The 72,089-nt window shown below is 39.6% G+C and overlaps 1 protein-coding gene across 2 annotated transcripts; it reads right to left on the reverse strand.

The window, feature by feature from the left end:
* Positions 1-27,514: 27,514 nt before the first annotated feature.
* Positions 27,515-33,853, reverse strand: LOC114256653 (uncharacterized). 2 transcript variants are annotated; one of them, XM_028196306.2, is made up of 9 exons: positions 33,588-33,853; positions 32,480-32,665; positions 32,172-32,367; positions 31,369-31,408; positions 31,129-31,199; positions 30,463-30,557; positions 28,940-29,007; positions 28,041-28,151; positions 27,515-27,884 (listed from the first exon to the last, which is right to left on the reverse strand). In XM_028196306.2, exons 2-9 carry the CDS (start codon positions 32,519-32,521, stop codon positions 27,752-27,754), a joined length of 756 nt encoding a protein of 251 aa, XP_028052107.2. In that variant the 5' UTR covers positions 32,522-32,665; positions 33,588-33,853; the 3' UTR covers positions 27,515-27,751. The 2 variants fall into 2 exon arrangements, with proteins under 2 accessions (XP_028052107.2, XP_028052109.2); XM_028196308.2 differs by lacking the exon at positions 28,041-28,151.
* Positions 33,854-72,089: the final 38,236 nt, after the last annotated feature.

Raw genomic sequence — 72,089 nt, forward strand, 5'->3', positions numbered from 1 at the left:
CACTGGCTGGGGCAAGGGTAGATTTATCAATCTAGCCGGCCGCATACCCTGGCCTCATGCCGATCGATATGTGCCGCAGCCAGTGCATTCACCAATTTTTGGCTTTTAAAATGGCCTAACTATCTAAACGACAATTTTTTGTCTGCCTTTGAAGTTCATGCACTGGCTGGGACAAGGGCAGATTTATTAATCTAGCCGGCCACGTACCCTGGCCTCATGCCGATCGATATGTGCCGCAGCCAGTACATTCACTAATTTTTGGCTTTTAAAACGGCCTAACTATCTAAACGGCGATTTTTGGTCAATGCCTTTGAAGTTCATACACTGGCTGGGGCAAGGGCAGATTCATTGATCTAGCCGGCCGCGTACCCTGGCCTCATGCCGATCGATATGTGCCGTAGCCAGTACATTCACCAATTTTTTGGCTTTTAAAACGGCCTAACTATCTAAACAGCAATTTTTGGTCTGCCTTTGAAGTTCATGCACTGGCTGGGGCAAGGGCAGATTTATTAATCTAGTCGGCCGCGTATCCTGGCCTCATGCTAATCGATATGTGCCGCAGCCAGTACATTCACTAATTTTTGGCTTTTAAAATGGCCTAACTATCTAAACGACAATTTTTGGTCAATGCCTTTGAAGTTCATGCACTGGCTGGGGCAAGGGCGGATTTATTAATCTAGCCGACCACGTACCCTGACCTCATACCGATCGATATGTGCCGCAGCCAGTTCATTCACCAATTTTTGGCTTTTAAAGCGTCCTAATCATTTAGTCGGCAATTATACAACATTTGACCCAAAGAAATTCCATTCATTAGTAACAGCGAGGTACAAAATGAATTTTCATTAAGTAAATTGGGCACAAATTGTAACCATTTTATATATGAAAATTACTAAGCAAAAAACTGTAAAAAGCTGAAAAATACACGCAAATCCTAAAACAAAAAAACAAGCGCCTTTGAAATCAGCCATCGGAATCAGACTCCAGCAGCTCAACATTCACTTGCTCATATAGAATTAGCACAGCCAAAGACACATTAGCAGCAGCAAGGGCTTTGAGCCAGCCGTGTTTAAAGTCCCGATTCTCAAACTTGGGGACTTCGTCTACGTATTCATCATAAGCAGATTTTTTTCCCGACATCAAATGTGCTGGAAGCCTTCAGGTTAGTTGTTTCCTTCACCGCCTTTATCTCTTCCAACTCAGCCTTTAATTTAGAATTCGCCTCCTGGGCCAATTTATGCGCGGCGTCGCTCGCATTCGCCCTTTCCTCGGTGACTGATCTCAAATCTTCAGCATTACGGGCTCTCTCCAACTCGGCCTCGGCATGAGCGCCCTCGATCTGCACCCTACCTCTTTGGCCCTCAACCTCCGCTTCTAAACGGCCAATTTGCTCCACGGCATCATGATAGCGACGGCCCATGTCAGCTATCCTTCCGACAGTCTGCAAAACAGGAAGTTAAAACCAAAATAATGTGTAAGGAGAAAAGACAGAGTCAAGATATGTACCAAAATAGCCGATTGCGCGGCCAACGCGATTGTAACTAGATCCAGCTCCGCCCGAAAAGTCGCCTTATCAGCAGGCAGTGAAACGGACGTCGCCAAACTAAGTGCAACCGCTGGATTTTTGATTACCGAAGCATCGGAGAAGATCAGTGTATTTTTCATCTTCGGCTGAATAACAAAAGGTACAATCACATCCGATTCCTCCAAACGAGGCCGTTTGTCGGCGCGATCTTCTTCTGAGCCAGCCTCGACATCGGCAGGGCGCTTCTCCACCCTTTGCTCAGCTTCTACACTGGCCTGCACCAAGGGTTCCGTTTCGGTGCTTCCTCCTTCTACCGTCACTTCCTCAATAACGGGCAGGGACGACTGAGACTGAGACTGAGACTAAGATTCGGGATCCTGAATCTCCTCCGCCCTTCGCCGCGCAGCTATCCTTTCCGCATTCACTTTCTTGGCAAGCTTAGTGAGGCTCAGCCCAGCCATATCTTCTGGGTACGTGCCGGGAAGATCCTCCAGACCTTGAAAAATATCATCAAGTGGACGGTCCTCTCAACCCGAAGTGGACAGATTATCAGCCGAATTGAGGCCGGCTTCCTCAAATGCTAATTTCAAAGCCTCGTCAACCTCTGTTTCGGCTTCGTCTGATTCGGCGGCCTCAGCTACTCCCGGTCGCTCCGAATCTGATTCCTCGCAACCGACTTGCCTCAAATTTTTGAAGTCGGTCAAGATATGGGTGATAAGAAACTCCTCACCGATCGGAATTGGGATATTTTTCGCTGCCGAAAAGGTTGTATAAGTCAGCTCGTAGCGGAGCAGAACGTGGGCCGCCCTCCCCTGCTTCTGAAGACTCCGTTGGCCGAAGTACTTGAGCGCAGTCTTGATTTCTGAAAGAACGGCGTCGTCAATTGAGGTCAAGATTTTCTTCAAATCGTTCCTTGCAAAAGCAAAACCATAAGGTCCCAAAAATGAAGCTTTATAAATTTAACAAATGAATAAAAGATGATACTCGGCCACCTGGTTAGCCCTTCCGTCTAGGAATACAATCAAGGCGATCCTCGCCTTCGCCGAATTCCCAGTTTCCTTGGACGACGACCATAACATCATCGACTCGTTTTCCAGAGCTGGAAAACATAGTCACTAGTTGATGGTCGGTGTCTTTGGCTCTAAGGAAATAACGTCCGTGCCGACCAGAAGACTTGGCCAAGGCGTAGTAATGCTGAATAGCGGGGATGCCAAGGTTAAGCCCAAGGCGGTGGTTTAGTGTGACAATCCCCATCACAATCCTAAAGAAATTGACGTTGGGCTGCGAAGGGATTAAGTCCCAATGGCAACGCACGCCCCTAAGGAGTGGGTGAAGGGGGAAACGGACCCCGCCCTCTGCGATTGACAGAAGAGGAAAAACGATTGTGGTTTCATCAACCCTCTCCATATCAAGGGTGCCATCTGCCACAAAAGACAGACGGACGTCATTAGTGATGGAAAAATAGCGTTGGAAGCCAGAAATTCGATCCGGTGAAAGGAGATCTTTTAAATGTTTCGCCATTCTCCCCAGCCAATATGATTGTGCTAAGCCAAAAAACAAAGCAAGGAAAGAAATTCAAAGCAAAGAAGGAGAGAACTTACAAGTGGAGAAGGAGGTAGAGAAGAATAGGAGGTCGTAGAGGTAGTTCAGAAGGCAATCCAGCGACGGGCGTCTAAAAGCGTGTATCTATTTGAAAAGACGTCGAAATTTTAAATCACAATAAATGAGAGTGTACGAAGAGGCGGGAAGTTGAAATGATAACCGAGAAGCGTGTGGACAGACATTCGCATTGGAATACGGTCAGCCGCCGAATTCCGGCTCTGACTCTTCGAATTCAAAGCCAAACACTCCAGCCAACTGCCGCTAGTGGAGTGCTTAGGAGGCAATTGTGGGAGCCGAATATTGGGGGTCGTAGAGATTCCAGAGAGTCGAACATTGAAGAATCAAGATTCGAAACATTCGGCCATTGCCACAGAAACTCGGACCCAACCTTATTCGGCTAGATAGTCAATTAAGCAAGGGACTGAGTGAAGATCGGTTTATTACAAAATATGCCGAATAGGAGGTTGGATTTGGAACTAATCCCGAGGCCCAAAGAAGAAAAGATATAAATAAAAGAGACATCAGCCAGAAAGATGTATGTGATAATTGTGGTGTTTAACTTAGAATACAAGTAATCTAGAACGAGAAACTGACTTGTCCGTCGGAGTGCTAATTCCGGCACCCCCGACCGGAGTGTTTACTTCCTTTCAGGTGCCTATCTGTGGATCACAAGCGTCCCCCAAGATCAGAAGAGTATTTCCAAAAACCGCTTCCCCACACATATGTTACATCAAAAATTCAAAACTCAATTTAAAATTCAATTCAAAACTCATAACCAAACAAATTTTCTCTTTTCAAATCATAATTCCAAAACTCATAGACTCAAGATACAACTCTATTATTAGATCATAATTGTAAAACTCTACCAAACACTACCTAAGATTTTAAATATAAAAATTTTAAGACAAAATTATTTGTTGGAACAAAATATTTTATATTTTTAGCAACTGAAATTTGACAATTAATAACAATTACTACTCTTTTTCAGACTAAAATTTCCATCCCTAAAATTGCATTTAATAGTGACAGTTTTAAAATTTTGTTGTTAAAAGTCTTTTTTTTTCACTCTTCCAAACGTCGTTTTCATGGTGACCAAAATTGGTCTTCTAATATTTTTTGTAACAAATTTTTTACTTTTAAAGAAAAAAGTTTAATTTCTAAAACTCTTAGACTGTGTATGGTTTATAGATTTGGAAAGGGATTTGGAAAGAAAAAAAAATTGAAAAAATATATGAAATGTAGTTATATTTCACTCACATTTCACCTACTATTTTTCGTTTTCTTTTTCAAATCTATTATCAAATTCATGAATTAAACACAATCTAAACCTATTTTAATGTAGAACCGAGCAGGAAGTTAAAACAAAGAATTCAATTGTAAATATGAATAATGTTATTTGATTGTGGTACTACTAGCAGTGGGCTTAAGTTTTTGAGTATGTGAGACCCACCCTTGATTCAAGTCGTTGGACAGACAAACCACTTGAGTCGTGACAAATCGTGTTAGAGTCTGAGTTCAAAATCATCAAGAAGAAAATAATCAATTTTGTCGCAAGAACTGGTTAGTATAATATGAAATAGGGGAAATTATTGTATGATGAATCAAGTGGGCTACTATTAATCCATTCAAAAAAAATGGAGAATTAATTTTGTCTTTGAAATAATTGACCCATGATTTCTCATACAGGAGTTCACAAAAGGTGATAAGTTAAAAAAAAACAGATTTACTGTACGAGTTCCCCCTCCCCAAAAAAAAATGTTTATTTCAAAAAAAAAAAATTTCCTTTTCGTCGGTAAATCCTTTCATAAATTTAAAATTTAAACACAATATTACCGGAATAATTTTATTATTCAAGATATGTGTGTATATGTTCTGGCTGAAGATTCTTTTACTCACCCTAAGTCAAATATCATATATATCTCCGATTTAGTGTTAGGTTTCATAATCTAGTGTGGTAGATGAAAAAAAAAAAAGTGACTTACCTTAATGTAAGTATATTTTAATTTTGATATCTTACTTTGCAAATGGTATATATAGATTTTTTTTATTCCTATCTAAAAGAAAAATATTGCTTTATAATTTGATATGGATAGGCCCACAAGGCTTACGGCCCACAGCAAACAACCCCAAACCCATCGCTTGGGACCCATAGCATAACCCGGTTGGCAAAGCCCAGGACAGCTGGAGGCCATCTGGACATGGAAGGCCAATGGCATTCGGGCACATGGCAGGTGAAACACAGGCCACATCAGCAGACAAAGATCTGCAGAGTTATTGCCACAACACATCACCATTAATGCAGCCCATCACAGCATTTATTACGACAACACCTCCCCATCGGAACAGAGCCCCCTCACCCTGAACAAGGTAAGCTACGGCACAGGCTTTCGGCGGAACGGGGCACGTCACAAGGGACAGTGAAATGATTACCAAAGGATATAAGCAAGAAGGGAAGACAAGAGGAAGATTAAGTTTTTCTATCTCTCGCTCTCTCTCTCTCTCTCTCTATATATATTTTCCTTCCTCCTTTACTGATTCGCTCGCCGGAGGGTTCACTGGGGGACTACCCCGTTCCCCTTTGGACTTGCTTGCAGGTCATCTGGTGGAATCATCCGCCTGAATCGAAACTTGAAGAGCTTGGACCAGCCCGACCCATCCACCCAGGACGGACTGCATTATCAGCTGGCGCCGTCTGTGGGAAAACTTGTGGTTTATTCGTGTGCTAGTTGTGTTCACTATCGCCGGAGCCCTCCTTTCTCACCGTTACCTTTTCCTCTCACCCGTCCAGGTGTATGGTTACGACTAAGTCCATGGCTTCTCGCCATAATACCGCCGATCATCAAACAAACCCTTCCCATCCAAACAACCCACCACAATACATCATCGAACTTACTAACAGCATTAACCGCATGGCCGAGCAAAACCAGGCCCTGATCAGTGCCTTACTCCAAAGAAACCTCCCCGCCCCACCTCCAGATATTCCACCCAACCAAGAAAGAACCCCGGGCCACACTGCTCCACAACCCCCTCCGCTCAACCCAGAAGGTTTACAACCCCCTCCTCCTCCACATATGAGCCTACCACCTCCACCTCCACGCCCATCAGTCGTGGCACTAGCCCCTGAGGGGGAAGCCAGCAGTGTCCAGCCTCCATTGACCGACCATGGCGACAACATTCCCCTCTAGGACGTTGAACTTCGAGCTATGAAGCTCCAATTACAAGGGGTCATGCAGAACATTCAGCACAAGCCCTCAGTCACCGCCAACTCGCCTTTTGTTGCCTCCATCCGCGACAAACCATTGCCCGCCAAGTTCAAAATGCCCACCATTGACTCCTTCGATGGCACGACGGACCCAGTCGACCATCTGGAAACCTACTACACCCTCATGATCCTCCATGCTTTCCCTGACGAGATCATGTGCCGAGCTTTTCCCGTGACACTGAAGGGATCAGCTCGGTTGTGGTTTAGCCAGCTACCGGCGGACTCCGTCTCCACCTTTCAACACCTCAGTGACTCTTTCCTGAGCCATTTTATCGGAGCCCAGCGTCAGAGATGCCCATCCACCCAACTCCTTAACATTCGTCAGACCGAAGGGGAGTCGCTCCGCAGCTTCGTCACCCGCTTCAACACCGAAGCCCTTCAAGTAGCGGAGAATGACGACAAGGTCATCCTCACGGCTTTCATGGCCGGCCTGCGGTCGTCCGATTTTCTTTTCTCCCTCTCCAAAAACCCTCCAACCACCATGGCTGCCCTACTATCCAAAGCCCAGAAATACATGAATGCTGAAGATTCCCTGGCCGCTCAGCAAGAGCCGATCACTAAAAATCCGACCCCCAGAGACAAGAGGAAAGACTCAGAACCCAGGACCGCCCAGTATAATAGCCAAACACCCCACTATAATGACCGACCCCTCCGAGCCGACCGGTCGGCTCCGACCGGACCGCCCGGTCGGTTCGAGCGGTACACACCACTCAACTCCCCCATGGAGCACGTCCTCAATCAGATCCAGCGGGACTACCCCCTCAAGTGGCCCCTGCCTTCACGAAACCCTTCCAATCGCAAAGATCAGTCCAAGTACTGCCGTTTCCACCAAGACCATGGCCACACCACCGACGAGTATATCAACCTCAAAGATCAGATCGAGACCTTCATACGTCAGGGCCGCCTCAGCCGATTGACAGACACCCGCCCTCAACAGAGGCAAAGAACCGACCTTCCCAGGAACAATCGCCGACATACACCACCCCGCAATCAAGCCCCACCTAACCAAGGCCACGATCGCCCACCACCACAGCCTCGGCCTCCAGGCAATCCCCCTCCACCAGTCGGAGAAATCAGAGTCATTTCAGGCGGCCTTGCTTGCGGGGGACCATCCCGCTCGGCTCAGAAGGCAGAGCTCAGAAAAATCAGGCAGGGCTCAGACAAAGCAGTGGCGACAGTGGACCGACCTCCCAAACAGTGGATCGAACCCATCACCTTCACAGACACCGACTGTGTAGGAGTCCGTTACCCACATGATGACCCCCTTGTCATTTCCGCCATCCTCTCCAACTACAAGGTCAGAGGAGTCCTCATAGACAACGGCAGCTCTTCAGACATCATCTTCCTCAATTACTTCCGCCAGCTCAAGATTGGAGAAGAAAGCTTGTCTCCTCTCCAAACCCCTCTGGTCGGTTTCACCGGCGACCGTGTGACCTCCATCGGCTCCATCAATCTACCTATCACCATTGGCGAACACCCGAGGCAGACCACTAAATTGCTCACCTTCCTTGTGGTCAACTGCCCCTCTGCTTACAACATCATCCTTGGCCGCACAACCCTAAACGCCTTCCAAGCCATCACATCCACCTATCACCTTGCCATCAAATTTTCTACCGATCTCGGTGTCGGAACTGTCAAAGGAGAACAGACCGTGGCCAGGGAGTGTTATGTCACCTCACTCAAAGAAGTCAAGCTAAAAGAGGCCATGATCATCGAAGGGCTTGACGTCCGAGACGAAGACGAGCTGGTCAGAGGTGAACCCGTGGAGGAACTTGTTGAAGTTAACATTGATCCCACCAACCCAATCAAAACTGCCAAAATTGGCAGCCAACTACCTTCCCAAGCCAAGGCTGACCTTACCGCTCTCATGATCGAGCACAGAGATGTATTCGCCTGGACCCATTCTAACATGCCAGGCATTAACCCCTCCTTCATAACCCACCGCCTCAGCATTGAACCTCACTTTCGACCCCATCGCCAGAAGCAACGCATTTTCCATCCGGAGCGCAACACTCTTATAGCCGCAGAAGTTGACAAGCTCCTCGAGGCCCAATTCATCAAAAATGTGGACTACCCTAGATGGTTGTCCAACGTGGTCCTCGTCCGCAAACACAATGGCAAATGGCGACTTTGTGTCGATTACTCTGACCTGAACCGAGCTTGCCCCAAAGACAGCTACCCTCTTCCCCGCATAAATCTACTGGTCGATGCCACGGCCGGTCATCAAATGCTCAGCTTCATGGATGCCTTCTCTGGGTACAACCAAATCCTGATGCACACATCTGATCGGGAACACACATCATTTATTACCGACCGAGGTACCTACCACTATTGTGTAATGCTGTTCGGATTAAAGAATGCTGGGGCCACATATCAATGGCTGGTTAATGCCGTTTTCCATCACCAAATAGGCCGGAATATGGAAGTCTACGTCGATGACATGCTAGTCAAAAGCAAATACTCCTCTGATCACCTCACTGACTTACGAGAAACCTTCGCCACCTTGCGCAAGTACCAGATGAAGCTTAACCCAGAGAAGTGCGCCTTCGGCGTAGGATCCGAAATTTTTTTGGGTTTTATGGTCAGTCAACGCGGCATTGAAGCTAACCCTGAGAAGATCAAGGCCTTGGTTAAGATGCAGTCGCCTAGGACAGTCAAAGAAGTTCAAAGACTCACCGGCCGAGTGGCGGCCCTCAACCGCTTCATTTCCCGCGCAACAGATAAGTGCCTACCCTTCTTCAAAGTTCTTCGGCAGACTTTTGAATGGACAGCCAAATCCGAAGAGGCCTTCCAACAATTAAAGCAATGCCTGGCCAACCCCCCTTTCTTTCCCAAGCAATCACGGGCTAGCCCCTCTTCCTCTACTTAGCAGTATCGAGCACCGCAGTCAGTGCAGCTCTCCTCAGAGAAGATGGCTCAATCCAACGGCTGGTTTACTACATCAGTCGGGCTCTCAGGGGAGCGGAGCAGAACTACCCCTTATTAGAAAAACTGTCCCTGGCCTTGGTCATTGCCTCCAGACGACTCCGCCTATACTTCCAAGCCCACTCCATAGTGGTCCTCACCGACCAGCCCCTGAAAAAGGTCATGCAGCAACCAGAACTCTCAGGCAGACTGATGCAGTGGTCAGTAGAACTCAGCCAGTTCGACATCTCCTACCGCCCTCGGACAGCAATCAAGGGGCAAGCTGTAGCTGACTTCATCCTGGAGTTCACCAATCCGGCCCCGACCACTACACCTCCACTCCCACCAACTCCAACAGAGCCAGAAGATCCTCATTCTTGGACTCTCAATGTCGACGGTTCATCTCGCAGAGAAGGAAGTGGGGCCGGTCTCATCCTCACCTCCCCCGAGGGCGGCTATTTCAAATGTGCCATCCGTTTCTTGTTTGAAGCAAGCAACAATGAGGCCGAGTATGAGGCATTGATAGCAGGACTCCACCTTGCCAAGGACATTGGGGTCAGCCACCTCCGAGTATTCAGCGACTCCCAGCTCGTCGTCGGTCAGATGACGGGGATTTCGACGCCAAGGAAGACACAATGCGAGCTTACAGAGATATGGCACTCCCCCTTGCTCGCCTTTTCAATACCTTCCACATCAGCCACATTCCTCGGGCGGAAAACTCCAAAGCAGATGAGATAGCTCAGCTGGCCTCTGCTGACCATCCTAATCTCAGCCATGATATCTGTCTCGAATATCTATCCCACCCGGCCATTTCACCCGACCTGCAAGCCGTACAGTTCGTCCAAAACGAACCCATCCCTTGGGCATCAGACATTCTCCTATTCTTGACCACAGGGGCACTCCCAGATGACCAACAGCAGGCAGCCAAAGTCCGATCCTGAGTGTCCAATTACATCATTGTCGACGGTATATTGTACAAGCGCGGTTTCTCCCGGCCATATCTACGGTGCCTCAATCCAGCTCAAGCAACTTATGTAATGCAGGAGATCCATGAGGGAATTTGTGGTAATCATTCAGGCGGCAGGTCCCTTGCCCAGAAGATACTCCGTACTGGGTATTTTTGGCCAACTCTTAATCAAGATGCGACCGATTTCGTGCTCAAATGCGATAAATGTCAACGCTTCGCCAACATCCCCCATGCTCCTCCTACAGAGTTAATCACACTCTGCAGCCCCTATCCGTTTGCCAAGTGGGGGATAGACTTGGTTGGTCCACTTCCCACCGGTCGAGGCCAGACCAAGTTCGCGATTGTCGCCATTGATTACTTCACCAAGTGGGTCGAGGCTGAACCCCTTGCCACAATCACCGAGTGGAACACCACCAGGTTTATCTGGCAATCGATCATTTGCCGATTTGGCATCCCTCAAGCCATCATCTCTGACAACGGCAAACAATTCGATAACGCGAAGTACAAAAAATTTTGTGCAGATCTCCAGATTCAACCATGCTTCTCTTCCCCCAGTCACCCCCAAGCAAATGGCCAAGTTGAGGTCACCAACCGTTCCCTTCTGAAAATCATCAAAACTAAGCTCGAAGCTGCTAAAGGCCTTTGGGCTGAGGAACTACCAAATGTACTCTGGGCTTACCGAACCACTGCTCGCACTCCCACTAGGGAAACCCCTTTTCGCTTAACATATGGCGCTGAGGCGGTTATCCCGGTAGAAGTCGGTCTACCCACCCCCAGGGTTCTACATCCGGATCTGGCCTCAACCGAAGAGCTCCATCGAACAGACTTGGACCTCATCGAAGAGCTCAGAGAGACTGCTGCTGTCAGATTGGCTTCATACCAGCAGAAAATGAGAACATACTACAACCGCAGAGTTCGACCACGAGAGTTCTCTGTGGGGGACCTTGTCTTAAGAGAAGCAACTCTTGCCACAAAGAATCCAACCGAGGGCAAACTGGCAGCCAAATGGGAGGGACCCTACGTAGTGAAAGCCCGACCGTGACCAGGCACTTACCGACTTCAAGACATGGAAGGTCGCGACCTCCCCCACCCCTGGAATGCGGAACATTTGAAGCGTTACTATCAATAAGTTCATACTTTTGTATTGTCAACATTGTTGTATTTCCCTCTTTAATACATAATGCAAATTCCGACTGAAGTTCTCAGCTTTTATAATTCAACTGTCTGTATGTCGCTCCCATGACACTTTCACTTACAGCACTTCAAAGCCTCAGCCAGCCGAACACTCAAAGCCTCAGCCAGACTGAGCACTCAAAGCCTCGGCCAGACCAAGCACTCAAAGCCTCAGCCAGACTGAGCACTCAAAGCCTCAGCCAGACTGAGCACTCAAAGCCTCGGCCAGACCGAGCACTCAAAGCCTCAGCCAGACTGAGCACTCAAAGCCTCGGCCAGACCGAGCACTCAAAGCCTCAGCCAGACTGAGCACTCAAAGCCTCAGCCAGACTGAGCACTCAAAGCCTCGGCCAGACCGAGCACTCAAAGCCTCAGCCAGACTGAGCACTCAAAGCCTCAGCCAGACTGAGCACTCAAAGCCTCGGCCAGACCGAGCACTCAAAGCCTCAGCCAGACTGAGCACTCAAAGCCTCAGCCAGACTGAGCACTCAAAGCCTCGGCCAGACCGAGCACTCAAACCCTCAGCCAAACTGAGCACTCAAAGCCTCAGCCAGACTAAGCACTCAAAGCCTCGGCCAGACCAAGCACTCAAAGCCTCAGCAAGACTGAGCACTTCAAAGCCTCGGCCAGACCGAGCACTTCAAAGCCAAGCAGGACCACATTTTCAACACTTAGTCACATCTTAAAGCTTATTCATAATTCCAGGACCACGTTTTTACTTAGTCAGATTCCAAAGATGCTATCACATATTTCACTCACTAATCAGATTATCTCCCACCCCATCTAATTTGTTTCTCCAATCGTTTCTCTACAATTTGCAACCCACTTTTCTATTCCCATCCATGGATCCTTCATCCATCCTTATTAAACTAGAAGTCCTAACCCCATTCGAATATTATGTTCTACAATTTCATAATCCAATTTTTTAATAAACCACTATCGCCCTTTCAATTTTCATACACATCCAATCTCGCTCTGCAGGGAGGAACGTTTAACTTAACAATTTTTAATTTTCATACACATTTTTATTGCACAATTTTTATGACCAGTTTTTATAACTAGACTTCATTCATTTTAGCCAGTACAGGCCAACACAGTCAATTGACAACATAAATGAAATTTTATTCATTTATAATGTGTACACAAGTTCATTACAATAATACAAAAAAAAAACAACAACAACAACAAAAACACAAAACAAACACAGAGAGGGGGCTCTTCATCTCCCTTGGTCATTCCTCCTCGCTGGATACAAGCTCTTCTTCTTTAATACCCTCGTACAGGGGGGTCTGGGCCACATCATCTTCACCAATCGTGACACTACTCAGGTCCAAGTCTGGGAACAGCTCTTCAGCTCTGCGTTTGAACATCTTCCAACCGTTGTCCCAGAACTCAGCCATTTCGTGCTTGTAGAAGTCTGACTGCTGGAAGCTCTCAATCACTTCTGCCTCTGTCCTGCCTCCAACAGTCGTCCTTGATGGGCCCACCCCCCCAGACTCTTGCCCAGCCAGACTCCTGGCGATTGCGGCATCTACCGCCATCTGAAATTCAGGAGACCCTTTGTATTGCTCCACTGTTGCGACGCACAGATCAGGGTAGGCCGCCCTCTCAGAAGCCGCCTTCGCCCTCTCTTTGTCCAGCTCTCTCTGCAGGGCCCCCCTTTCAGCAGCCGCCGTCGCCCTCTCCTCTTCCACTCCCTTCTTCAGACTCTCCATCTCTGCCATCGCCTTCACCTTCTCTGCTTCCAACTCTCTCACCAGCCTCCCCTTCTCCTCCTCTACTTTGACGCGCTCATCCTCCAACCCCTTCAACAGATCTCTAATTCTGGCATCTGCCTCATCTTTTTGCCTGACCAGCTCTTCATTGTTGCTCATGGCCTCTTCATGCCACTCGATCGCAACGGCGCAGGCTCTTTCAGACTCCTCCAACTTTTTCTATTCGCCAGCCAGTTGGAACTCGAGCGACACGACCTTACGGCGTGTGTCCTCCAGCTCCAACTTGACTGCTTGCAGTTCGGCATGGGCAGTCTTCCAATCAGCATTGTCCTTCTTCAACTTGGCCAGCTGGGCCTTGGCCTCCTTAGCTTTTAGCTTGGTAGCTCCTGCTTTCCTCAGAAGGGCCCCTGCCAAGGTAGTTACCTCCATTTGGGCAGAGTACAACCCCCTCAGCAGATCAGCCTCATTAAACCCGGATGCCGAGCGAAGGGCTGCCTCCTCCATAATTTTCACCGAGCGGTCTACCCCCGCCCTGGCTGGGCCTTCTTCTCCCTCCAACCTTCCAGCTACCGCGCACGCATGATAAATCGCCGTAGCCAGACGGACCCCTCCTTCCTGGGGGGCAAGCCCCTTTTGGGTCTGCTCCCTCCCACGCGGCGCAGCCTCAGTCAACTCAGCTCCTACTTGCGCTGTTGGGGCAGTCTCCACAACATCCAGTGTTGGGGTGACCCCCACCACCTCTGGGGCATCCTTGGCCACAGGGACCTCCACCTCAGCTGGGGCCACCTTAGCCCTCTTGGCCCCAGACTCATCTGCAGCTCCCTCTGGGGCACTCATCTTCTTCTTTTTCTTCTTCTTCTTCTTCTTCTTCTTATTCTTCTTCTTCAGAGCCTCCCCCTCCGTTCTAGCCTGTTCTTTTACAGGATCTACGGGGGGCGGTCGTGGCTCAAAGCTGCTTAAGTCCTTCTCCCCCAGCGGCCTTGGGCGCAGTCGGATCCTTTCCCGCGCGATCGGTTGAAGCGGTCGGTCTCCTCGCTCTTCCTTCAACTTCGTGGCCTTGGCGAGTATGGCCTGATCCTCTACTTCCTGAACCTCTCTCCTCGCCTCCAATTCGGCTCGGTCGAGGTCTCCACCTCTCGGTTGCGGTCCCAAACCTGCCTCAAACAATACGGATGGCTGAACAAGCTCGTCCCATTTGGCCTTCTCTCTCTCCCTCCACTCCTTCACCTTCTTCACCCTCTCTTCCGCCGCTGCCCCCAGCCTTGGCTCCATCGACCTAATGGGCACCTTCCAGATAGTGCGTACTCCCCGTCCCCCATTACCAGACACGTAGAACCACCGTGGCCGCCACCCCTTGACCGATGTCGGCAGCCCCGCCACCAATCCCCTCTCCATCACTGCCTGTAGGGTCACCCACGTCTCCTGCTACCCCGAAGCTTTATAACAAGAAAAGAACTCGTCTACCGCCATGGCTTTCCCTCCATTCGCCTTAGGCCACGTACTAGCGCAGGCCAACAGAATCTTCCACCATTGCGCATCAATTGCCCCCGGCGCTACCTCCAAACGGTTCAGTACGTCAACCACCACTTGGGGCAGTGGCAACCTCAGCCCACCTTTTAGCGCCTCCTCATAAAGGGAAAACTCCCCTGGCCTGGCATCAGACAGCCTTTCCCTTGACGTTGGCAGCAGTAACTCCACCTCAGTCGGAATCTGGTACTTTCCCCTGATAGCCTCCAAATCCGCCGCAGTAATAGTGGATTTGTCAGCCTTAGTGTGCCACTGATCCGGCTCTACCTGGCTTATTGGCTTTGGAACCAATATCAGGGCCGACGCCTGCGATTTTCCCACCGGTTCCCCCACCCCCACCATTCGTGTCTCCATCCTATATCGCGCTGCTAGCTCCTCTGCATCATCGTCTCCCAGAGGGTCCACCCTCACATCGACCACTTCTTCTTGTGCCATTTCTAGGGTTTGCTTACGAATCACTTCTGACGCAGGAGCAAGGAAGTTGAGAAAATGTTTCACAGGTGTGTCGTACGCAATGAAGGAATTAACACTTGGGTATTTTGAGTTTTTGTAAAAAGGTAGGTGAAACGCATTATACCAAAAACCCACGGTTCACCCGTATTCCATGGATCCACATTAATTTTCGCCCATTTCAAAACCTTTCAAATCAACCGCCAAAATCGCCTTTTCAAAACCCCCCTCGTGACCTATCGTTTCATTTCTGCTCCAACGCTTCACTTCCCCCACGATATTGCCACGTGTATGGCCACGATGCACTGTCCCCTCCCCTTACCCTGTCCTTTCCATTTCACATCATCACATGGCACCAACCCCTCCTCTTTTTGAGCCCCGCGCCGTCGCGGTTGACATGCCTAACGGTCGACCCCTCCCGCTCGGCCACCCTCGCGGTCGGCACGCCTCACGGTCGACACCTCCCGCTCGACCACCCTCACGGTCGACCCCTCCCGCTCGGCCACCCTCGCAGTCAGCACGCCTAACGGTCAACCCCCCTACTCGGCCACCCTCGCAGTCGGCACGCCTAACGGTCGACCCCTCCCGCTCAGCCACCCTCGCGGTCGGCACGCCTCACGGTCGACCCCTCCCGCTCGACCACCCTCACGGTCAGCCCCTCCCGCTCGGCCAACCTTGCGGTCGGCATGGCTAACGGTCGGCCTCTCCCCTCGGTTCACACTTCTCTTCCTTATTACTATTCCCTTCGTTGGGCTAAAGCTGCACTCGGAAATGGGGCACTACTGACATGGAGAGGCCCACAAGGCTTACGGCCCACAGCAAACAACCTCAAACCCATCGCTTGGGACCCATAGCATAACCCGGTTGGCAAAGCTCAGGACAGCTGGAGGCCATCTGGACATGGAAGGCCAATGGCATTCGGGCACATGGCAGGTGAAACACAAGCCACATCAGCAGACAAAGATCTGCAAAGTTATTGTCACAGCACATCACCATTAATGCAGCCCATCACAGCATTTATTACGACAACACCTCCCCGTCGGAACAGAGCCCCCTCACCCTGAACAAGGTAAGCTACGGCACAGGCTTTCGGCGGAACGGGGCACGTCACAAGGGACAGTGAAATGATTACCAAAGGATATAAGCAAGAAGGGAAGACAAGAGGAAGGTTAAGCTTTTCTATCTCTCGCTCTCTCTCTATATATATATATTTTCCTTCCTCCTTTACTGATTTGCTCGCCGGAGGGTTCACTGGGGGACTACCCCGTTCCCCTTTGGACTTGCTTGCAGGTCATCTGGTGGAATCATCCACCTGAATCGAAACTTGAAGAGCTTGGACCAGCCCGACCCATCCACCCAGGACGGACTGCATTATCATAATTGATAAGTTGTAACTTAGATTATGTGATTGTATAATATATAATAAAACTCAGGCTTACTGGGTGAAAAATGAGGTTTCTTTCCTTTGATGGTAGACTAACATTAATTAAATATGTGCTAGCTTGTTTACCTATGTATTATTTATCACTGTTTAGGATGCCAGAAGGAGTAGCAAAGGAAATTGATAGATTACAAGCTTTCTTTTTGTGGGGAGGCACAGATTTAAAAAGAAAAATTCATCTAGTGCAATGGAAAGAGGTGACAAAGAGTATTAAGCAAGGAGGGCTGGGGATTAGGAGAATTAGAGAGGTAAATGCTTGCCTATTGATGAAGTGGTGGTAGAGGTTTGCTAATGAAGAGGATGCATTATGGAAAAAGGTATTATGCAATAAGTGCAAAATGGCAGAGGGTGACTGGGTCCCAAATTTAACTATGGGTTTAAGATGTTCTAAGATATAGTGTGATTTTTTAACAGTGATAGAGCAAAGAAACAATCTATTACAATTTTATGCTAATAATCTGCAGATTAAAGTGGGTGATGGAAGTAGAGTGAGATTTTGACATGATAAATGGTGTGGTGATATTTGTCTCAAAGATGAATTTCCTAGACTCTTTTCAATCTCTACTGTCAAAAATGGAACACTCGGGTTTTATTTTGTTGTTAAAGAGAATTTTGAGTTGTGAGATCTCAACTCTAGAAGGCCATCGCACCAGTGGGAGGTTGAAGAGCAAAGTAGAATCATAGATGTGTTAAGAGCAGCTCCTGCATTAAGAGTGGGTGTTAAGGATAAATCAAGGTGGTTAGTATCCCAAACAGGTCAGTCATTTGTTACAACTCTGTATAGACAATGTGAATTGGATTTTGGGGATTGTGTTAGTGCTAGTAGATTGGTGTGGATGAAATATCTGCCACCCAAAGTCCAATTCTTTGGGTGGCTAGCTTGGAAATATAAAGTTAAAACTTCTGTCTTTCTAAAAAAGATTGGAGTTCTTGATGAAAATGCATCTGCTTTGTGTGTCTTTTGTAAATTAGAGGACGAGTCTGTTGAGCATGTTCTCATTTCTTGCCCACTGGTTTGGAAGGTTTGGGCTGGTTTGTTGCAGTGGTGGGGTGTGTTATGGGTTGTGCCGGGTTCAATGGAGTGTTTACTGCAGTGGTGGGCTAGAAACAACTTTAGCAAAGCTGAGAGAAGGATTTGGAATGCAATTCCTTTGCTTGCCCTTTGGTCCATTTGGAATCATAGGAATGACTGTCTATTTAATAATGTTCAACCAGATATAGGGGAGCTGCATGAGGTAATTATCATCAAATTAGCTATATGGCTGAAAGCTACAACTAAGGATTATCATTACACTATCAATGATTTTCTTTACAACATTATGTAGATTAGATATTGTTTAGGTGGAAAGTTGTAATCCTTGTTTGTTTTGGGGGTAGTAATGGGGTGTATTGAGTTGGATTATCTCTAACTCTTGGTAGAGGCTTTGGGGATGCAAATGATTGGTCTTACTTTGGGTGCCAACATAGTTGGGATGCTTAGCTTTGACAATGATGTAACTTTTCCCAATCTATATTGTATACTTCTATTTTTAATAAAATTTCTTTGATTGCCGTTCAAAAATAATAATAATAATAATAATAATAATAATAATAATAATAATAATAATAATATATAATAAAACATCACAAACTAATCAAAGGATAAAAAATCTTTATGAAATTTTTAATGTTGAAAAAAAAAAAAAACAAGGTGTAATGGGAGGAAAAATCCAAATTCATATGCTCATATTTTTTTTATCAGCAAAAATGAAACTTTATTGATAATAGAACACATAGAATAAATATAGTAATACATCAATAAAGGTGAGGCAAGAGCAAAGAGCATTATATTAACTGTGTGGGTGATTTTCCGACCACACTGCCCGCTTAGTAACCAACTGGAGAGCACTGGCAGAATAGATGGCACCTGACTGACCTGCAACAGAAATATAAGAATCCCGCGGTGGTTTCGACCACCCGGGGGCACTCCGACGATCAAGTCAGTATATCTCTCAAAGATAAATCAAGTACTAAATTCACAAGCTTGAGTATCAAAAGCATACCTTAGACCCATGGGGTTGCCTCTCTTTTATAGCCAATACAGTCCCAGTCCCAATAGGAGCCTGGCCCTAATGGACTTAGGATTACTGCTAATCTGGGACTCCCAGTGAGATCAGGATAAACTCTCTAAGAGTCTTATCTTTACCCAAACTGAAGTCTTCTTCCAATCTAGGACTCTTGTCCATATCCAAGTTGAGTTCCCTCTTCATTCTAGGACTCTTGTCCCTTATCCACTTATCTCGGATTCCGATATCTTCGGAGATAACCTCGGCCTTGCCGAGATCACCTCGGCATCACGACCAGGACACGTGGCACCTCGGCTGACACGTTGGCGTCACCTTGCCACGTGTTGGTATTCAGAAAATATATCCCCACAACTGCCCCCTAGGTTCTATTACCTCGGCATTCTGAGGTGATGGAACCTACACTGTTCGTTCATCTGTGCCCCTTTGTCCGAGATCAAACTCGCCGACCTCAAAGTTCTCTGGACTTTACTGTCTACTGGTGTCAAGAATCAAGTTTCATGCTTTCCAAGCTGCTTGAAATCGCACCTCCTAGCCGAGATTCTGGTTCCTTTAATTCGTAAACTCCAAGAGCTTTGCAACTGCTCCACTCACACTCTCTGGTGAGTTCCCGATTTCCAGTCACCTATTTGACTCCGGTGATTTTCATATCGGCGTTCACTTCACTTTGTAGGTTCATAAACTCTTACTTTTTTATTAAGCTCAATCTTTCATAACTCTTCTGATTTACTTTGAATCTGTTTATTTGCCATCTGTGGCCTTCTGTTCTCGTCTGTCTTCAATTTTTTGATTTCTTATTGCTAAAATGCCTGGAACTGTACTTTGTCATATTCGCTTTCTGTTGCTAGCATCATGTCTGGTTCATTACTTTCTTGTTCTTCACATACTTAGTTCCTGTGCACTTGGCTTTATTCTTGAACTTTGTCGTCTTCTTGACTATTTTTCTCTTTTCTCATTTAATCCTCTGGCTTCTTCTCTTTCTAGCTCTTTTGCTTAAATCCGTCATTTGTTCCAAGCTTTCAAGCTTCTGCAACTGTCTTCGTTTCTCTCCTCCGGTGAAGCTTTACGTCATTCTGTCATTGTCGTCAGATTTCGGCAATTCTCATTTCGGCTTCCCTCTTTCTAGTAAGCCATTGTTCCTCCTGGTTTTATTTCTTGTTGCTTTCCAAGAAGCTCTGCTTCATTGTTAATCACCATTGCTTGTTTTACCCGTTATTTCCAAATCATCTTCTTGACTACACACTGTTCACATATCTGTTGATTTCTGCCACTGTTCTTGGCTTGACACACCTGTGCAATCCTTTTGTCTTAATTTCCTGATAGCTTCATCACCATTTTTGATTTACGAATTACATTCTTGTTTCTGTTTTCTATGTCTTTTTCCAGATTTTTTGCTTTCAATCCTTGCTTTCAAAACTTCGAGGTGCCAATCGCCAAGAAGAGCTTTGATCAAACTCTTCAGGAGGTTGATGCTGAGCTCGTGGCTGAGAAGGCTGCTGAGAAGTTCTTTCCAACTGTCTTCTGGGGGTGAGACATAACCTACCGCTGATGCTGAGTAGTTTGCTTCCTTCTTGAAATTGATGCCAAGGTAGCGGTAGAGAAGCTCCTCCAACTGACTGCCGAGGCTGAACCATTGTCGTCCGTCGAAGCAGATTAGTCCGACGTTCTTGCTTTCAGTCCCTAGTTCTTTAAGGTCTTCATTTTTGTACTTGCCAACCTTCTCAGCTCTTAACAAGCTAGTTGGTCATCTCGGTTGATCATATCTCGGAAACGTCTTTCAGTGTTATCTCGGCTATACCAAACTTGTAAATTGCTACAAATTTCAACAAGTGGTAGACTTCATAATCTTCGGTTAACTCATTTTGTAATTTGCTCAAAAATTTCAACAAGTGTTAACATTCCTTGCTCCTTAATTATCATTCCTTCCCCCTACACCTTCTCCCTGCCCCCTAATGTAAACGCAAGTTGTACTTAGGATCACATTAGGGAAGTGGGCTTCGTGCTGTAGTCACAGACCTGATGTGTTCTTCTTTCGCCGATGTATTAAAATTTCTAGTATTTAATTCACCCCCTTTAGACCCTCTTTCTCTTGGCCTTTGCAAACTATCATCGCTGTTTCTTGAAGCATTTATTCCTCACAATTCTGGTCACCACTTCTGGCGTGCACTTAGTGGTTCTAATCAAAACGACGTTTGACTCTGGCGAATCTTTTGCCGACATTTAACTTTGTGCACTCTTTAGCTTGTAAATTCTCTCAGAATTTCAACAAGTGTTAAACATCATTTCGGTTTAACTTCGGTTAAGTATCATCTCAGTTTAACTTCAGTTAAACATCACCTCAGTTTAACTTCGGTTAAACATCATCTCGGCTTAATTTCGGTTAAGCATCATCTCAGTTTTTGAAGTTTTTCCTTTTTTTGTCGTTTGTACTCTTGTACCTTTTTGTTCTTTAGATAATGTAAGCTCTGCATATGGCCGATGTGCCTCCTTGTTCTTTAATGTCTAATTCAACTTTCCTTCTCTGAATGAAGCGCTCTTCGTTGCCCTCCTGGACGAGGATTTTCTTCAGTGTCTCTTCACTCTTTTTGGCTGGCTCCTTGCCGACATCATCTAGGACCTCCATGTCCTCGTCTTCAATCTCTGCCTTCCCTGGTTCCTGAATGTTGCAGGTAGTTTTCATTGCTGCCATGGAGCAATTCTCCGCCTGCAATTGATCCCCTCTGACTCTTTCAATCCCATGTTCTGTGGGGAACCGCAATAGTTGATGCAACGTTGAGGGAACTGCCCCCATTGCATGCAGCCATGGCCTTCCCAAGATGATGTTGTAAGGTGAAGGCGTGTCAATCACGACGAATTCTGTTTTGATCTTCTTCTAACTGCTCTTGCATGATTCTATACTTAGAATATTGTGCATGCCTTTCATACTTTGCCTCCTTTGTGCAATCTTCTTGGGGTTACATACCTCGGGTATAATAGCTACAAAACTTTTACTTCGGCAAGATACTGACCTGCAAACTTTTCATAAATTCTAACAAGTGTGAAACATATACTACTCAATGTTAACTTTGCAAACTTTTTCTCAAGTTTCAACAAATGTTTAAACGGTGATCTCAGTCTAGCCTACTTGTAAATTGCTACAAATTTCAACAAGGATTAACATATACTGTAACAGGGATCAACAAGGATTAACATAACAAGTGTTAAACAGTAATCTATTTGTAAATTGCTACGAATTTCAACAAGTGTTTAAACAACATACTTAGCTTTTTCCTCAACCTGTAAATTGCTGCAAATTTCAACAAATGGCCATATGTCGGTTTAACATTATCTTGTAAATTGCTACAAATTTCAACAAGTGAAAATAAGGAATCAGCTTAACTCCAACTTGTAAATTGCTACAAATTTCAACAAGTGGATTAAGGAATAATCTCGGTTTAACTTCGGTTAAGCATCGTCTCGGTTTCACTTCGGTTAAACATCATCTGGGCTTAACTTCGGTTAAGCATCATCTCGGCTTAACTTCGGTTAGACATCATCTGGGCTTAACTTCGGTTAAGCATCATCTCGGCTTAACTTCGGTTAAGCATCATATTGGTTTAACCAACTTGTAAATTGCTACAAATTTCAACAAGTGGTAAACGCATTCTTCTTCTCTCTGCCCCCCAGTGTGAACTTAAAATCCACTTGGGTTCTCATCATACATGTAGCTTCGACCTTGTCGCCGAGGTTTAATTCAAGCCGAGGTTGTCAGCCTTGGTTTCTCTATTGATCTTACTTGGCTCCAACCTGAGTTTGATTTTCGGCCTCGTATTGGCGAGCCGTTTCTCTTTTCTTGTTCCGACGCCTTTGTTCCCGGCATGTCCTCCTCGGCCCTAGCATACTTCTCAATTCTGGCCAACTTTAGTCTGATCTTGTGTGTTTCCTTTTTATCTTCTGGGATCTGAGATCTGCTCATTGTGCTCTTCTCTTCTCGGACTCAGGTGCCGAGATCTTATCTTCTGGAATCTTGGATCTGCTCACTCAGGTTGAGCTCTTCTTTTCTCGGAACTACTCATCTAGGCCGAGATCATGTCTTCTGGGTTCTGGGATCCAGGATTTGCTCACTTAGGTTGAGCTCTCCTTTTCTCGGACCTACTCATCTAGGCCGAGATCATGTCTTCTGGGATCTGGGATCCGGGATTTGCTCACTTAGGTTGAGCTCTCGTCTTCTCGAGCCTACTTGTCTAGGTTGAGATCATGTCTTCTCGGATCCGGGATCCAAGATCTGGAATCCGGGATCTGCTCACTCAGGATGAGTTCTTCTATACTTGAATGTTATCTCCTTGGAAGCGCTCATGCCCCCTGTCTTTGCATCCCTTCTAGAAGGGTCTTCGTTCTTCCGCAGGTATCTATCCTTCCATACTTGGAGGTCATCTTCGTTGCTTCGATCTGTTGTCTTTGGTGCGTCACCTTCCTGGCCAGCGTCTTTCACTCCGTGACTCTGGTCACGAGTTTCTGTGTTGTGGTTGTCCCCTTCAACATCGAGGTTGATAGATCTCCTATTCCCAGTAGGGGCGTTGTCTCCAGTCTGATCCTTCTGTTCGTCATTGGCCATCTATTCTTCTTTCTTTCCCACAGACGGCGCCAAATTGTGTGGGTGATTTTCCGACCACACTGCCCGCTTAATAACCAGCTGGAGAGCACTGGCAGAATAGATGGCACCTGACTGACCTGCAACAGAAATATAAGAATCCCGCGGTGGTTTCGACCACCCGGGGGCACTCCGACGATCAAGTCAGTATATCTCTCAAAGATAAATCAAATATTAAATTCACAAGCTTGAGTATCAAAAGCATACCTTAGACCCATGGGGGTGCCTCTTTTTTATAGCCAATACAATCCCAGTCCCAATAGGAGCCTGGCCCTAATGGACTTAGGATTACTGCTAATCTGGGACTCCCAGTGGGATTAGGATAAACTCTCTAAGAGTCTTATCTTTACCCAAACTGAAGTCTTCTCCCAATCTAGGACTCTTGTCCATATCCAAGTTGAGTTCCCTCTTTATTCTAAGACTCTTGTCCCTTATCCACTTATCTCGGATTCCGATATCTTCGGGGATAACCTCGGCCTTGCCGAGATCACCTCGGCATCACGATCAGGACACGTGGCACCTCGACTGACACGTCGGCGTCACCTTGCCACGTGTTGGTATTCAGAAAATATATCCCCACATTAACGATCCAAATCTCAACTAGAAAGTTGGTGAAGTTGGTGAAGTTGGTGAAGTTGGCACCAAGAAAATCAGACAATCGTATGCTAGATCAAATTAAGGAAGTTGGTGATGTGAAAAGTAGAAATAAAAAGAAAACAAAAAAAAAAACAAACACCAAACAAGGCTCAAACAAAACTAAAGAACCAAACTGCTACCAACCAAACTGAAAGCAAAATCAACTAATGGCAAAAAGCACAGCTCAGACCAAATAGCAGCAGCAGATAAAAGCCCAACTCTCAGCCTAATCATCTGCCACTTTCAAAACTAGCTGCAGCCCTCATATGCATTACTTTATTTGATCCAGGTTGTTAATGAAGTCATTAACAGAGTAAATCATATCCTCATATGATTGCAATAATTTATACCACAATTATATCATATGATGGCTGTCCATGCAATTGGACCTGGTTGCTTTAGGCCCTCCTGACAACTTCGCCATGTTTATTAGTTTGATTTTTAGAATTTTTAAATAAAAATAAAATAAAATAAAAAAGGAAAATTTACCCATAAGTCATAGTTTTTGAAACGTTGAACCATTTAGTCCTAAAAGTTTTCTTATGCTTCATTTAGTCCCATTTTTACATCAACATGATGTGAATGATGTAAATGAGCTGATGTTTCATTCTATAATTTCAAAATTTATTGAAATCTGATGAACATTAGATGTTTTTCATCCTATATTTTCAAACATTATTGAAATTTGATGAACATTAGATGTTTGAAATCCAATGTTTGTAACATGACTCTGATGTTATTAACATTGTATCTGATGTTATTAACATTGTAATGGGACCTTTCAGTCTATAAGAAAACTTTTAGGACTAAACAGTGCATAAGTTATTAATTTGGAATTTATTGGTGCATCCCCCAATAAAAAAACACTAAAAATTAGTACCATAAAAAAATTAAGAAAAAAAAAATTAAAAATATTTTTATATAATTTTATCTTTTTGAAGCACAAAAATAATTTTTAAAAATTTAAAATATATATTTTTGATATTTACTTTTATCAAATTAGTTTCTATATTTTTTCCATTTGTTTTGTTTTGTTTTTTTTTTTTTTTTTTAAATAATGAAACCAAACATGGCTTGTTCTTGAAGTTGTGCCCGTTGCCCAAGATTGGTTTCGCAGAAAACTCCATCCTTTGTATTCTTGTTCGCTTGACTCGTCATTTGCCACCTATGTGGTGGCAGTTCCGTAATATATGTGGGAATGGAACCTTAAGTATGAAATTAAAATTTCACATAAAAATCGACTGCTCTTGCCAAAAATTTTTTTTTTTTATCAGTCGAAATCCATTGAAGGAAGCTAAAAACGGCATTTACAAAGGCCAACAAACGACCAAGCTTATACCAAAACAGAGTAAAGAAAATTACAAGAAGCACTTTGGAGATAAAATATGAAAATATTCAGAGGCACATCATGTGCTTGGGCTCGTACTGCACAAGCAGAATCGATCAAAATCGACAATGGAGCCTGTCTGAGATAAATCATATAATTCAACCACAAAGTTTGGAAAGCCACAATCTAAGCACAGATGACCCCAAAATTACAAGCAAAAATCAAAAAAATAGAAAAAAACAGAAAAGAAAGGACCTTATCCCAGGATCCATGGCAAATCTGGTGGTGGAGAGGTGGTAGAAAGAGCAGATCTGATGCCCAACACACTCAGGAGATGGACGATCTGGCAGATCTGGTAGGGCGGAGATGGCGCCAATGGAAGACGAAAGACGAGCTCGACAGATCTGGTGAGGCACTGGTTGGAGAAGTCAGAGAAGAGTGAGGATGAAGAGTAGAGTTCCACCAAGAAGGGGAAAAGGACCTCACATGAAGGGAGAGATGGAAAGACTAAGCTTCCAAAATATTATTGAGCCAAAAAGGACAAGAAAAAACCAAAAAGGAGGGGCAGAAGGGAGGAAAGAGGCTGCCGGAGACTCAAGCCCCCCTCCCCTGCCCCAAGATGCGCCTTCGGAGAAACCCTAAGAGATGTAGAGAGAGAAGTTTGAGGATCAATTTTTTGCTCTTGCCAAAATTTGTGAGGCATCATCTCCTACTCTACACAATGACATATGCCCATCATCTTTCAATTTTTTTTTATTATAATTTTATCCCTAAATTAAATTACTCTTTTAGACAATATAAATCCTAACTTTTTAAAGTATAGCAATACCATCACCAGCCACCGCATCTACTGCCTACGTCGGACTCTGGTGACGCCATCTCTCTACCCTCTAACTATGGCGACCGTCGCCTTCTCAGCCCCGACTTCGCTGACCGCTGTCTCGCCAATCTCCATCATGGCTCATCTCCTTTCTTCTTCTTCACGTCTCTCTATCTCTATTTTTTTCTCTCTTCTCCTTTTTCTTAGCTACCGCTACAACTCGGTGTTGAGTTAAGAGAGAGATATCTAGGGTTTGGGTTTCTAGATCTAGGGCTTGAATAGACAAAGAAGAAAAAGAAGAAGAAGAATAGAGAGGGTTGCGGAAGGGGGCGGAGGACGGTGTACGACAGAGTTGGGAAGAAGGGTTGGTGAGTGGTGCGATAGAGCTATAGAGAAGGGTTGGTGGGTAGTAGATATGGTGGCGGGGACTAGGGAGGATTGGTGAGATTGGCAGGAGAGGAGAGAGGCCATGGAAGAGTGGACGAGTAGAGGAAAAAGGATGGCCACTGGCTGCCGACGGCCGGTGGTGGAAGTGCTTAGGGTTAGGGTTTTGCTAGAGAGGATAAAGGTAATTTCGTATTATTTGAAAAATGATAGTGTGTATTAAGAGAAAATGGAAGAATCTAAATTGAGTGTGGTGTGAACTAAGAAAACAATATATATTAAAAAAAATTGTGAGGTGGAAATAGAATTACCATAGTTTATCGGGGTCTAAGGGCCTTATTACACTTTAAAACAGAAGGACTCATCAAAGTAGCTTGTATTCTTTAGTTTATTCCTGTAGCTTCTTCTAACATGTAAAGTAGATGATATTGTCTCAAAAATATTAAATGCAATAGCCATTAAAAGCAACTTTATATTGTTACTTTCAAATGACTCAATCTGTATCATCCAAGAGAAACAAGTGAATTAAGGAAGAAATTAATAATAATAATAATAATAATAATGCCAAATACTCTTACAACTCTTCCTGATTGGATATTATAGGGACTAAAATAGCATAATATATGCAAAATATTATAGGGACTAAAACAACATAATACATGCAAAATGAATCATAATTGAATTTAAAAGACCGTCTGTAATTGGTCTAATTGACTTAAATTACAAACTTTAGAAACAAAATTGATATAATCAATACTTGAAAGAGCAAAGTGACAATAAACACGTAGTGTAGAGACCATAATATATTTAATCCTTCAAGGAATGAGTCTAAGACTCTACATGGTCTAGTGCACTTTATCACTTTAAAACAAAAGACCTGTCAAGGCAATTCTTGTAGTGGTGTTGTGTTGGTTTAAGTTGCTCACATAGTTGCTTAATTGACTTTGAAATCCATAACTGTGAATCAATCATCATAAAGAGAATTTCAACTAACATGACCAGAAGTTGCCAAAGCCCTTCATCTAGGCACTGGTCAGCTCATTATATCTGATTCATGTAAAAGAGCTCTTGCCCCAGTAGAGAAAAACTGTAAAATAACATGCACGAGTGCAAAAACACTCACCCCCATTATTAAATATCAAGTGAAATTTACTTGCATCCAGTGGTTGTGGTGATAGCAGCGGCCACAGTACAAAAATTACTCGTCTAGGACTCCAAACATTCTCTTAACAAATAATTTCTAAACACTCGTGTTTTTGTTTTCTTCGCTCCGTGGTAGAAGATTGACCATGGTATCAAGAGAAGCATATAGATCAAGAAATTAATCATAATATTGATTCCAATTGCTTCATTTCTGGGTCCAAATTTTCAGGTGCTATATCTTCCTCTGGGACCCTATATGCATCAGCAATAGCCTTTCCTTTGGCCAGCACATCAGATGGAACAGTTTCGAGCAAGCTGTAGAATCAAATATACTAATTATAGCTTTCTTCCAGATATGTTAGTTTAAGAAAAGTGAATGAGGTAAACATACAAGGGGAAACTGTTAAAAATGCACATTATGTTTGTTATAATTGAATTTGTAAGTAGATCAGCATCTCAAACCATCATTACCCATCCAATGCATCAAGTGCAATACTAATCTTTGCCTTCATAGATTCAACAGAGGCTTCTGGATCATTCCTCGATGCATGCAGGAACAAAGAATCAAGTTCTTCCAAGGCTCTTCAAATGAAAAATCCACTGTTGTTAAGAAGTTGGTTTGACAACAATGTTGTAACCTTGATTATGTAACTGTACAAGATTTAACTACAACAATATATCTAAGGCGTATTTCAGTATTATTTCAAAGTTTGTGCAGTGCCAATATTAGAGATTTACGGTTGGTGATTCTGCTCTCCACATGTGCACACTTCTACTGTAAATTTCAGCAAGTAGGCCAAAAGAACATTCATCTTCTGACTGGGAACTTTGTTATGACATATTTGAAAACTCAATTTTGATATTTGCCATGCAGCTGCAGCGGCATTCCTCCTAATGAATCAGTCTGACTGAACTTTTTAATTACTAAAATATAACTCCAAGATACAGCACAATGGTGAATAGTGTACGATTCCAAATTTTTTCTCAACTCACTAACATTTTCTAAAACTGGAAACGCAGGAAAGCTCTCACTTTTTTTCCCCCAGATAAATTGCTCAAACTTTACCTTAAAACCTAGGAAAGATGATTCCACAGTTTGTCAATCAGACCCTTGATATCAAGTACATCAAATAATGTGTCTTGCTCCCACAGACTGCTCTGAGCAAACAAAATTTTCAATAGACATCTCTAATGATCCAATTGGATTTCATCTGACATAATGAAACTCCTGGGCAGTGATACAACATATGACTATTGTTTTCGGTCTTAATATATCTATTTGGTTGCATTTAGATCAATAGATTTCAAATGAGTGTATTGCAAGTTCAAAGCATAAATAGATATTATCCTGAAATTTGTGAAAATAGTACCTGAGACATTGATCTACATTCTGGCCAGCAATTTTACCATTGCCACTGTCAGATGCATATTGTGCTACCTGTAATTTGAAGGAAATTAAAAAAATTATAGCAACTAATACGCAAAAAGTTTCCATGATTGAGTTTTCTATCTTAATATAGATTCCAATTTGACACCAATAATGAATAATAATACTGTTTAGTATGCAAGAAAATAGCAAAAACTTAGCTATTAGTAGCGCTCAAAAACTTCATAATGACAATTAAGTGCCCTGAAAATTTCGTAGTTCCTTATAGTCGTCTTATTTCAGTTGAAAGTCACTATTTTTAAAATACCCCCACTTGGAGGATTATCTACCTTTCTTGATCATAGACTAAAAACAACACTCTTGTCATGAAAAGATGAGGTATTCAATTATAATCGGAACATCTATGTACAGAACATTAGACATTCTACAAGAACATATTGTAACAAAACAGTCCAATATCTTAATGTAAACCTTATTGTAACTCAAATACCAAGTTATGGATAATGATTTTCTGCATAACTTCTTGTGTCAAACCTAGTTCCCTGAATTATTCCTCATTTAGTTTTGGTGCTTTGACATGATATCCTTAAATTTTGTCATATTGCCATCAACCACAAAATAAAATATTTGAAAATTTCTGTTTTGTTGACCATGGCAGGTTTTGTACTTAGGTCATCTCAGCTTTTTGACAGTTGGGTATGACCACCTAAGAAATACAGACATGAACATGCGACATGGCACAAATACACCAACACAACAATTTGTGAAAAATGCAAGACACGATGCTTGGGGGACATTATATCTATTACATGTTATGAATATTTCATTCAAGATAATAAAAAAATGCAATAGACAATTAATTTTTAAGAATTACTATGTATAAATCTACATTGTCTTTTTTAACAATCATTGTATCCTTAAAGTTATTTTATTCAAGCTTATAATGTGTTTCATATGTGTTTTAAGTGATGGACATGGATGTCTCCTAAGTGTTCGAAGCATGTCCGGATCTAAAAATAAATTTTAAAAAATAAATAAATAAATAAAAAAATTTGACACATTGGACATGTCTCAGACACATGTCGAGAAGTGTCCTATGAGTGTCGGTGTTCAACACGTGTCCAGCACGGACACGCCACCTACTTGGAAGTGATTGTGCTTCTTAGCTGACCACCAATAAAATCTTTCATGTTATGAGTTAAGCATTAGACACATGATGTAAAGTTTTGAAACGAACAATCACCTTTTACCCTATATCTACCAAACTTCTCATAAGAACTGTTGCATCAATTGAAAGACACTAGTAGTATACCTTTCTGCACAAGTACAGAAAGGGATATTCTCAGAAGCCAAAGGTTTTAAAAGGTCCCAACCAGTTAAGATCATTCTTAAAATTATCATCCAATGAAACAATATAAAGGGAAATTCATCCTCAATAAAGTTCAGAAGTAGATTATCATTGTAGCAAAAACAGAAAGAAAACATTTCATTAAACCCCCAACTTACGGCCCGAATATTAATGCGAAGAGATGCGGCAGGGCCAGAACGTAATAAATTTCGGCAGGAAGTATACTGAGGTTGATTAATTTCCAGAGTTTTTCCTGCATTAGAAGGGGGGGAAATGCAAATTTCACTCCACCTTGTTTGTACATCCTAGAAATCTCAAATAAACATGCATTTCTAGCATAAAATGCCCTAAACATTACTACGCATCAAAAAGAAAAACAAATTAAAAAAGAGCAATGGCATCTAGATAGTGGACATATAAGCACATAACAAATACTGAAATAAGCATTACATTCTCCACTGGTCTACCTGATTAATTTAAATATAGAAGTACAAGACATATTAATATCGTCAAAGATATCCACCACCCTAGTTAGGTGCGAATGTGTATTGAACTTCCCTTGGCCTAATAAGAGCACTATTTTGTGCTCTAATCATTAATCAAGGTGTGAAAATAGATGGTTATTGATTAATCAGTTCTCATTCATAAACAAATTCTCAACAAGATCCAGTTTGAGTATACATGTATGGACCATTAAAATGAGTAATAAATCAAAGAGAAACTTACTATGTGAAATGATTAAGAACATGTCATATCTAGCAATGATTCCTAATTTGAAAACTTCATTGAGAAAAAATATGGGGAAGCAAAGGAGTGACAATTACCTAAGTCTTGAATCTGCAACTGAGTCAATATAACAGCGGGTACATAAGCTTCTAGCGGTTCAAGCTTTTTTCTAGTTAATACGTTTTAAGAAGGATTAGCAACAACAGAAATTAGTATCTAAGTTCACAATAAAATTTTTGATTTGACCACTTTGATTGAAACTTAAAATTGTATACGCTATGTTCTCCATATTTCTCTAAAATTCAATAAAATGTCAAAAACCATGATTTATCCATTACCTTTTCACATATTTATCCAAAATGCTTCCAGCCATAGCATCTGTACAAGAGGGAAAAAAGGGAGGTTACTCCAACAGTTCAACAAACTAGTTGCTTTAAATTTGCAATCTGTTTTCGACTAAACAAACGGAAAATAAATTATGAAACAGACAATTTTTTAAAATATATGCAAATGTAATATTGATTTAAATTGACAAATCTTTTTATTTTGTTTCTCATCCAACTAGGATGTGTTTGGACTTCCATTATAGATTGCAAGCATTATCAATTATCAACAACTTAGGGCCTGTTTGGACATCTCTTCCCTCAACATACCAAACACATTAAAATTGACTGTCATGCTGTCTGGGATAAAATTCACGGTCCAAACTTGAGGGAGCGTGTTAGAGATACAGCTGCATATGCTTGAAGACAGCCCCTAATTAGCAATTTTGTTCAACAAACATGGGCTTTGATTGTACATTCCTTGTATATATTTCAGTTATGTATTCCTGTATTCAACCCCTTGATTTCTCCGCTAATTTGACCTACAATGACATGGCATGCTAGGTGTCAATTTTTGATTTGCAACAAATTCAACTATATAAGGCTCCACTCCCTTCCCACATCATTATGGGTGAATTTAGCAATCTAAATTGTGGGTTTTAACATTTCTCTAACATATAATGAGAAAGTGAGATGCTGTATTAATTCATGCTGCAGCAATTTCATATCTTTTACTCTGTTCTAATCAGAACAGTATGAGAAAGAACAAAAACATACCCAGTTGGGAACAAAGAAGGAAGCAGAAAGAACCAACATGCCTGCAGTGGGAAGGGAAATAGCAGCACCCAGAAGGAGCATATTCATGAGCTGCCTCTTGCCCATGTCCGGTATAGCACTGGTGGCCATGCAGGTGCACCTCACTCTCCTGATTCTCTTCTTGTCCTTCTTCCACACCATATGGGTCCTGACCAGAGCTTGTGAAGGAGAGTACAATTCATTGTTGCTAGAGCACAGCTGAAATGAGTAGAGACATAAAACGAATCCCACTGGTTTGAATTTGAAATTAGGTGATTATAAATATGATACATACACATTTATATTTTTTTTTTATGGTGAATTAATTTACCTGCGATGGGGAGACAGGGCATAGGGTGGATGAAGAAGCCATGGAGAAGAGAGTGTAAGAGATGGCTTAGCTACCACAAATAAAAGCTGACAAGGCAGGTAAGCAGATGGCTACTACCACATATTTGGATATCATGACTTTTTAAAACTTTCTGCATATCTCCCACCCTGTTATTGGTTTTGGGTGCTTTATTTGGACAAAATTACACAACCACAAACAAAAATAAATAAATAAAAAGAAAAAGAGAGAAGAGAGTAATGCTAGAATAGTTCTTATTATGTAAAAAATTTAGATATCACGATTTTGTTAACGGTGCTAGGGACTCCATCACCCCCAATATTTTTTCATGTCCATAAATTTTTTTTTTTTTTCTTTCTTTCCAATCACCCACGGCCACGTGGGCTGGGGTCACTGGGGTCCAGCGGGATTGGGGTCTGCCGCATTTTCTTTGTTTTTAAATTTCTCACGAACTCATACTCCCATCGACTTTGATTAGGATATAGTTTTTTTGATAAATTTTAAAAATAATTTTGGTAACTCTAAACTTATTGTTTATCAAATTAATATCCCATCTGATATGCTGATATGGCATTTGATATGTCACTCAGGGATGGTCCCTATCAAAAATCAGTTTCTCTTAATGGAAGTTTCCCCTCTCTCCCATAACGTTCACCCTTCTCGCACTCACTCCGCCGAGAACTTATTGATAGGTTTTGAAACATGGTTTCACGCCACGTTTATTTTGACAAGTGGTTAAAAATTAATTTTTAAATTTTTTGATTTTTAAAAAAAATAATAAAAAATAATGACTTAAAAAAATTAAAAAGTCAAAAAAAATAAAAAAATAACCGCGTTATTAAAACAGATAATTATACAGTAATGGTATTTCATAATATTATATTAAATATTGTGATTGGTGATTAGGAACTTAAAAAATTTATTAGATGATAATTGATTAAGAAGTGGAAACATGTGATATGTTAGAAATATTTAATAATTTTCCTATCAAAATAGACCTCAGTGTCTAGTGTCTGTTTAAAAAATAAAATAAAATAAAATAAAAAGATAAATCTCACTACTTTAACGAATAATAATTAAGTTGGATTACCACGTGAGCTTAACAGGAGAGGACACCACAGGTTCAGAGATGGTTGTCTGGATCTGATACATTGAGGAGGATTGGAGCCTTGAAGGGCTCGGAGGAGGACATCAGATCTCCGAACTTCTTGTCTTCTACATCTATGAGTGAGAAAGTTTAGGGCAAGAAAGGAACGAAGAATGAGGTTCGTGTATAGTATAGCTTCGGCTGGTGGCGGTGGAGATTTTGGCGCGGCGCAGTGACGGTGAGCTGTGCTTCTCTCGGTTATTTGTGGCGGTGTTTATAATAGTTTTGTTTACTTATTTATTTGTGGGCCAAATAATTGGGGTGGAGTTGGGCCACACAAGTTTTAAAGTCCTTACTAAAATGTTGTTTGTTTGTGTTGGAATAGATTTGGAAAGGCCTTGGTCTCATCCCAATCTAGGAGTTTATTCACAATACTGTATTAGCCCAATCCAATTCATCACAAATTTTTTAGCCTTCCCTGCCCAAGCAAAATGGTAATTGAATTGAAACTTGTTCATTATGTTGTACTGGTCTAAATTACGGCTTAGATGGTCTTTAGGGATTTTTATCGGTCGGTCGCAATAATTGAATCTATTATTCATTAAGTTCTAAGTTTCTATCTCATGCATCAAGAAATTCTGTTATATTTTTTTATTTCGATTTTGCCCCTGCTACTAGCTAGTAAAAAATCCCTATTTAAATCATCCCAAACACTTTACAAATCTTTAATTGTTTATAATATTTATTACTCATTAATTTTTCAATTTGTATTAACTTCTCTCTTGATTATTTTTCTAAAACTCTTTTTCTTTCTCATCTCTCTCTCTTTCTAGAAAATACCACTATTTGTAGCTATGGTCATGGCTATGGCCATCCACCCACAACCATCACCATCGTTGTCCGTCACTAACCACCGCCACCTCCACTGGTCACTACTACCACCTTCGTCAACCACTACCACCACCATTGTTCACCAACCATCTCCACCGTCGTCGATCTATACTTCACCATCTCTCAACCATTTGACTCACTAGCTTAACATTGTTGTCTTCCTTCCTCTTTGCCATTACCGTCACTCTTCCTCCATCCTTCGTCTTTCATTACCGTCGTTCTTCTTCAATCATCGATCCACCATCTTCAACGTCAAACTTCACCAATGGCTTCAAATCTAGTTGTTTTCAATGCCGATCTACCATTTTCGACGCCAATCTAGTACTTTACATGGTCGACAATGAGATCGAGACTCTTTCTACAGTGTGTTGGTGAAGATCTACATTTGTAAAACATGTTGAACTAATCTGATAAATTTATCAATAATTTGTTTAATATGTTATGGACTGCTGCTGTTAGAATTTTGATATTAATACAATGATAAATTTATCACTGATTTTTGTTCATGTTATATTTATCACCTCTCTTTTCCTCACTCACTCACTCTCTTTTTATTTCTCTTAAACCAAATCTATTGTATTAGTGATAAATATATCACTAATATATTTCTTTGAATCTTGTGTTGATTTGTGACGATGATGACGAGATTATTTTATTTTATTTTATTGTAATCTTTTAACAAACAACTAGTGAGAAATTTATCGGTGAATGTGTTTAGAGCATCTCCAACGGTAGTAGGCATTTTACCTATCTAAATATTACTATAAAGTATATATTTTATTTTGCCTATCACCTGTTTTATATTTTTACTCCAACCATGCTCTTTATTTTAGCTATTAATCCAAATACTATTAATTTTATAGAATGCCACGTCAACAACAAAGATGGAGGGAAATGATCCTAATGATTGAATACATTTTGCCTAGCGTTGAAGGCTAGCTACATGTAGCTAGTGAATATGAGTTGAGCCAAAATGCCTAATCATATGCCTAGTGCGTTGGAATTGAAAAAAGTGAATCACACTAGGCATTTTAACTAACAAGTATTATATGCCTAGTGCATTGGAGATGCTTACATTTATTACTAAATATGTCTTTGAATCTTGTGTTAATTTGTGACGATGATGATGTGATTTTCTTTTTGTAATTTTTTAACGAACAATTAGTGATAAATTTATCATTTTTGTCACTAGAGAGAGATGAATATGCAGTATGATTAATCTATCAGTGATAAATTTATCATTGATTGTTGAATATGCTGTATATTGTTGTTGATTTTTTATATTTATACAATGATGAATTTATTACTGATTTGTCATTGTAGATGTGAATATGTTGGATGAGTCTAGAAAGAGGATAAGAAGAGATGGTAAAGGCATGGTTATGTTGATCTACGATACGAAGGCCAACAATTTTTTACTAAGGCCTTTCCTTTTTCATTTTCCTCTTCATCTTCTCTCTCTCTCTCTTCTTTTTCTTCTTGTCCTGTCGCCATCAGATCTTAGGAGATAGTGATAGTAGTGAGCGCCGGAGGTTGCCAAAGGTTATCACCGGTGACTAGAAGTACTCGTCGATGGCTAGAAATGGGAGGCAGTAGGTCATGGCAATGATTTGATAATTGAATTGTTGAAGAACGTGTAAGAAGGGTATTTTGGAAATATTGAGAGGTGAAAAAATGAGCAGGACTTACAAGTAAATAAATCTGGTCAATAGGACCGGCTCGTAAGTCCCCCTTTTATTTTTATCGTCTGTTCTACTAGAAAAGTTTTAGTATAATGGTAATATAACATCATCACTTACTTGATATGTCAATAATAATGTAATATTATTGTTATATTGAATTTTTACCTAAAATGAGGTCAAATTGGATCTGAACCGTTGATTGCAAAGTGAGGCTTTGGTTGCCGTATGTGAACTGATAGTTATCCTAGACCAACTTCATGGACCTAAAGTAGTTGTCTCAAAGGCACAAGCCCAGTCTACTTGACATAAGTTAAGCCCACTATAGTTTGAAAGAAAGCACTCGGACCAAAATATATATATATATATATTTTTTTTTTTTTGAGGATTAATCATGTGTAAGGAAGCATAATTAATCCTCCAAAAAAAAAGAGGAAAAAAAAAAGGATATATCTTGCTTCCTTCGGCATTCTACATTCTGGTGATTGAGAATTTTATGTTAAGAGAGTCAAAGAATAGGGTCATCTATAATTAGCAACTTTTTTTTTTTTTCTTTCACAGCCGACATTAGGCAATCATGGTTCGTGATATAGATCACCTAAAGCACTCACTGTTTAGACCTAATCTATTGTAATTTTCGTCTCTTACAAAGGTTGAATTGCCACAGAATCTCATGAAGTATTTTATTGTGCTTACCTGCTAAATTTAGATTTATATGATATAGTTAATCATGCTTAATGAAAATCTGTACATAGGCATTTTCAAATACTGTCACTGCCCTTTATTACCTGGTGATGAATATAGGGCATATACTTCCACAAAAGGAAAATATAGGCCCAAGTTTGGTTTGACAACTATTTTTAAATAGCATTTTTTTGGCTAAAAAAAATTAGAGAAAATCAGAAAAGAACACAGCTTAATGAAAATAAAATAAAATTAACTGTTTGGTATTCAATTTTTTAATTATACATTTGGTTTTTCTAATGGAGAAAGAAGAGGATGTTCTGCAACTTAAATGAAATATATATAGTTACAATAGGGTACCAAAAAAGCTGATATGCCAAATGGAATTGACTTGACTCTTTTTTCTTTTCTTTTCTTTTTGTGTGTGTGTGTGTGTGTGTGTGTGACTTCTATTGTCAAAATGAAGGGCCTTTGTCAAATTATTTCACCAACCAAAGCCAGCCTTTAAAATGATAATAAAAATTTTATTAGCTGGTGTCTTAAATGAATTGTTAATAAATTTAAAATGATTTTATATTTTTTAGAGAACTTCGTATGGTAAACCAGTGTACATTTTTTCAAAATTCTCATTGATTAAGACTCTAAGAATAATAACGAAAATGAATTTCTATATTAAACAACAAAATTTTAATTTTTTTGTTTTTAAAAAAAAAAATTAACGAAACCCTATCAATATCTTTCTCTATCTCTTGATGTGTGGTTAGCTGGTGGTACTGGTACAAGGGCAATGGCTTCCAAAAACACATAATAATGGGGGATGTAGGTATTTGAGTTTGTCCCCAAGCAGGACGCTATTGTTGTTGTCGACATAAGAATTGCATAATGAAATAAAAAATAAAAAACAAAAAACAATGATAGTGTTCTATGCATCATGCATGGGGTGGTGTTGGCGTGAAACATACACTCAATCATCATGTGACTACATGTGTGTCTCTCTCTCTCTCATTCATTCTCTTTTCTCTAGCCTCAATAAAGAGAGACATTCACACTATATCATTTCAAGCGTGCACACTATACTATCCTTCTGAACAATCTCTGCAACAATCTTACCTTTTATCCATGGTCTTCTCTTATTACAAACTAAAATCAACTACAAATCCACAGAGAGAGAGAGAGAGAGAGAGAGAGAGAGAGAGAGATAGGAAAAGTAAAAGACTTGTTTGGTTTTCCAAAGAGTTAAAATTGATTTCTTTAGTTTCTTTAGGCTTTCTCTTGCACCAATGCATGGAAAGAGGATCCATTTCTATTGTTGAAAGAAGAATATGCCCAAAAACAAAAGCAATTTATTAGAATAATTATATTTGTGTATCAAATTTGATTTTACAATGTATCACTATTGTATTGATAACAGATAAATGATTGAAATTCATTCAATCAATACAATTATGACAAATAAAATGATAAATCAAATATGATATATAAATGTGACTGCCATGACATTATTCATAGTAATAATTTCTATAAAATACATTTTAGGAAAAGAAGCATATTATATCCACTTCTATTTTTGACCGTTTTATCTGGAAATAATAAATTTGAATCATTAATCGTAATTATATTAGTTTATTTTGAGACGTAAGTTAAAAGTTAATTTTTGACTTTTTTTTTAAAAAACGCGTAAAAAAATTAGAGATGTAATGTGACCAACAAAAAAAAAAACTAAAAAGCTAACTTTTTAATCCAATTGTCAAAATAAGTCATTAAGTCCTAAGCAACATAACTTTACTAAAGCGGATTATAATCATTACTTAGTTTGGAATATAAATTTGATAACTAATTTTGATTTGACAATTTGCAAACTTAACTATCAAAATGGCTCATTACCAAACATCATATTAGTTTATAACTAAAACCAATTTGAGTAATAATTTGCCTATCGTATGCAAAATGTGTTTTGTATCATGATCATATATATATATAGATATGTATGTGTGTGTAACAGAGGGATAATAGATATAGATATAGATAAAGGGTTTGTGGCCAGAGATGGAGCAAACTTGAAGCAACCAATAAAGAAAGGAACGTTCTTCAAAGGCATTTCGAAGTGAGGAACACTTTAAAAGCTCTACTTGGCCCTCTTCTCATTTTCCTACTCTTTTTGTGTCTCCAATCTAAAACAAAACCATTTTTATAACAATATTTTACATTATTCAATTACTAATCGTGATTATTGTTTATTCGTTTAAGACTCACAGATTGACTCACTAGCAACTATAGAATCCTATGAAGCCTTTCAAATACGAACTCTTATTAAATAATCAATCACTCTATTACTATCTAATTGCCTTCTTATGCTTAATTTTAAAGTAAAATGTTTAAACTATTTATAAGTAAATATACCTAACCTGGCACTGGTTTGTCTCCAAATTTAGATGAAAATGTAAATTAAGTCTTTTTGTGCTTTTCTTTTCTTTTGTTTTTTTTTTTTTTGTGTGGATATTTTCTTGTATCCCTTGACACTAACCCTTTTGAATGTGGACTTGATTACAATGTCACAATTTTAAAGAGAAGATATGTCTAATGTCATTTTTATTTTTATTTTATGTTGTTAAAGTCTTAAAAAAATGATATTCATACGAAAAATGTACTTGATAAAGTTGGTTAATGTGAACGGGTTAAATTTTGAGGGAAATTGAAGACTGTTTAAATAATTGAACAATCATCAATGACCAAAATTCAAATACTGTGTTTTCCATATTATTAATTTATCATTGTAGGCGGGGGGCTATACTTTCCAGTGGAACCGTACCATAAGAGTTAGTTGTTCTATTCTCATCATAAATAGTTCCCATCTTACAACCATTTTGAATTTAAATCCCTACCTAATACAACTACCTAAAGACTTTACCAACTAATTAATTATTTACACTTTTCATTACATTTCTTGTCATCATAATTTTTTTTTTTTTTTGGTAGTACACTAAGGGCGTGTTTGATATGCCGGATTAGGGATGGACTATTCACTATTTGAATTGTAATTCAAATAATGCTCCTTATCTGCCGTTTGATTTTTTTTTAGTCCGCTGGACTCTATGTCTGGCCGGACTCTTTATCCCCCATATGGGGGACTATTGTGTCCTGGGTGGGGTATGGAATAGTTTTTGGGGGACTATCCACTGTTGGGATTAGGTGGTCAAAATGACTATTTTGACCCTCTACTATTTAATTATATATTATATTTAATAAAATTCAATAAAATTTAAATGTCTTAATTTAAAAATAAAATAATTTTATTTAACTTTTTATTGATGTTTTATTTATTTAATTTTTTAAAATAATTTTTTTAAGATATTTTATTGATGTTTTATTTTAAAATTTTGTTTATATTTTATTTAATTTCATTATTTAAATTTAATAGATGTTTTATTTAATTTCATTGTTTGATTATTATTATTTTTAAAAAAAAAATTATTTAAAATTTTAATTAAAAAAATAATATATATTTTTATTGATATTTTATTTATTTTTATTTTTTTTAAAAAAATAAATTTATTTAATTGTGTAAAAAATAAAATAAAATAAATTTTTATTTAATCTAGCTAAAAATAATTAAAATATTAAAGATATGTTTAATATTATTATTACTTAGTAAACAATTAAAAAATGATAAAATAGTCTTTTGTTCATTTATGCTGTCCAGTCCGTCCAACCAAACGTTGGATTCACCAAAAATAGTCCTTTTCAGACATCTAATCCCATGAAACAAAACAAACACATGATACATATCCAATCCAACCAAATAGTCCAGGGGATTCACAGTTCCAGGACTCAAGTCCGATGGATTTTAATCCCCCTTATCTAGTCCGTCCAATCAAGCGAATCCCTCGGACTATTTTGTTGGATTGGATATGTATCCTATGTTTGTTTTTTCATGGGATTAGATGTCCCCGGACTATTTGGTTGGATTGGATATGTATCCTGTGTTTATTTTTTCATGGGATTAGTGTTTGGAAAGAACTATTTTTAGTGAATCTAACGTTTCGTTAGACGGACTGGATAGGACAAATGAACAAAAAACTATATTACCTTTTTTTCAATTGTTTACTAAGTAATAGCAATATTAAACATATCTTTAATATTTTAATTATTTTTAGTTAGATTAAATAAAAATTTATTTTATTTTATTTTTTACACAATTATATAAATTTATTTTTTTTAAATTAAATAAATAAAATATCAATAAAAATATATGTTATTTTTTTAATTAAAATTTTAAATAAATTTGTTTTTAAAAATAATAATAATTAAACAATGAAATTAAATAAAACATCTATTAACATTTAAATAATGAAATTAAATAAAATATAAACAAAATTTTAAAATAAAATATTAATAAAATATCTATAAAAAATTATTTTAAAAAATTAAATAAATAAAACATCAATAAAAAGTTAAATAAAATTGTTTTATTTTTAAATTGAGACATTTAAATTTTATTGAATTTTACTAAATATAATACATAATTAAACAGTAGATGGTCAAAATTGTCATTTTATCACCTAATCCCAACAGTAAATTGTCCCCCCCCCAAAACTGTCTCACACCCCCCTGGGATAGTATAATCCCCCATATGGGGGATAAGGAGTCCAGTTGGATTCCATGTCCGGCAGACTAAAAAAAATACAAACGATGGACTACTCACTCCTTCAGATAAACAATCCGAATAGTGAATAGTCCCCCCCTAATCCCTCCAATCAAACAGGGAGAAGAGGAGAAAAATTGAGTTATGAATTTTGAGTTTCTACTGAAGTATAGAGTTCTAATCAATTGAATTAAGTCTGATAAGTTTTTTTATTATGATTATTTAGATAAGAATTATGCCTAATTAATTGTCATTTGAGAAAGATAGATTTTTATCCAAATCCGACCCGTTTAAAATCGGGCTACACAGATACGGATTAAACAAATATTCGGATTCGGATTTATATAAATGGACCGGATTAATCGGATCGGATTTGGATTGGATTCAGGTTATACCCGGTCCGTTGACAGGCCTATACCACACTATCAGTATTGACACTTGGATTTTAAACTTTACATTAATGCTGTGTTTGGTTAGGAGATTTTGGGAGGGATTTGAAAATGAAAAGGGAAAAGGTGTGTGAAATTAGGTGAAATATAAGTATATTTTATTTACATTTCACCTAATTTTTTTCTTTTCTTTTCCTTTTTTTTTTTCTTTTTAAATTCCTCTTCGAATCTTCCAACCAAACATACCGTAAAAGGTGAAAATTATAATGAAAGTGACACATGAAAACAAAAGGTTACACTGAATTCTTTTTCCCATTTGACATGATAAACTTTTGGAATTGTTTCTGCCTTTCTCTTTGTCTTTGACCAGGTCAAGTCCCCAACTACACCTAACAACTAAAAAATTCACCCAGTAGAAGGGCTTGCTATTGTGCCACAAAGGTGTACAACAGGAATTGTTATGCCTTTTGGTGGGACCAATTCCATAATCTAAACTAATTATTTTGGATGATTTATTGAACAAATTATTTATGTAAAAACCAAATTGATCAAATATTGGTACTCACATAATTCAATTGTATTTGTCTTAAAAAAGATATGAATAATAAATATAATTTTGAGTATAAATTGTTCATTTTTAAAATAAAAAAAATATTTAATAATATAAATAAGATATGATCATATGAATATCTAATTAACTTAATCTCTTACATATATTACATTTATAATATGTTTAATAAATTTTATAAATTAAACGATTTATATCATAAATTTGGACCTAAAAAGGTAGGCTCCACCAAGAGGTTCACCCATACTTCTTGCTTTTGTAGTTATGGGTGATTGAATTGCCAACCTTTTTCAGGATAAAAAAAAAGTATATATCAAAGTGTGGAAGGGGTTTTGTGTGCCTCATTTTTTCTGTGCCACATTTCTAAAGAAAGAAGAGAGGGAAGGTCCATCTGGGTTTTCAGGCAAAGAAAGGCAAAGGGTCAAAATATTAAATTTGGATTGGTGAGTTATGTCAAAAGTAGGTGCATTTGATTGTAATGTGGGGGTCCTTTCTTTTTGTTTTTGTATTTTTTAACTTAACAATGACCAAACAAATGATTGTCTTTCTCTTAGAATTCTTTGCTTGTGTTCCCATTAAAACACTTTAACCGCATTAGACATCCTATTTACTATAAAAATAAATAAAAAAATTGTCCCAGATTTTACTTATGATGTGTTTATATTGTAAAGATTTATTTAGCGCAATGTGAAATTTAAGTATGAAATAAATTTAAATCACATATTAATATTTTGAGTTAAATTCAAAACAAAAATTTTAAATTTGTAATATTACCATAGCCAGATATATTGAGAGTGGACCACTATAGGGGGTACCCATTGGGCAGGGGACAAAGCATAAAAGCAAATAACAGAGAAGTCTCTAAAAAGGGTCCGAGTGTCTGTCCTCCAAGTCCCAACCATAGTTTTCAATTGCTTAACCGTATTGGATTATTTGAGTTTAGCACTGCTCAAATAGCATAGTACTGTAAAAAAAACAAAATAGAGAAATACTATAGTACAACTTTGTCGGCCATATATTTTGTATCAGCTATTCATAGTCTGACACATGGTCCATCAAGAGTAATTTGAGGAATTAATAAAGGTCTCTAGTCATCAGAGGACCCGTGGCAAATTATATCAATGGCAATGAATCTGCGAAGTATTGAAACAATCGAAAGAAGTAAGGTGACGTGGCTAAACAGTTGTTGGAGGTTTAAATTCAGATTTTAAAGGGAAGCCCAACTTAGTGGAAGCAAATTGCTTGGAGCCATGTTTGATGTTCGTGGAGGTTATTACGTCAGTTATTACCAGAGCATATAAATAGAGGAGAAAGCTGATAGTGAAAGACACAGAACCCAATCTAGAAACCAATCGATTTTGCTTTACATTTTTTCCAGTTCTTTACTTTCCAGTTCTTTACCTTCCAGTCATTTATTTTATCGCACTATATTTCAATTTCTTAGGAGTAGTGCTAAGTTAGTCTGTTCATTGCTGTAATCCCCTTCAAAGCTGTGAAGAGTGCAAAGGTACAATTGTAAACACTTGTTTACTTAATGAAATTTTTTTCTGACACTGTTCTCTCTCTCCTTCTTCTACTATTGTGATTAATTCTTCTAAATTTTCTCCTAAAACTAATCACCAGTAAAAGTCATCTTCATTGAGGTTAAAAAAACTTTGAAGCAATTATCTGATTAATTGGTTGGCATTTATTATTTATGTAAGGATTTATTGATCCTTTGCTGGCATGCTCAAATTTTATTTTCAACATTTGAAAGCCAAAAAACCAACAAACTTATATTATTTGTGAGTTTGATTATTATAAATGGTATAATTTAAAATTATGGGAGTTATAACTAAAAAAAAAAGTACAAAAAAATTGAGTTCTAACTAAACTAAACATCACATGAGGAATCCCAAAGATTGGATGAGTTGGTAAGGCAACGGCCTGCATGACCGAAGGTTCCAAATTCGAAACCTATACCAACCTCCTTATAGCCCTTGACTGAAATTGGGGAGTGAGGGGTGGATTCCTGCACATCCTTCCTTGGTTGGTTGTAGGGTTAAGTCATAAATGAGCCTGGTCTTGGGGGTTCCCAGTCAAAAAAAAACAAAAAAAACAAACAAACAAACAAACATGGCATGAGATATAACTAAATAACTCTTATATCATAGTTAAAATTTTGTTATAACTAAATATCATAAAATGTCATAACTAACAATAAGTCATAACTATTAACTCAAAAGTCGTAACCAAAAAAGCATATGGTACACACCCTAAAGAGGATATGTACCATAGAATTTTTCAATAAGATATTTATCTTAGTATTAAAATATATTCAATATAGAAAATAAAATGATAATTTATACTAGTTTGATTTATTGACTTTTTGATTAAAAAAAATACATCTATGTTATTATAATTGGAGTTTAATTTATCGCTAAATACAACTGTATATCATGTGAATATAATTAGGGGATTATAACTAAGAGTCAATTTTGCATAAATAAATTCATGTAAATTGAAGGTAAAGATAAAAAAAATACATTTATGTGGAAGCCCTTTTTTTATGTTTTTTCAAGCTTTGATTTAAATTAAAAAATTGAAGTATTATTATAAAAAAAATATGGTGCTTAAAAAGTAGATAAAAAAAAAAAAGTCACACGAAGCAAAGAAATATATACATATATATATATATATATATATATAAGAATATCACAAGATTTTTTTCACTAAATTCAAAACACTTTTTATTAATTTCAAAACCTTTATTAGCATTTTCACAATTTTAAAAATGATTTTTATTTAAATTCTAGTATTAAACAATATTACAGGCCACTTATTAGCATCTGTCTTATACCTTTGATGTGATAAAATGACCACAAAAAAAAAGAGGAAAAAGAGAAGAAGCTCTTGCTGAGTTTAATTTATATCATATGGTGTCAATTGGTGGTCAATATTTGAATGTCAGCTTTGGCATTGCTTTAATGCAGGAATGATTGTACAAAGCTAACATGAACATCGTTTCCCTTTAAGACAATTGGTTCTCAATTTTTGCAGAAAAATTGTTCCCAGCTTGCTAACATTGGTGCCAAAGATGCTTTGTTATTAGGTCTCAAAAATCCAGTTTATCTGGCCACCCATCTGTGACACCTTACTAAACCTTCTAAACCTTTTCTTTTCTTTTCATTTTTTTTTTAATTTTGTTTTAGGTCTTTAACATTATTTTTGGAATTCTAAGAGAAAAACGAAATGAAATGATTTGTTAAATTAAGTGAGAAAATAAAAGAAATGAAAAAGATTGGGGTGGGGCATCCTCTCTCTTATTTGGTTAAGCTAGATGGAAAAGAAAAGAAAAAAAACTTCTAAGGTTAATATTAAAACAACATTTTATGTTTTTATTTCCGTAGTACTTATAAGGACAATTTTGGTATTACATAAAATTAGTAATCATCCCATTTCTTTTTTCTCTCAATCTCTCCAATTAGAAGATCAAAAATGTTTTGGAACTTTAAAACATGAGCTCTAAAGGAGCTCTAAGGGTGAGTCCCACTCTGTTGATGTGATGTTTTGATTTTGTTTTTGAATAATGCTTGGGACTCCCTTTTGGGGGTCACCCCCTCACTCCCTTTGCCACGTGGCGGGTGGTGATTGGAGGAGCAGGAAAAAAAAAATGTAACCAATGAGAGAGAGGGGGGTCAAAAGGGGTGGGGGAAAAAGGGGGATGAATCATTGTTTTTTTTTTTATACCCTTATCACATCATTAGAACTCTTTTTAAAATTCAAAATTTAGAACTCTCTATTATTGTTGTTATAAGATAAATCAAATTTTACTCATTTCTCCTTATTTCTCTCTTATTTAATAATCCAAACAAGCGATTAGACGAAAGATAAAATAATAATAATAATATAATTTCTCTCCAAATCACTTAAATCAAACAGATTGTAAGAAAAAAAACTAGTTGTAAGACTCCAACTCAAACATAATGACGCTTAAGAAAACATGTCAATCCCTTGTTCTTCATAAATTCTAGTTACAAGGTGGGAGATTTGACCTTCAAATCAGTCTTTGTGCTTCCCATGGTTTCCTCCCTCGAAGGTAGCTATGCTTATTGGAAAAATTGACATATTGATGAACAAAACGGAAGTGTTCTTACGTTACCTACTAAAGAAATAACACTGAACACATTGAATATATCAAACCAAACTTTATTTAATTAATTCAATTCAAAAATAAAAATAAAAAATTCAAACACAAAAGGGCAAAGGCATATGCATTGACTTTTGTTTTCACTAGACCCCATGAAAAGTTAACTGCATTTTTTGAACTAGTACAAGGTAGGGTGTCAATGTTATTTTGCATATATAATAAAGGTTCCTAATGTTTTTGTCCTATTGACAATCTTATTCTTGTTTGTGTAGCTACACCAACCCAAGCTGTCACTCTGCTATGCCATGACTTGGTAATAAAAAATTATTGACAAGTTTGGAGGTTTTTATTTGTAAGAATGGGAAGGAGTGGATTTTCATGACTTTTATCATTTGGGGACTTGGGAGTGGTTACTTAGTTTGATGTGAAGAGGCAAGATTTCAAACTTGTCCTTGTCATTTGGATGTTTACAATAGTATATCTTGGTGGAAACATGCAATGAGGTCCACTTTGTTTATGTTTCTACTATATTTATGCTAAGGGTAAACATTTATTAAGAAGAGTACGTACTTCTGCAAATTTAGAAAGAAGAAATATCAAAATTTACAAATTTAAAATTTACAATTAAATGTCAAGATTCATTCATGGTGCGACTTCAAAATAGCAATTTTAAACATGGATGATAGATTTGAAATTTTGGGTCATTTTTTGATTTATTTTTTGACTACATATACTTTTAAAATCAAGAAAATGTGTCTTTTCTTATATTGGCATGAGAAATTTTGTTGTTATATAAATTTATACAAAACATTTAATTAGAATAATATAACAGTTACATTTTATAATTAACAATATTATAAACATCATATTTCTCAATGTGTTTCTCAATGTCTCTCCTACAAGGTGATGATGCTCACTTTATGTGATACTCATCTCCTTTTGAGAGGTGAAATCACGTTATATTTGAGCCACTACTTGGTTATGAGAGATGAAAAAAATTTCTTTTTAATTTTCTTCTGTAAATAAAACCTATCTTAGTGGATTCTTGCTTTCAAAATATTTATATTTTGTTGGGATAATTTTACAGCCAAAAACAAAACGAATGGCAAGTGATATTGGAGATTGATTTTGGCAAACAACCTCTCAACTATCCCTTTTTATTTATTTGATTTAAGAATAAGAGATTGATTTCACATAATTATCATAGTATACGCATCATGAATGCTTTGAATTAAGGGATATTTAGGAGGACAATTGAAAAAAAGATGTTGTAAAGTAATAAGTTGTTAGGAGGCGAACAAAATTTACTGGGGAAATACTGTGTATAATGTACACTTTATAATTATAAAAAAAAATGACATAATTTTATATATTTTGAATTATAATTAAAAAAATATATATCATAACCAAATATAGCATAAAGCATAATTAAAAATTTCATAAATTATAAATAAAATAATATCATACCTAAAGAAAAAATAATAATTATAACTATAAAAAAAATAACATAACTGAAGCCTCGTTTGTTTTCCGCCATCACAGTCCAGAGTGGACTATAATGGATAAACAGTGAGCTCAGCTCACATTTGTTTTGTTTGTGGTTCTTCGGATTGATAGTCCGTTCGGACTAGGATAGACATTGGGCGAGCGGATTGCTATTCTGGACGAAGAGGTGGTATTAAAAAAATAATTCGTCAGTTTACTGAGTGATCGGTCATCCGCCGAGACGTCCAGCCTGCCAACTGGTCAATGCAAATATATATATATATATATATATTTTTTTTTTTTTTTGTACATATTGGGCATTTTTTTTAAACATTAATGTTTAATGATTTTATATTTTTTATCAAGTAAAAATCATAATTTTATTTGTTTTATTATTTTATATAAAAATAATTTAACAATCTCTATACTAATAACTATCATAAAAATAAACACAATTTTATTAATTCTCTTCCTATTAATTTTCTTACTATTAATTACTTCCTTCTATCTTTGAAAATAAGCTACCCTAAGGATATGTTTATTTATTGCCTGCCTTATTCATGTAGAGTCCGGATTCTCGGCCGCCCTTCTCGGCGGCCGTCCCAGCAGCCCCCCAAAACGACGTCGTTTTGGGGGTTTTTTTGATTTTTTTTTTTTTTTTCCTTTCTTCTTCGTCGTTGCAACGAACCAGAGGGGAGGGGGAGGGGGAGGGGAAGAAGAGAGAGAGGGGGAGGGGAGGGGAGAGCCGGACTGGAGGGGGCCTTATTCACCGGGGGAGGAGGAGGAGGAGGAGGAGGCGGAGGCGGGCCGGAGCCGAGGCGACGATCGGACGGCTGGACGACCTGCGACGGCGGAGGCGAGGCGAGGCGACGACCTGCGACGGCGGAGGCGAGGCGAGCCGACGACCTGCGACGGCGAGGCGAGGCGACCTGCGACGACCGGACCCCCTCCCCTCCCCTTCCTCTCTCTCTTCTTCCCCTCTCCTCCCCTCCCCTCCCTCTCTCTCTTCCCTCCCCTCTGGTTCGTTGCAACGAGGACGAAGGAAAGAAAAAAAAAAAAAAAAAAAATACGAAAAAACCCCCAAAACGACGTCGTTTTGGGGGGCTGCTGGGAACGGCCGCCGAAATGGGCGGCCGAGGATCCTGATTCATTCATGTAAGCTAACTTTTTATTTGTACGGCTACTATCAACCACATGACTTGTTTCAGCAAAATAACTGCAGCTCACCCCTCCTTTTATTATTATTATTTTTTTTTATATATTTTTATTACAAACAAAGAATAACAATTAATTGCCTCCTGGCTAGACAAAAAAAATGCGATAATTAATTGCAAGATTAGTAAATGAGTACCGTGGACTTCACAATTATTGATAGTTATACATATCCATCGGGGAATCCCAACAACTTGGGTGTTATTTGGGAAGGTGTTATTTGGGAAGGAAAATAGAAGTTACATTTTAGAGTTTAGATAAAAAGTTAGAAATTTTCTTTTGACATCAAAATCATTTAGGAAGGTAGTTAAAAGTTATTTATGAAATTACAATTATACCCTTCAGTTGTAAAATGAGCCACATGTGTGAAAATATAAATTTCCTAAATTAGGTGAGGGTATTTTAATCATTTGATTGTAATATAACAACATAACAAATATTAAGTAAAAAAGTAAAAAGAAAAAAAGTTTTTTGCCAACTTCCCAAATGACTTCATGAAAAAGCTAAAAAGTTTGGTTAAAAGTCAAAAGTCAGCTTTTAACTATTGTTGGCTTATTTTTCCTACGAAGGAAAATATCATAAATGCGAGCGTGCCAGTAAGAATTGAAAAATCCTTACAGATTAAATTCAAGCCAATTACCAAGCGATTGTGTTGACGGTTCTTTTGCCTCAACGAAGAGGACTTCAAATTTGCCAAGTGTAGCGAAAAGAAAAAGTAAAAAAAAAAAAAGGGACGGAGAAAGATGATTGAGTGAACAATCAAAGTAATAAATACTTACCTCTATTCCTATGCTTCGAAAAGAAAGTGCATAAAATGCTTCGAAATGGAAATGCTGAAGATAAATGCTTCGAAATATAAATCTATGTTAAACTACTCCTAAGATAAGGAAAATGACAAGAAATATTGAAATCAATTGTCTTTGATTTAAGTTCTCCATCCTTTACAATGTAGCCATTAATGGCTATTTATAGAAGAAAAAATATAGCAATAACTACTTAGTAACTACCCATTTCTTCCATTTTCATTCTTGTCTTGCCATGTGTCCTTCCACTCATCCACTTTGTCCTCCCACTCATCCACTTTGTCCTTCATATTCTCCATTATTTCTATAACTTCTTTTAACTTCCAAATGAATAAGAGGATGTCACGTGTCCTGCAATTATATAAATAATAAATAATAATAAAAATTATAGATTTATGGTGCTAACAACTATCTTCCAAAAACAGTTGTTTGATCAAATTAAAAATTAAAATTCAAGTATGAAAAATTGAATATTGAATTTTTCAATTTAAAAATTATTTGGAATGTATTAAAATTTAAATACTGATTCAATAAAACTGTTTAATCTATATACGTAATTGAAGTATTAAAAATAATTAAAATTTTAATTTAATGTTTTTACATTTTACATTGAAATATTTAATTACATTATTTTATCCCACTAATATAATTGATACAAAAAATTATTATAATCACCTTATATTTTAAAATTTTGAAAGATTATGATTATCTTCCGTCTTAGAATATTAGTCCCTTATTTTATTTTTTATTGTCTCAAAATATTAATCCTTTTTCAAAAATCAAAAACTAAAATAACATAAATTTTCTGTTTTACCCTTATTTTAAATTCATTAACAACAAAAAAGTATAATTATAACAAATTGATATTCCGAAAAAAATGTACTACCAAAAGATAGTTTTAAAATTTTTCTATTTTTTAATATTTTGAGACAGATGGAGTAGAATTTTTCTCTCTTGTATAAGTAATAAATCATTCATGCAATAAAATAATAATTGCAAAGGTGTGTTAAAAACTTATTTTGTATTTCATCATTTTTCTCATGGTACGATCAAATATCAAATTTTCCATAGAATTCTTTCGCAGGTAGGAATCATAAAAATTTATCATTTATCATAAATCACCTTAGAAAATTGGATACAAAAAAGAAAAGAAAAATTGTTCTTCAATTTCTACTAATCACTAAAAAAACCATCAATATACACAGTACAAATACGAATTACATTTATAATTTGATGATGCAGTTTGTTCCAAGTGGAACGGGTCGAACTGATTCACGCTCCTCAAGCCTATGTCCAAATGACCAAGCCTACAGGGGAACCTGCACAAAAGTCCAATGGGGAACGAGGAGTCCCCCAGCGAACCCTCCGACGAGCAAGTTAGGAAGAGAAGTGGATTGTAGAAATGGATTAGAGATAGAAAGCTTAACCTTCTTCTTGTCTTCAATGTCTGCTTATATCCTTTGGTAATCATTTCGTTGTCCCTTCCGACCTGTCACCTTGGCCGAAAGTCTATGCTGTAGCTTACCTTGTTCAGGGTGAGGGCATGTCGTCCCCACGGAGAGGGGTTATCGCAATAAATGCTGTAAGGGGCCTCATTAATGGCGATGTGCAGTGATAATAACTTTGCAGATTTTTGTCTGTTGATGTGGCTTGCCCTTCTCTCGCCACGTGTCTTAATGTCATTGGTTCTTATTGCTATGTGGGGCTTCAGCATTGTTGGGCTTCATTAATTGGATTATGTATTGGGCCTAAGTGGTGGGCCTGAGTTGTTCATAGTGGGCTGTAGCCTTTATGGGCCTGTCCATGTCAGTAGTCCCCCATTCCCGAGTGCAGCTTTAGTCCAACGAAGGGAATAATGAAGAAAACAAGGGTTGTTAGAGACCAGCAGGATGGAGGCCGACCGATAGGGGTGACCGAGTGGATGGACCGACTATGAGAAAGACCGACCGCGATGGGTAGCCGAGTGGAGTGACCGACCACAAGGAGGGCCGACCGCGAAGGGTAGCCGAGTGGAGGGACCGACCACAAGGAGAGCCGACCGCGAAGGGTAGCCGAGTGGAGTTACCGACCACGAGGAGGGCCGATCGCAGAAGGTCGCCGAGTGGAGGGACCGACCACAAGGAGGGCTGACCGCGAAGGGTAGCCGAGTGGAGGGACCGATCATGAGGAGGGTCGACGACGAAGGAGGAGGTGGCGGGGTGCGGAGCTCGAGAGGCGGCGGGTCACGCGGTGACTTGAAGTGGAAAAGACAGGGTAGGGGAAGGGGGCAGTGAATCGTGGCTGTACACGTGGCAGAATCACGTGGTGGGGAAGGTTAGGCGTTGGGCCAGAAGTGAAACAATAGGTCATTATGGATGTTGAAAAGACGGTTTTGGCGGATGGTTGAAAATTTTTCAAACTGGCGAAAATTAATTGTGACCCCTGGAATACAGACAAGCCTTGGGCTTTTGGTATTATACATTTTACCTACCTTTTTTCGAAAAATCAAAACACTCCAAGTGTAGACTCATTCGTTGCAAGTGATACACCCTTGCGACATTTTTTGAATTTCCTTGCGCCCGCATCCGAAGCTATTCGTAGACACACCACAAAAATGGCCCGAGAAGAAGCTGCAAATACCAGGGTTGATTCATTAGGAGACGATGATGCAGTGGATTCGGCAGAGCAAAATAGGACGGAGAAGCGAGTGGGGAGTGGGGGGGAACCGTCGAGGCGACCTCGTTCGTCCACAAAGATAGCGGTGCCAACGCCAATCAGCCAGGTGGAGCCAGATCACTGGCATACAAAGGCCAATAAGTCAATCATTACCGCGAGGGAGCTGGAGGGTATGCAGGAGAAGTATCAGATTCCTGCAGAGATAGAGTTGAAACTGCCGGAATCAAAGGAGAGGGCATCCGATGTTCGACCGGGGGAATTCGCTCTATATGAGGAGGCGCTAAAGAGGGATTTGAGGTTGACGCTACCCCGGATAATGGTGGACGTATTGAACCGGTTAGAGGTAGCTCCAGGCCAACTGATGCCCAATGCGTAGAAAATCTTGCTGGCCTGTGCGAGCGCGTGGCTGAAGGCGAACGGGAGGACTAAAATGACGGTGGATAAGTTTTTTGCGTGCTACAAGGTGTCGGGGTAGCAAGAGACTTGGGTCACTTTGCAGGCGGTGGTAGGGAAGGTGCTGGTGGCGGGGTTGCCGTCATCGATAAAGGGGTGGAGGCTACGGTGGTTCTATATGTCCGCCAACAGAGGGGTTGGGGTGCGCGCAGCTTGGAAAGTGCCCACCAAGTCTATGGAGCCAAAACTGGGAGCAGCATCAGAGGCGAGGGTGAAGAAGGTAAAGGAATGAAGGGAGAAGGAAGGCGCCAGATGGGACGAGCTTGTTCAGCCGTCCGCCTTGTTTGCGGCAGGGTTGGGTCCTTAGCCGATCGGTGGAGACCTAGGACCGGTGGAGTTAAAGGCGAGGAGGAAAGCGTAAGAGGCTGAGGATATGACTATCCTCGCCAAAGCCAGTAAGTTCAAAGAGTCCCAGGCAGACCGACCGCCAAAGCCGATCGCGAGGGAGAGGATCTGACCGCGCCCCAAACCCTTGGGAGAAAAAGACATAGGTAGATTTGAGCCACGACCGCCCCCAGTTGATCATTTGAAGGAGAGAGCCTACGAGGAGATAGAGGGTGTGGTGAAAAAGAAGAGGAAAGTGAGGAGGAGTGAAGAGGAGCCTGCCTTGAAGAGGAGGAAGGAGGCGACGACGAAGCAGACCCCCCTGACAGGGGAGGCAGAGGGGCCTCTGAAATGGGGTTGGAGGGGGCAGACAAAGAGGCAGAGAGTGGGGCGACTGGCTTCGGGGGCAAATGCAAAGTGGTGGGGTCGGCACTGAGCCAAAGGTAGAGCCAAGGGAAAAGCCACAACCACAGGGAGGTGTGGCATCCCAAGGAGAGGGAGAGAGGCCTAGGTTGAAGACCGCCTTCTACCACGTCCTTACGGTGTCTGGGCGGGTGGAAGGGGAAGGGAGAGAGGCCAGGATGGCTGCAGACCGCCTCTTGGGGGTGGTAGAAGATGCAGCCGTTCGCTCAGTGGCTGACTATACTGAGGTTGAGCTAATGAAGGGGTTGTGCTCAGCCCAGATGGAGGCGGCTACCTTAGTAGGGGCCCTGTTAAATAAGGCGGCGGTGGCGAAGGGCGAATTGAGGAGGGAAAGGGAGAGGTTGGAACAGGTGGAGGTCCAACTTGAAAATTTCAAGAGGGAGAGTGTGGGTTGGAGGAGGGCTGTGCGGAGGGCGTGTGCCGGGGGGTTGAAGGAGTCGTAGAAGGCGAAGAAGATGGAGGTGTTGGCGATCGTGCAGTGCAATGTTGTCGTTCGAACTCATGCTGAGCTGCACGCGGTCAAGTTGGAGCTAGAGGACGAACGCCGCAAGGTAGTGTCACTCAAGTTCCAGCTAGCTGGCGAGCAGAAGAAGCTGGGGGATGCTCAAAAAGCCTTCACGGTCGCCACCGAGCGGTTTGAAGAGGCTATGACCAGTAATGAAGAACTGCGTGCCCTACATATCAAAGAAAAGGATAAGGCAGACCTGAAGGTTACTGGGCTGCAGAGGGAGCTGGAAGATGAGCGTGCGAAGGCAATGGAGGAGAAGGCGAGGTTGGAGAAGGAGCTGGAGGAAGAAAAAACCAAGGCAGCCTCTGAAAGGGCAGCATACCCCGACCTGTACGTCACAGCAGTGGAGCAGTTCAAGGGGTCTGCTGACTTCCAGATGGCGATCGATACCGCGGTCGCCAGCAACTTGGCGAGAAAGGGGGCTGGGGGGGCTGGCTCGTCAAGAGCGACCGCTGGGGGCAGGAGTGAAGTAGAAGTGATCCAGAGCTTTCAGCTGTCAGACTTCTACAAACATGAAATGGCTGAGTTCTGGGACAGCGGGTGGAAGATGTTTAAGCGTAAAGCGGAAGAGCTGTTCCCAGACTTAGACTTGAGCGGTGTCAAGATTGGCGATGATGACGTGGCCCAGACCCCCCTAGACGAGGGCGTTGAAGAAGAAGACCTTATGTCAAGTGAGGAGAAATGATGGAAGTGGACAAGATTTGTACTTAGAGTTTGTTTTTTTTTAATTTTTTTTTTGAATGACTGTAATAAACTTATGTACAAGGTTGTGAATAAATAAAATTTTTAGTCTTGTTTTCATGCTATTGCTTTTATTTGTGCATCTGAAATGAATGAGAATGGTGACTTGTATAAGGCTTATGTATAAATCATTGTGAAGCGCAAAATGTAAGGAAAAATCATTGTAAAGTGAAGTTTAAAACGTAAGGCAACCTCAATGCAAAGTGACTGTAAGGAAAACTCAATGTAAAGTGAAGTTTAACTTGTAAGAAAAATTCAATGCAGAGTGAATGTGAGAAAAACTCAATGCATAGTGAAGCTTAACTTGTAAGAGTGTTAAAGATGCGAAGTTTGTGAATCCCAAACCAGTAAGGAAAAGTCTGATTTCGAAAACTTTGGACTGGAATTTGACTAAGTATGGCCATTATGCTTACGATCATGAAGTTGCAATGGTGGTTCAGTCTGACTGAGGCTTTTAGTGACTCTGTCTGGCCAAGCTCTTCATGCTCAGTCTGGCTGAGGCTTTAAGTGGCTCGGTCTGGCCGAGTTCTTCATGCTCAGTCTGGCTGAGGCTTTTCGTGCTTAGTCTGGCTGAGGCTTTTAGTGGCTCGGTCTGGCCGAGTTCATCATGCTCAATCTGGTTGAGGCTTTTTGTGCTCAGTCTGGCTGAGGCTTTTTAGTGACTCGGTCTGGCCGAGCTCTTCATACTCAATCTGGCTGAGGCTTTTCGTGCTCAGTCTGGCTGAGGCTTTTAGTGACTCGATCTGGCCGAGCTCTTCATGCTCAGTCTGGTTGAGGCTTTTCGTGCTCTGTCTGGTTGAGGCTTTTTAGTGATTCGGTCTGGCCGAGCTCTTCATGCTCAGTCTGGCTGAGGTTTTTCGTGCTCAGTCTGGCTGAGGCTTTTAGTGACTTAGTCTGGCCGAGCTCTTCATGCTCAGTCTGGTTGAGGCTTTTCGTGCTCAGTCTGGCTGAGGCTTTTTAGTGACTCGGTCTGGCCGAGCTCTTCATGCTCAGTCTGACTGAGGCTTTTCGTGCTCAGTCTGGCTGAGGCTTTTAGTGACTCGGTCTGGCCGAGCTCTTCATGCTCAGTCTGGCTGAGGCTTTAAGTGGCTCGGTCTGGCCGAGTTCTTCATGCTTAGTCTGGCTGAGGCTGTAATCAAAGTGTTATTGGAATACCACAGATAACTGAAATACAAGCTTGCTGTCATACAAAATGTAGCCCATTAGATCATAAATTTACACCATATGAGGAGAAAATAAGAACATTCAAGTGTGCAGATTGTCAAAAAGAACATACAGCAATTGGACAATACAAAAGTACAACTTTTATTGAAAATAGCGCTTCAAATGCTCATGGGGGAGGTCTCGACCTTCCATGTCCTAAAGTCGGCAAGTGCCCGGACGTGGTCTGGCTTTCACAACCTAAGGTCCCTCCCACTTGGCTGCCAATTTGCCCTCAGTCGGATTTTTGGTGGCAATGGTTATTTCTCGCAAAACAAGGTCCCCTACGATGAATTCCCTCAACCTGACTTTGCGATTGTAGTGTGTTCTCATTTTCTGTTGGTATGAGGCCTGTCTAACAGCGGTGGTTTCTCGGAGTTCTTCGATCAGATCTAGGTCTGCCCGACGCAGCTCTTCGGTTAGTTCTAGATTCAGGTGTAAAACCCTTGGAGTTGGCAGACCGACTTCCACTGGGATGACCGCCTCAGCGCCGTATGTTAAGCGAAAGGGGGTCTCCCCAGTGGGAGTCCGAGCGGTGATGCAGTAAGCCCAGAGTACATTGGATAATTTCTCAGCCCAAAGTCCCTTAGCAGCTTCCAGCTTGGTTTTGATGATCTTCAGGAGAGAACGGTTGGTGACCTCAACTTGGCCATTGGCTTGGGGATGACCTGGGGAAGAGAAACATGGCTGGATTTGGAGCTCTGCATAGAATTTCCTGAACTTGGCGTTGTCGAATTGTTTGTCGTTGTGGTAAACAATGTCTTGAGGGATGCCGAACCTGCATACAATTGACTGCCAGATGAATCGAGTTGTGTTCCACTCAGTAATGGTAGCAAGGGGTTCTGCTTTCACCCATTTAGTAAAGTAGTCGATGGCGATAATTGCGAATTTGGTTTAGCCTCGACCAGTGGGCAATGGGCCAACTAGGTCGATCCCCCATTTGGCGAATGGGTAGGGGCTGCAAAGCGTGATCAATTCTGTAGGAGGAGCATAGGGGATGTTAGCAAAACGTTGGCACTTATCGCACTTGAGCACGAAGTCTGTCGCATCTTGATTAAGAGTAGGCCAGAAATAACCAGTGCGAAGTATTTTGTGGGCTAGAGACCGGGCGCTTGAATGATTACCACAGATACCCTCATGGATTTCCCTCATCACGTAGGTTGCTTGAGCAGGATTGAGGCATCTGAGGTATGGGCATGAAAAACCACATTTGTATAAGAGGTCGTCGACAAGGATGTAGTTGGACGACCGGGCCCTGACTTTGGCAGCCTGCTGTTTGTCGTCTGGAAGTTCTCCCGTTGTTAGATAAAGAAAGATATCTGCCACCCATGGGATGGGTTCATCTTGGAGGAAGTGGACTTCCTGCAGGTTGGGAGAGATGGCTGGATGGGACAGGCATTCGAGGCAGACACCGTGGTTAAGGTCTGACTGGTCTGCAGAAGCCAATTGGGCCATCTCATCTGCCTTGGAGTTTTCAGCCCGAGGGATATGCTTAATGTGGAAGGTATTGAAGAGGCGAGCAAGGGGGAGAGCGATATCCCTATACGCCCGCATGGTGTCCTCCCTGGCGTCAAATTCTCCTGTGATTTGCTCGACGATAAGCTGGGAATCCCTGAACACCCGGATGTGGCTGACACCGATGTCTCTGGCTAGGCAGAGACCTGCTGTCAGCGCCTCGTATTCGGCCTCATTATTGCTTGCATCGAACAGGAAGCAGAGAGCATATTTGAAATAACCACCGTCAGGGGCGGTGAGGATGAGACTAGCCCCACTGCCTTCTTTGCGGGATGATCCGTCGATGTTGAGGGTCCAAGAATGGAGGTCTTCTAGCTCGGTAGGGGTTGGTGGGGGTAAAGGGGTTGTGGCTGGGGTAAGGTTAGTGAATTCCAGGATGAAGTCAGCAACAGCCTGTCTCTTAATTACTGTTCGAGGCTGGTAGGAGATATCAAACTGACTGAGTTCGACCGACCATTGCATAAGCCTGTCGGAAAGCTCTAGTTGTTGCATTATCTTCTTCAACGGTTGGTCAGTGAGGACCACTATGGAATGGGCTTGGAAGTAAGAGCAGAGTCGCCTGGAGGCGGTGACCAAGGCCAAGGACATTTTTTCTAACAATAGGTAGTTCTGTTCCGCCCCCCGAAGAGCCTGACTGATGTAGTAGACCGGTCGCTGGAGAGAGCTATCTTCCTTGACAAGTGCTGCACTGACTGCAGTGTGTGACACGGCTAGATAGAGGAAGAGGGGTTCGTCCGTGATGGCTTGAAAAAGTAAAGGGAATTAGCTATGCACTGTTTCAACTGTTGAAAGGCCTCTTTAGATTCTGCTGTCCATTCAAAAGTTTGCCAAAGGACTTTGAAGAAGGGGAGACACTTATCTGTTGCTTGGGCAATGAAGCGGTTGAGGGCGGCCACTCGACCAATAAGCCTCTGAACCTCCTTTACCGTTCTGGGTGATTGCATTTCGATTAAGGCCTTGATCTTTTCGGGATTAGCCTCGATGCCCCGCTGACTGACCATGAATCCTAAAAATTTCCCAGATCCTACGCTGAAGGCACATTTTTTTGATTGAGCTTCATCTGGTACTTTCGTAGGGTGGCGAAGGTTTCTCGCAGGTCAGCCAGATGATCGGTGGAGAGCTTGCTCTTGACCAGCATGTCATCGACATATACTTTCATGTTCCGGCCTATCTGATGATGGAAGACGGCATTGACCAACCGTTGGTAAGTGGCCTCGCATTCTTCAACCCAAATGGCATCACACGGCAATGGTAGGTGCCTCGGTCGGTGATGAAGGAGGTGTGCTCCTAGTCAGATGAGTGCATCAAGATTTGGTTATATCCAGAGAAGGCATCCATGAAACTGAGCATTTGATGACCGACCATGGCGTCGACCAGCAGATCTATGCAAGGGAGAGGGTAGCTGTCCTTAGGACAAGCTCGGTTGAGGTCGCGGTAGTCGATACAGAGTCGCCATTTACCATTGTTTTTACGAACCAGAACCACATTGGACAGCCATCTGGGGTAGTCCACATTAGTGGTAAACTGTGCCTCAAGGAGTTTGTCTACTTCAAAAGCAATAAGGTTATTGCGTTCTAGGTGAAAAATGCGTTGCTTCTAGCAGATAGGTCGGAAATGGGGCTCAACACTGAGACGGTGGCTAATGAAGGAGGGATCAATACCCGACATATCGGAGTGAGTCTAGGCAAACACGTAGTTGTGTTCAACTAGGAGGGAAGTGAGATCGGCCTTGGCTTAGAGGGATAGTTAGCTGCCGATCTTGGCGGTTTTGGTTGGGTTGGTGGGGTCGACGAGGACTTCGACGAGCTCCTCCACTGGTTCCCCTCTGACCAGCTCGTCCTCATCTCTAACATCGAGTCCTTCAATGATCATAGCCTCCTTCAGCTTGACTTCTTTAAGTGAGGCGACATAACATTCTCTAGCCACGGTTTGCTCTCCCCTCACTGTTCCGAACCCAAGATCGATAGGGAACTTGATGGCAAGGTGGTAAGTGGATGTAATAGATTGGATAGCATTTAGGGCTGTGCGGCCAAGGATAATGTCGTAGGTAGAGGGGCAATCAACAGCAAGGAAGGTGAGCAACTTTGTGGTCAGCCGCGGATACTCGCCAATTGTGATAGGAAGATCGATAGAGCTGATGGAGGTCACCCAGTCGCCAGTGAAACCGACCAGAGGGGTCTAGAGGGGAGACAGACTTTCTTCCCCAATCTTGAGCTGGCGGAAGCAATTGAGGAAAATGATATCTGAAGAACTGGTATTGTCGACGAGAACCCGTCTGACCTTGTAATTGGAGAGGAGGGCAAAAATGACGAGAGGGTCATCATGAGGATAACGGATGCCTGTGCAGTCGGCGTCCGTAAAGGTGATAGGCTCGGTTCACTGCCTGGGGTGTTTGGAGGGTCGATCCAACGTGGCAACTTCTTTGTCTGAGCCCTGCCTTATTTTCCTGAGTTCTGCCCGCTGAGCCGACCAGGATGGTCCTCCACAAGCAAGCCCGCCAGAGATAAATCTGATTTCTCCAACAGGTGGGGCGGGGTTACTTTGTGTCCGAGGTTGCTGTGGAGGGCGATCATGACCTTGGTTAGGCTGTGCAGGCTGTTGGGGAGGGGTGCGCCGGCGGTGGTTTCTGATGGGTTCAGTCCGCTGCCTCTACTGAGGGCGAGTATCCGTGAATCGGCTGAGGCCTCCTTGACGAATCAAGCGCTCGACCTGATCTTTGAGGTTAACACACTCCTCGGTATTATAGCCGTGGTCCTGGTGAAAACTGTAATATTTGGACTGGTCTTTCCAATTGGAAGGAGTCAGTGATGGTTGGGGCCATTTTAGGGGGTAGTCCCGCTGGATCTGATGGATGACTTGTTCCATGGGGGAGTTTAGGGGGGTGTATCGCTCGAACCGGCAGGGCAGTTGGGCTGGGGTCGACCAGTCGGTTTTGGGGCGTCGGTCAATGTACTGAGATGTTTGGTTATTGTACTGGGTATTTCTAGGTTCTGAATCTTTTCTCTTTTCTCTGGGGGTTGGGTTTTTGGTTATAGGATCTTGCCGGGCGGTTAGAAAATCTTCAGTATTCATGTATTTTTGGGCTTTGGAGAGTAGGGCTTCCATAGAGGTCGGGGGGTCCTTAGAGAGAGAGAAAAGGAAGTCAGACGATCGCAGACCCACCATGAAAGCCTTAAGGATGACCTTGTCATCGTTTTCCGTTACTTGCAGGGCTTCGGTGTTGAAGTGGGTCGTAGCGACTCCCCCTCGGTCTGACGGATGTTGAGGAGTTGGGTTGCTGGGCGCCGCTGGCGCTGGGCTCCAATGAAATGGCTGAGGAAGGAGTCACTGAGGTGTTGGAAAGTGGAGACAGAGTCTGCTGGCAGTTGACTAAACCAAAGTTGAGCTGACCCCTTGAGTGTCACGGGGAAAGCCCGGCACATGATTTCGTCAGGGAAAGCATGGAAGATCATGAGGGTCCTGTAGGTCTCCAAGTGGTCGACTATGTCCGTCGTACCATCAAAAGAGTTGATGGTGGGCATTTTGAACTTGAGGGGTAGAGGTTTATCCCGAATGGAGGCAACGAATGGCGAGTTGGCTGTGGTAGAGGGTTTATGCTGGATGTTCTGCATGACCCCTTGGAGTTGGAGCTTCATGGCTCGGAGTTCTGCGTCCCAGAGAGGAATATTGTCACCACTGGAGGGCAGCGAGGGCTGGACGCTACTGGCCTCTCCTTCAGGGGTTGGTACCGGGACCGATGGATGTGGGGGTCAGGGTGGTGGATTTATATTTAGGGGAGGAGGTTGTAAGCCTTCCAAGTTGGGTGGATTAGGCTGCATGATAGTATGGCTCGGGGCTCGTTCTAGGTTAGGGGGAATATCTGGAGGTGGTGGAAGAGGCATAAGAAGGTTTCTTTGGAGTAAAGCATTTATCAGGGCTTGGTTTTGCTCGGCCATGCGGTTAATGCTGTTGGTAAGCTCGATGAAATACTGTGGTGGGTTGTTTGGATTGGGGGGGTCGGCTTGGTGGTCGGCAGCGTTATGGTGAGAAGCCATGGATCTAGTCGTGACCATACACTTTGATGGGAAGCAAGAAAGGGTTGTTGGGATAGGGTTTCCGGCGACAATGAGCACAACTGGCGTGCGGAGCAAAACGATTCCCACAGACGGCGCCAACTGATGATGCAGTTCATTCAAAGTGGAACGGGTCAGACTGATCCACGCTCCTCAAGCCTACGTCCGAATGACCAAGCCCATGGAGGAACCTGTACAAAAGTCCAATGGGGAATGGGGAGTCCCCCGGCGAACCCTCCGACGAGCAAGTTAGGAAGAGAAGTGGATTGTAGAGATAAATTAGAGATAAAAAGCTTAACCTTCTTCTTGTCTTCAATGTCTGCTTATACCCTTTGGTAATCATTTAGTTGTCCCTTCTGACCTGTCACCTTGGCCGAAAGTCTATGCTTTAGCTTACCTTGTTCAGAGTGGGGGCATGTCGTCCCGACGGAGAAGAGTTATCACAATAAATGCTGTAAGGGGCCTCATTAATGGCGATGTGCCGTGGCAATAACTTTGCAGATCTTTGTTTGCTGATGTGGCTTGCCCTTCTCTCGCCACGTGTCTTAATGTCATTGGTTCTTATTGCTATGTGGGGCTTCAGCAGTGCTGGGTTTCATTATTTGGATTATGTATTGGGCCTTAAGTGGTGGGCCTGGGTTATTCATAGTGGGCTGTAGCCTTTATGGGCTTGCCCATGTCAACACTTACAAGTTGATGTGGGTCTCACACACTCACAAATTGATATGAATCTCAAATCAAGTGATAATTGATCTTATCAAAACTTGGGAGTGTGTTAGTAAGATTATTAATAAATGTGTAAGTATCTCTAGCATTGTTGATTGTAAAAATAATCTACGGGCTTGGTTCGCATTTTCCAAACCCGTTTTTTAGAAAATTTTAAAGTTTTTGTTTGGTTAAGTCCCAAAATTTTAAATTTTTTTTTTACAAAACCTAATTTTCCAAATACCATTCACTTTACTTGGCTTAAGTTTTCTAAAAACACTTTTTAAAAAATTTTACTTTTTTTCTGTATTTTTTTTATTTTTACTAATTTTTTTTAATATTTGAAGTAATTTTTTTAATTTTTAGATACACCTAATATAAATACACTTAAAAAGTATAATTTTTGTGAAAAAAATCTTTAAAAAATTCACTATATATAAAAAATATAAAAAAATACAAAAATTCAGTACATATTTTTCATATTTTTATATATTTATTAATTTTTTAAAATATTTTTTCACAAATATTTTACTTTTTAGACACATCTAAGTAAGATGCATTTAAAAAAGAAAAAAAATGCTTAAAATTTTAAAATTATTTACTAAAAACATAAAAAATATGAAAAATAAAAAACTCAATTTTTAAAAAACTTAATTCAAAAGATTAAAACCAAACACACTGATTATTGTTCTACAATGATAATTGATGAATCAATTATTACACGTGATACAGAGTGAGGGATAATTTGTAAAAATAATCTACGGGCTTGGTTCATATTTTCCAAACTCGTTTTTTAGAAAATTTTAGAATTTTTGTTTTGTTAAATCCAATAATCAGAAATTTTTTTTTTACAAAACCTAATTTTTCGGATGCACACTTGAAAACATAGATGTGATTTGATGTGATTTTTTCCTTTTTATTTTCTTTTTACTTTTTAATGTGACTTGTTCTCTTTTATGTATTTATTTATTTGTTTTTTTTTTTTTTTTGAATGGTTCCAACAAGTTGTCCAAAAGTTCAACGTGATAAAATTTTGAATTTTACATTGACCTAATATTCAATGTGGAGGGATTTTGTATTTAATTTACAAAATTCAAAAAAAGTGAAAGCAAACTATGGTCATGTTTTTAAAAATACTTTTCAAAACAAAATTCAAAATAGTTTTAGAAACCAAACACAAATCTATTTTCAAAATATAATTTTCAAATGATTTTTTTTAAAATAATTTTAAAAATTAAAACCAAACATAAACCGAACATAAATTAAAAATTGAGACTTGACTCCTATGTATAGTGACGGTCAAATTCTCTTTGACAATTTTAATAAACTATTAGAAAATGATATTAAAAGTATGTATACGAATTAAGTATCTTCTTCCACCCATTAACGTATACCCTTGTTATAGTAGGTCAAGTGCGATGTATTTGGGAGTGTAATCTCTCAATATTATTATTTAAAATAAATTACACTGACACTCTCCTGATGTTTATGTTTATTACAATTTCTCCCTCATTTTTTAAAAATTACATCTCTTCTGAGGTTTAAAGTTTCATTACAGATTCTCCCTTCAGTAATTTAATTTTTGGATAAATTACACTAACACCCCCTGAGGTTTATGTTTATTATAATTCTCCCCTCACCTTTTGGAAATTACATCTCCTTCCCTGAGCTTTAAAGTTTCATTACAGATTCCCCCCTCAGCAATTTAATTTTTTTAAATACCAATTTTGCCCTCACTGGATAAATTACATTAACACCCCTCACATTTTAAAAATTACAATCTATTCCCTAAGGTTTAAAATAGCATTACAATTGCCCCCTTAGTTAGTATCAGTTGGAAAAAAAATTAATTGGGAAAAAAATTATTTGAAAAAAATTTTTGTTAGTAAAATTTTTAAATTTCTGTTTAAAAACCAACGTAAATTCATTTTTTGAATTTATGTTTTTTTTCTCAAATTTACAAATTGAGACAACCATTTATAAACCAAAAAATTTATCAAACAAGTTTTTATGACAGTTTTTAAAATTTTTATAAATATAAATTGAACCTTTAGCAACCAAAACTTACTCGTCACTAAAAACGTGATTTTTAGCGACCAAATTAATTTTGTCGTTAAATAGTACTTTTGGCGACGCATTTATTTGTCGCTAAAAGTACATAGCTTATCCAAATTTTAACCTTTTAGCAACAAATTGTAATTTTATAGCGACAAAATATATGATTTTTGGCGACCAATTTTGCTTGTCGCTAAATGTCTACATACGGTGACAATTTCTGATTTCGTCGCCAATACTTTTAGTGACAGGGCTTTGGCGACAAGTTGTGTATTTTGTCGCCAATTCTTTTGGCGACGAAATTTGTACTTTTGGCGACGAAATTTGTGGGTCGCCAAATGTGTTTTTTGTTGTAGTGCAAACAGGTCTCAGATGGTAAAATTGTCGTAAAATTAACAAATAATTAAAAAAGTTACCAACGTAAGAAATGACTTATCAAAAGATTTTTAGGTTATGTATGGTTTGATTTTTAGAAATTTTTTTTTTAAATTAAAAATTAATTTGATTAAGAAATAAAAAATAATTATCATTTTTATATAATTTTTATCTTTCGAGTGGTTAGAAATAATTTTTTACAAATTAAATTGAAATAGCCATACATATGTATATAACCTGCCCAAAAGTTAAAATGATAATTATTTTTTACCCTTAAATGATAATTATTTTTTATTTTTTATTTCTTAACCAAATTAATTTTTAATTTTTTTAAAAAAATCTAAAAATCAAACCATACATAGCTCAAGAATCTTTTGATAAGTCATTTCTCACGTTGATAACTTATTTAATTATTTGTTAATTTTACGACAAATTTATCATTTGAGACCTGTTTGGTAATTATTTCGTTTTCAGTTTTCAATTTATATTTACAAAAATTTTAAAAACTGTCACAAAAACTTGTTTGATAATTTTTTTGATTTATAAATTGTTGTCTCAATTTGTAAATTTGAGAAAAAAATGTAAATTCAAAAAATGAGTTTTCGTTGATTTTTAAACAGAAATTTAAAAATTTTACTAACAAAATTTTTTTTCCAATTAATTTGTTTTTTCAATGATTTTTTTTTCCAACTAATACTAACCGAGGGGGCAATTAGTAATGCTACTTTAAACTTTAGGGAGGAGATTGTAATTTCTAAAATATGAGGGGTGTCAATGTAATTTACCCAGTGAGGGAAAAATTGATATTTAAAAAAATTAAATTGCTGAGGGGAACCTATAATGAAACTTTAAACCCGAGAGAGGGAGATGTAATTTTCAAAAGATGAGGAGAGAACTGTAATAAATATAAACCTCATAAGGTATCAATGTAATTTATCTTAATTTTTTTAAATATCAATTTCACAAAGTGTTAGTGTAATTTACCTTAATTTTTTTAAATACCAATTTCTCGCGGTTTTTGGCTGCTTTGGCATCTCTCTCTCTCTCACAGTTTTGGCTGCTCTTCCAAGTAATCCAAGGTAAGTCTAGAAAATTATTTTTTATTTGGATTTAACTTGCATATATATTTTATGATTTTTTTATTTTACATATGTATTAACTTGTGTATGTTTGTATATATATATATATGTTTATAGGAATTTTTATTATGTCTTTATCTTAGTTCTTCATTTAATTTTTCCTCTAGTAGGTTTTTCAAAAAAAAAAAAAAACTATTGTTTGATTAGAGATTTATGAATCTGTTTTTGAAAAAAATTCAAAAAATACTTTAAATAAAGAAAATAAAAAAAAATACTCATTGTTTTCATATAATTTTATTTTTGTTAAACTAGTTTTTATTTTTGTTTTTTAAAAGTAATCATAAAAATAAAAACAAGTTATGAAAATTTAATCAATCATGATTATAGATCAATTTTACTTAGATAGAGAAGTATTGTTGTACTTCAATTCCTAAGGCTAAGTTTGGCAAGTTGCCAAAACATCAAAAAGTTAAAAAGTTATTCAAAAAGTTAAAGAGTTATCACTATTCACCAAAAGTAAAAAATTACAGCTTCACAACTCTCAATCTTAATTTTTTCCTACATACTAATTTATACAATTTTTTAATACACATTTTTCTATAAAAAGTCAAAAAGTTAACCCAAACATCTATATTTTTTTTGTCAATTTTTTAGTTTAAAAAGATAAAAAGTACACTTATTTAAGACACTCCAAACAATACCTAATAACATGCCTTTCGTCAACAACAACAACAAAAAAAAAAAAAAAAAAAAAATTTAGAAAGCTTAGAAATAGGAAGGAGATAGATATAAGCGGATCAATATTTTATGCTCAATTTACCTCAGCAAATTACAATGCAATTGCACTTTTTGCATGAATTATGACATGGGCAGGCCCATAAAGGGTACAACCCTCTATGAACAACTGTACGGGGAGCAAATATTCCGGCGTGCCCGTATTCCTTTCTTCCGAGCTCCGTCGATATCCGATCACCTGCGAGCAAATAATGGTGAGCTACCCGGCGGTGTGTGGCCGGAAACACCCTCCGACGGTCAAATTAGCACACACCTTAGGGGGAATAGAGAGAAGGGAGAGAGTGTTTGAGTGTAAGAAATTCCTTACAGAGTGTTCGTGTGTTTCGCATGGGGGGCGCAGACAGGCTTATATACCTTCTGCGCCCCATACCCACTCCCTGTCATCTCCTGACACGTGGCTCTGCTATCCCATCTGTCAGCTTAAACCATGCCGTTCATCACCTGCTCTCAACTGCCTGCCAGCATAGCTGGAGCTCGGCAGCCGAGCTGCCCTACCTCGGTCATACCATGCTTCATACCTTAAGCGCCCGACCGGATAACCGAATGAAGGACTGGGCTAGGCGGCATCTCGGCAAAGCTTAGCCCGGGATCCTCCTTTGGTCGGTCTTCTCGCCGGTCAGTCAACTACCTCGGCTGACCGCGCCTTTCCGAGCGCCGGCCTCTCGGTCTGTCCGATCTAGACAATCCTCAGACCGAGCATCCTGGTCTGACCGGTCACTTCCTGGCCGAGCACCTTCTGCACGGTTCGGGGCAGCACATAGTCCAAACTCTGCCCGGCCCAAGTTCTGGTAGCCCATCTCCGGGTGAACAGTCGATCATCTCGGCCCACTGCTCTGCTGGGCCCCAAACCTGTTCGGTTTATACCTCGGCCCAACGCCGGAGTATAAATCACCCTCTCAACAACTCAGGCCCACCACTTAGGGCTCAATACATAATCCAATTAATGAAGTCTAGCACTGCTGAAACCCCACATAGCAATAAGAACCAATGACATTAAGACACATGACAAGAGAAGGGCAAGCCACATCAGCAGATAAAGATCTGTAAAGTTATTGTCACGGCAAATCACTATTAATGAAACCCCTTACAGCATTTATTGCGATAACCCCTCTCCGTCGGGACGACACACCCTCACCCTGAACAAGGTAAGTTACAGCATAGACTTTCGGCCAAGGTGACAGGTTGAAAAGAACAACGAAATGATTACCAGAAGATATAAGCAGATGTTGTAGACAAGAAGAAGGTTAAGCTTTCTATCTCTAATCTATTTCTACAATCCACTTCTCTTTCTAACTTGCTCGTCAGAGGGTTCGCTGGGAGACTCCCTGTTCCCCATTGGACTTTTGTTCAAGTTTTCCCGTGGGCTTGATCATTCGGATGTAGGCTTGAGCAGCGTGGATCAGTCCGACCCATTCTACTTAGAACAAACTGCATCATCAAGTGTTAATAAAATTATTAGTAAAATTATTAACACCCCTAATATTTTTCTTTTACCTCTCAGTCACTATCACGTGTAATAACTGATTCATCAATTATCATTGTAGAACAACGGTATTCGCCAAAGTTTCTCCTATTTAATGCTTGTGCTTTATATTGCATGATAAATGCTTTTAGGTTATTTAATTGTAACCACATACTTAACTAGCCATTATTTGGCATCTTTATATTCGCACGTTTTTTTTTTTTAAAGATTATGTTACTTCTTTATTTTGTTACACATTTTTTTTTATTTATAAAAATTCAAAAAATATATATATATATATTTAAATTATTCCAAATACCATCTTTATAATTTATATATCACTTGGTGGTTTTGGATCCGACTCCCTCTTTCAATGTACGAAATTTATTTTGCATTGGCAATTATTTGTTAGGGAGCCTATTTTGGAAAGTGGGATAAAAGTCATTTCTCAACTTTTAATCCACTTCATCTCTCACAAAAAAAAAAAAGAAGTCAAAAAGTTAAAAAGTCAACTTTTAACCATAATCACCAGATATTTGTAGAGTTTTAAGCGTTGAGAGTAAAATACACAGGTTTCATTTGGCTATTTGAGTTGAGACTAAAAAAACACAAACAACAAAATAGGATAAATAAAACAAAATATCACATTCAAATCATAATTATTTCACTTTTTTTCTCACAAAAATAAAAAAAAATAAAAAAAATTGCCAAATGAACTTTTTAATCCCAAGTTAAAAAAGTAATGTTAGAGATCCCAAATAATCTACTAAATTTTTTACTAAACCTCTCACATGAGTGTGGGATCCACACACATGTAAATTTGTATGAATTTCACAACCATATATAAAGTTGGATAAAAAATTTAATAAATTATTTAAAATTTATAATATTTTCTAAGTTAAAAATGACTCAACTTCAAAAAAGTCAAAAGGAAATTGCCAAATGGCGACACAATAGGTTTGTTATTAAAATCGGGTCAAAAGTGCTAATTTCACTTGTTCTTGTCATATATATCCATGTAGACTTGACATAAAAATTTTAAAATTTTATAATATGACTCGCATTTAATGTCCTTATGTACTGTTATACGATAATTAGGTAAAAATTTGTTTATATATGATATTAATTTTAAAATTAGGTGACAAATTAATTACCATATATATTTTTGGGCACACTGGTGTGACCATTCTTATGGAGTGAATATAGTTTTCATTTGAGATTTGAGTTAACTTTTTAATTTTTTAATTTTTTGAAGTTTCATTTGAGATGGACTTTTTGATGAGAAAAAAATAAAATAATTATAATTTAAATGTGACATTTTATCTTATTAATTTTTTAATTTATTTTATCTTTTTGTAATTAAAATAACTAAAATAACCCGGCAATACTTGGTAGTTTGAATATGAGATTGGCTAGAATGGCTCGAAATTCACTTTACCGATCGTCCAAGCGGATGTTCGGGCCATCGTCCGGCGAGGAGGCTAACAGCCGCGGTCAACAAAGGTGACAACCGCGGTAAACAATTTTTCACCTGGTCGTCCTACCGATTATTTGGGCAAACAACCAACCAACACTCACTTGAGCCATTCAAGTCTCTCCAATTCGAACTACCATACTTTTTCTAAAATAACCTATGCCAAACATAGCCATAATGTACCCGCGGAATTCAATGGCTCCAACTTGAACTCTCAAATTGCTAGATTGAAATTGTCAAAATATTTTATGAAGTTGTCGGTTTTGATGACAAGAGATTGGTCATAGATTAAAAAAATTTCAATATGCTGAAAGATGATTTAATTAATAATTTTTTTCAATAACATGTTATAATTTTGGTAAATTTTTTAATATTTCTAACATTATTCATAATTTTATGCATTAAGATTCCTTTTATTTTGACTCAAATAATTTTCACGTAAATAGACTTTGCATAAAAAAAAAAAAATTTAATTTTCAATATTTGGCTCACACTTGATATAAAAACTTTTTATTGTAAGAGGTGGTAAAAGCTAATGAAGGGTTACCTTTTTCAACTTTGAAAATATAAATATGCTAAAAGGACCAAGCTACAGGTGAATTTCCTAAAAATTGACTTATTAATATTTTAATAATAAGTCATTTTGAAGACTATGGTCAAAAACATATATACAACAATGATTCAGACTATTAATTTTGGTGTTTTAATGGAGCACTAATAACATGACAATGAATAAAAAAATAAATAAATAAATAAATCAAGACCAAAATATCACATTACTGTGAGTAAAGTCCACTGTCAACTCATTAGAGTTATCTTTAGAGCTCAAAAATTAGAGCTCCAAAGCATTTTTCATATATATATATATATATATATATATTTTGCTCAATCAAACCTTGAAAAATGCATCAAAACAAACGGAGCCAAAAATAAAAAATATATATTTCAGTCATATAATGGTAAGGATGTAAATCCAAATTTTGGTTTTGCCAACCAACACAATTTGGACATTACTATTCCAAAAAAAATATTTTTTAAACTCAATATTATAACAATTAATTAGAATATTTAATATAATTATATATATATATATATTCTAATTATTATCTTTTATAAATCACTAAAGATAGAAAATAGGTTTATATATTATTTTGGGAAAATTAATCTAAGGTCCCTCTCTCACTTTTAGTAATGTATAAGATCTACAATATTATTTTATGATGTCTAAAGTCCCTCAATTTGACACTCTCAAATCAAACCTCTTTCTCTCTCTTGGTCTTCCCTATTTCAACTCTCTCCCCTCCGTCAAACGAAGCTCAAAGCATCCTTATCCATGTACGATTTCACCGATATCGGAATCGAAGCGTACCACGACGAGAAGGCAACCCAATGGTGGAAGTGAACGACGATACCATTTCTCGGAAACATAGCCATTTGTGAATGGTGGTTTGGAGTTGAGATCGTAGTCCAAAAGGCATTAAGTATCAATTTTCATTGGCAACACCAGTAGTCAAACAAGTCCTAGAAATTCACAAAGATATATACATGTATATGTAGATATAGAGAGAGGGAGACAAGGTGTTGGTTATTATAGTGGAGCTTTAGAGAGTTGATTAGAAATGTAGCTTTTTGGTGGGTTTGTGAAGGATGTTATTTTGAAGGACGCAATTAAGGCATATTCACAAACACATAATTAGAAATGATACACATAAGTTGAATTTTTTTAATTTGAACTTAAGCTACTATGCTTATTTGAAAATAATAAATATTTTTTCCCCATCAATTCTAAGTTTATCTTAGTCACTCAATTGTTTGTTTTGCTGTGTTTGGCCAAATAAATGAGTCAACCACCTGTGCATCATGGTTCAGGGAAGCAAGTGATGAGCTTAATGGGTGGTGTAGATGTTGAATTTGAAAACATCCTTGTGTATCTCTATGATTATGTTTCTCTGACATGTGTAATTATGATGTGTGTTTGTGTATGTCTATCTTGAATCAAATGCACCCCCAAAGAAAATCAAAGAAGCAGCATGGTAGAGAAAATTAAAGAAGCAGCATGGTAGAGAAAATCAAAGAAGTAACATGGCAGAGAAAATTAAAGAAGCAACCTGACAGAGAAAATTGAAGAAGTAATATGGCAGAGAAAATCAAAGAAGCAACCTAGCAAAGAAAATTAAAGAAGCAGCAAAGAAGCAACTTGGCAGAGA

The sequence above is a fragment of the Camellia sinensis genome, chromosome 8 (genome assembly GCF_055761805.1).
Source record: "Camellia sinensis isolate YWXY chromosome 8, ASM5576180v1, whole genome shotgun sequence".
NCBI lineage: Eukaryota > Viridiplantae > Streptophyta > Magnoliopsida > Ericales > Theaceae > Camellia > Camellia sinensis.

Excerpts from the sequence above, each read along its gene's own strand:
- LOC114256653 (XM_028196306.2), bottom strand. The coding sequence starts at position 32,521 with ATGGCTTCTTCATCCACCCTATGCCCTGTCTCCCCATCGCAG. Across the intron at positions 32,368-32,479 it reads GCCCTGTCTCCCCATCGCAG|CTGTGCTCTAGCAACAATGA; the intron begins GTAAATTAATTC and ends TACTCATTTCAG. Across the intron at positions 27,885-28,040 it reads GCACTTGATGCATTGGATGG|CTTGCTCGAAACTGTTCCAT; the intron begins GTAATGATGGTT and ends TTGATTCTACAG.